The 72,089-nt window shown below is 37.5% G+C and overlaps 1 protein-coding gene, 1 long non-coding RNA gene and 2 other non-coding genes across 4 annotated transcripts; 1 reads left to right on the top strand and 3 right to left on the bottom strand.

Annotated features, from left to right (window-relative positions):
• Positions 1–4,282: 4,282 nt before the first annotated feature.
• Positions 4,283–4,389, top strand: LOC141624778 (small nucleolar RNA R71). Its single transcript, XR_012534583.1, has one exon. It is a non-coding gene; the product is annotated as a small nucleolar RNA R71 (small nucleolar RNA).
• A 19,624-nt stretch (positions 4,390–24,013) lies between these two features.
• LOC141621923 (uncharacterized) lies at positions 24,014–59,211 on the bottom strand. The gene is made up of 3 exons (XM_074438051.1): positions 58,836–59,211; positions 34,607–36,397; positions 24,014–24,063 (listed from the first exon to the last, which is right to left on the bottom strand). Exon 2 carries the CDS (start codon positions 36,104–36,106, stop codon positions 34,664–34,666), a length of 1,443 nt encoding a protein of 480 aa, XP_074294152.1. The 5' UTR covers positions 36,107–36,397; positions 58,836–59,211; the 3' UTR covers positions 24,014–24,063; positions 34,607–34,663.
• Positions 41,084–41,190, bottom strand: LOC141624660 (small nucleolar RNA R71). The gene has a single exon (XR_012534465.1). It is a non-coding gene; the product is annotated as a small nucleolar RNA R71 (small nucleolar RNA).
• A 5-nt stretch (positions 59,212–59,216) lies between the features above and the next one.
• Positions 59,217–61,275, bottom strand: LOC141621924 (uncharacterized). The gene is made up of 3 exons (XR_012532782.1): positions 61,171–61,275; positions 59,438–59,522; positions 59,217–59,323 (listed from the first exon to the last, which is right to left on the bottom strand). It is a non-coding gene; the product is annotated as an uncharacterized LOC141621924 (long non-coding RNA).
• Positions 61,276–72,089: the final 10,814 nt, after the last annotated feature.

Genomic DNA, 72,089 nt, shown 5'->3' with positions numbered 1-72,089 from the left:
CCCCTTTGTTGTCGGATAATGTATTCGGCTTCTTTTGAGAGGGGAAGGAGGTAGTTGGTCCGATGGACACTTAAACGACAAATCTTAGAAGGCAAAGTAAAAGATCTAGCCTCACTAGTGAGCCACCCATATTTGGTGTCAAGAGGGTTATGAGAGACCCACTTGTATTTGTTTATCATAGCATCCACATCAATGAGATGACCACCCTTTTTCGCCACATACTTGCTATCCTTGTTGAAGTTCGGATCAAAGTACTTAGCTAAAAGACTGACTAGACCTCTATTCACAATAACGGTAGTGCCTTGCTTCCTACAATCAACATTTAGCCATCTATCCACCAAAAGCTATAGAGAATTGTACGGCTTGGTGAATTCCCTTCCAATGTTTAAGGCCGACTCAAGAAGAACAAAATCGAGCTTGGTAAAGTGGTTGATGTCTTTTCTTGCAATGATGGTATTCCCTATGACCTTATGCCACACTCTAATGCCCGGATGGTGGACTAATAGAGCGCGACTAGCATGATAGTTCTCAAATTTCCTTCCGGAAATCGCCTCCCAAAGAGGAGCGGGGTCATACTTGCCAACATTCTTGAAATAACTAGGTGAATCACTAAGACCCAATACATTACCCAATTCCTCAAAGGTGAGGTGCCTACTCACATTAGCTAGGCGGAACTCGATGTTTTCCATAGTCTCAACCTTTGTAACTTTCAAAGAACTCAAGAATTCTAAGGTAAGGGAGGGGTATGTCAATTCTTTTGTAGCAAACAATTTTTCCAACCCCATGGCTTTAAAGAAGGCTTTGGTTTGCTCAAGGACACCCAACTTATCTAAGGCATCTTCACAAATAAACTTGGTGGATAGAAAAGATTTTCTAGCATACTTGGCAAAAGTTTCCCTATGGGGGTTAGAGATGAAAATTACCTCCGGATAGTTCGAAAGTTGAGCAATTTCCGGAGTAGTAGAAGTTGTTGCTTCCAAGGGAGGTTGTTGTTGTTGCACTTCCAAGTTTGAACTAGCTACCACCATAGCCAATGAGGCTTTCTTTGCTTGAAGACTCTTTTGCCTTGTTGATAGTGCCTTTGCCTTAGGTGCCTTTGTTGCTCCTTTTGTCCTTGCCATTGATGCTTGAACCAAGAAAAGAGTGAAAATCTTCAATTTCCAAGTATACCCAAATCGATTTTAAGATGAAAGGCTTTGCCTTTATGAATTCAAAAATCGACTCAAAGGTTGAAGATTTTGGTGCTTGGTTTGATTTTTGTTGAAAGAGGAGTGATTAAATGTTGTTAAAAAGGGTGATTTGATTTGATTTTGATGAATGTGGTGGAGGAAATCTTGTTTTGGTGATGTAGAGGATGAGGGTTTTGAGTTTTGGGGTTTATGGGTAGTGTTTTGAATGAAGGAATGAAGAAATGAATGTGGGAGGGGGTTTATAAAAGACCCGAAAAATTTGAATTGCAGGGGGAAGACGGGCGGCTTTCCTTCGGGACGCCCGGATTCTGTCTGTTATGGGTTGAGAATTCTCGCCTAAAGACGGGCGTCTTTCAGCAAAGATGCTCGGATTGTTCAGCTGCGGGACGGGCGTCTTTCACTGAAGACAGGCGGATTCCTTTCCAGTGATTTTTCTTGTTTTTCTCAGCCAAAAAGACGGGCGTCTTCTCTTGCAGGACGGACGTCTTTTTGAGGACGGGCGGATTCTTTTGCAGGACGCCCGGATTTGTCAACAGTCCCAAAATTTCAAAAATTCAGCTCAGAGGGCGGGCGGATTTTGATCAAGACGCCCGGGTTGCCTGAAGACGGGCGGATTCTCTTGAAAACGCTCAGATTCTGCCCCTTTTACCTGGATTCAGTTCCATCCGTGTACTTGCATATCCCTTGTCATTTTTTAATTCTTCAAAATCCCGTGTTCTTCATTGTGGGGGCACTACTAAGGCATGAATAGCCTAGGCAATTGCTATCCCCACACTAAGCTAAAGCACTACACATCAATTGAAATCATTAGTCCCTCCCTCACTTCTCTCAAAAATGATAATTATCTTGATCAAAGCATAAAAATCCAAAAATGACAAAAATGCGATATAAGAATTAAAATGCGAGTTAGGGAGTTAGAAATATTTAAAAATGGTGGTTTAGGGAGGACTCCACCAAACTCTCATCCTTAGTGAGATGTCATGGGGGCATGTACAAGGTGTTGTTGATGTTGCTCAACACCTTGAAGAAGTAATCAAAAGCTTGTTCATTATCATGATAAAGATCTTCAATAGATCTTTGCCCTTGTTGTCGGTCTTGATCGATAGCATTACCAATATAGGGATTGAAAATCCCTTCAAACTCATCGTCCCAAAGACCACAAACTTCATCTACTTGATCACTAAAGATCTCTCGAGTTGATAGAGACAACTCTCCCATTTTCTTGTCTTGGCCTATGAGGCCATCCTCTTCATTGCTTGACTTTGGTGAGCTTTTCAAGCTCTCTTTGTCACAATTCACTTGCTCTTTGAATGGAGCATCTTCAATTTTCTTTTTCCATTGAAATTCCGACTTCTTCCTATCATCCTTCCGGCTATAATGATCAATCATAAAACATGGTTCATGCAACCGGGGAGCTCTCATGGTCTTGTCAAGATTGAAAGTTATGCTCTCATCTCCCACTTCTAGAGTGAGCTCTCCATGCTTCACATCAATCACCGCACCCGCGGTGTGTAAGAAAGGTCTTCCTAGAATGATTAGAATGTTGGAATCTTCTTCCATGTCAACAATGACAAAGTCCACCGGGATGAAAAATTTCCCAATTCGTACGGGAACATCTTCCCATATCCCTAATGGTGTCTTCGTCGATATATCGGCCATTTGGAGTGTAATATTGGTGCATTTAAGCTCTCCCATCCCCAACCTTTTACTCACCGAGTACGGCATAACACTCACACTAGCCCCTAGATCACATAAGGCTTTGTTGATCGTGGTGTCGCCAATGGTACACGGTATTGAGAAGCTTCCCGGATCCTTGAGTTTTAGAGGTGAACTCCCTTGAAGTATTGCACTACTCACCTTAGTGAAGGCGATAGTCTCAAGCTTCCAGATCGACTTCTTCTTTGTGAGGATGTCTTTCATGTATTTCGCATAGGCCGGCACGTGATTGATTAATTCCGTGAAAGGAATTGAGACTTCCAAATTCTTCGCAATTACCATAAATTTTCCAAGTTGGTCATCAAATTTGGGCTTAGCTTGACGACTTGGAAAAGGAAGTCTAATGACAATGGGCTCCTCTCCTTGACCTTGTCTTCATTTTTCTTTGAAATTTCTTCTTTTGATGGTTCTCCATCCTTGGAGTTTTGCACAATTTCTTCTTTGTCACTAGCTTCCACAACTTCATCCTCAACTTGCTTCTTCGGTGCTTCATACCTTGTACCACTTCTCAAGTGAATGACACTAACCTTTCATGTCTTGGGGTATTACCTTGAGGTGGTAATTGCCCCTTTTGTCTTTGTGAGCTTGAAGATGCTAGTTGAGTCAATTGGGTTTCCAACATTTTGGAGTGAGCTAGGATGTTGTTGATGGTGGTTTCCTTTGCTTGACTATCTTTTTGTATTTGAGTGAAAAACTCTTGTTGATTTTTTTGCATTTGAAGGACCGCTTTTTGAACATCAAAACCTTGGTCATTTTGTTGATTGTATGGAGATTGATTTTGGTAACCTTGGTTTTGGTTGTAAAAGGGTCTTTGATTTTGGTTTCTCATGGGAGGTGGGGTGTATATTGTTTGAGGGTTTTGAACATTTTGGCTTTTGTATCAGAGATTTGGATGGAATTTGGTGTTTTCATTGTAATAGTTTGAATAAGGGGTACCACTCTTGTATGCTTGGAAAGCATTCACTTGTTCATTTGTTCCCCTACATTCACTTTGGTCATGTCCCAAAGTTCCACAATTCTCACATATCCCACTTGGGATTGATGAAGATGCCGTCATGGTATTAACATGATGCTTTGGTGATTTTGAGGCTTCTTCAAGTCTAGCCACAGCTTTTTCAAACTTCAAATTGATGGTATCAATGTGAGCACTAAGTTGAGCACCCAATTGAGTAACGGAGTCCACTTCATGCTTTCCTCCTCTAGTAGCCTTGCGAGGTCTACTATATTGTGAGTTATGGACCGCAATTTCCTCAATTTTGTTCCAAGTTTGATTGTCATCAACTTCGGTGAACATTTCATTTGATCTCATGTTGAGAATGTTCCTTGAATCTTCATAAAGACCGTTCCAAAATTGTTGTACCAAGAACCACTCGCTAAGTCCATGGTGAAGACATGAGCGATAAATTCCTTTGAATCGCCCCCAAGCTTCATACAAAGATTCTTCATCCCTTTGCTTAAAGCCCGTGATTTGAGCTCTTAGCATGTTAGTCTTTTCCGGTGGATAGAACTTTTTGTAGAAAGCTAGAGCCAACTTCTTCCAAGAATCAATTCCGAGAGTAGCCTTATCAAGGCCTTTCAACCATTGTTTCGCGGTGCCAATTAGAGAAAAAAGAAATAAGACCCATCGAATTTGGTCTTGAGTTACACCGGTTTGAGAAATCGCATCACAATAATCGCAAAAAGCCTCCATATGAGAATGAGGGTCTTCACTAGGCATCCCCCCAAATTGGCTTCTTTCGACTAATTGGATAAATGTGGATTTGACAATAAAATTTCCGGTTAGATGTTGTGGTGTGGGAGTACCATTGGGTAGGTTCTCCTCGGTGGGTACGGAATGTGATGAAAACTTAGGCATTGTGGGTTGATTTTGTGTTGGATTTTGTGTTGGATTTTGTGTTGGGTTCTCCTCACCTTCTCTTGCAAAAGGGTTGATGAACTCAATAGTATTTGGTTGAATAACCTCACTAATACCTCTCAAAGTTCTCCTAGTAAGTCTTCTATTGGTTGTCAAAGTTCTTTCAATTTCACGATCAAAGGGTAATAAGTCACCTTGTGACCTTCTAGACATGCAAAATATCAAACAACTCGAAAACAATTAGAACAAACCTTGAGGAGTTTTACTTCCCCAAGGCAAAGAAAGACACAACTAATAACAATATAAGAAAATCTAAATCAAGTTAACACCGTCCCCGGCAACGGCGCCATTTTTGGTCGGACTATATCTTTTCGGTAACTTGTCGTTAGGAGTACCTAGACCAAAACACAATTTATAGCTTCACAAACAACTCTACAATTAGTAAAGAGGCAGGTAAATGTCGGATCCCATGGGACGGGAATTGAGATGAGATTTCTATTGCAACTAGCGGTGTCTTAGGGGTGTCACAAATGTGGTTTGATGTAGAAGATCACTAAACTAAATAGCAATGAGAGTAAACAAGCAAGATGAATTAAAAGGGTTGTAAACAATTGATAAAAAACACTAGGGTATCATGGGGTCATAGGGGATTCATGGGAATTGATCATACAAACATGTTCTCAAATTATAAGCAAGCAATTATTGTTGTGATGGATTGAGTTGGTTTATATTTTACAATCCTAGGAAAGTTTTGGTCCCGGAGCCGAATCGATTAGATTGTACAACACCTACAAGTCGACTTAATCTTCCCTACTCAACAACATGCATGGTCTAATGAGACTGGAGTTGGTTTATGTCTTACAAGTCTCATTGAAAAGATAGGTGATGGGTAAAAAATGCAAGGATTCATAGGCTCGCATTTCATCAAACATAACATGTGCATGAGTTGAGATCAAAACAAGCAAGCAAACAAACCATGAAAGCATATTAATTTAAGCATGAATCATTCCCCATGTTGGTTTCCCCTAGTTACCCATTAATCCTAGCTAAGTGACTACTCACTCATTATCATGTTGAACATGCTAGCAAGGTTGTCAATCATACCAACAAAGTGAAACATGATGAATAAATGAAAGTAATTAGCAATAATTAAAAAGGGATTAAAAGAATTATACCTACTAATGATTCCAATAATAAAGCAAAGAATAAAAGAAGTACTTGATGCTTGATTGAGAGGTTGTCAATCTCTCAATAATAACCCAAATAATCTTCAATTATCCAAAATAAAGGATGAACAAGAGAGAGATTAAGGAAATAAAACTTGTATTAAAACTTGATTAATTGTAGATTACAAAATTAAAGAGAGATTTGATTGATATTAACTACACTAAATATTGCTAAGAAGAACATGCTCTTCTAATTAGACTAATGGGGTATTTATAGTGGGGATTAGGTGTAGGAATTAGGGTTAACTAAGGGCTTAAATGACGATTAAGTCCCTACTTAAGGAAACGCCGGTATTTTTGGAAGGATGGGCATCTTTCTTGAAGCTTGAAGAAACGAAATTGTCTGCCTGGGAATCCGTGCGTCTTTAGCACGGGACGGGCGGATTCGTGGGTCTCTGCACGGGCGTCTTGGGGAGAAGACGGGCGTCTTCTGGAGCTGCTGCCCGGGCGTCTTGGAGTGAAGACGCACGGAGTGTGGTGGTGGAGGACGGGCGTCTTCAGGACAATCCGCACGGATTGCTGTGCAGTTTCATTTCTTTTTCTTTTCTTCCCTTTTCTTCATAAGATCCTTGGGGATTTCCTCGGGGATGCAAAAAACTTTTCTCATCATTGCCCATTTACTATAGTATGTACAAAGGCCTTATAATCTTGTCTCTCCTTGATGCTTGGTCATTTGAATTCAATCAATTTAGTCTCGTTTTGCCATGAAAATGCAAGGTTTGCACTCCTTTCCTACCAAGGGATCAAAACCTCAAAGAATATTCAAAACAAAGAACTAAAGACAATAAATGATGCAAATATGCACTAAAAAGCATGGGAACAAGGCTAATTCAGGGACTAAATATGCTCTAATTATGGTCACATCAAGGAGGCATCCTCGTTTCTACGGCATATATTCGGCCCTCAATGGTGTCAAGGCGATCATGCACTTGGTCTTGAGTAACTTGGATACAAGCTAGCGCGGCTAGGATTTGATCATTACCATTCTGGAGTTGGTTGAAGTTCGCGTCGCTTGTTTCAGGCATCTTGAAAACTGATTTAGAGATCGACGACGAATCAAAACACGATCGACCACTCTAGCACACTTACTCGAAAAGAAATGTTTTGACTCGTGAAGTGGGAGTGTGCCACTTGTGTCAAGTGAGTTTTGAGGAAATGACAAAGTTTGAAAAATGTTGGTCCTAGTCAACTTTAGTGTAGTTGTAGGAGTGGACTCAAAGTGAAGCTTTGAAATGGGTTTTGAGGCCCGAATTTTGACTTGACAACTGGACAGAGTTTCGGCTTGTTTTGCGCTAATATTAGGCCCAAGTTCGAAATTTTACATTTTAAAGAAGGATTTTGAATTTACAAAAAATCGTCATGGTTTTGTTTAGAAAAGGGTGATGAAAACCGACAATTGTCGTGTACAAACTATTCCCTAACCTTATTCAAGTTTCACCCTTTTGGCTACACGTAAGTGTATTATCCCCAGCGGAGTCGCCAAAATGTGGACAACGGGCCCACGGGGGCGCTTGGGAAAGAACAAGCGTTTGCATTTGTGGAGTCACCACCAATTTATTGAGGAAAATTGGAAATACCTCGTGTCATGTCAAGACACAAAGTAGTGACATAGACACCAAGAACTCGTTACCCTTAGTATTCTATGTCTAGAATGACTCTCGTGGATGCCAATGAACATGGATGTTCACAGAGATCTAGAGTAAGCGGTGAGGGTACGTATTAGGAAGCTCTTTTGATCGAACACCTAATCCCGCCCGCCTCGATAGCGGCCTCTACTAATGATTAGGGAAATTATTCATACTCGATATATTGTCGATTATATGCATGCAATGCAACATCCATTAGATTAATCCTAACATGTGAAGAATTAGACTAAGTCGGTCAACACGTAATTTAACATACAATTGGGTCAAAGTTGGGATTTAAGTTCAATTACATGTGAAAACATACAAGCAATACGATACAATAAAAATACAATAAAGAAGAATTACAATAATTACATCGGATTTAATGATTTATGTCGAAAATACCTTTAAAACGGATAATTTGAGAAAAAGAAAGAATAAAGGAACGAACAGGAATTAGGCGATAATACGAGTAATAGTTAATTAATACGTAACTAATAAACTAAGTCAAGGCAACACGGGAGTTCAGAGACAGATATCAACCAGGAACAGGAGCAGCAGAGCTGCGTCCTTTGGAAGAGGCGCAGCAGTCGCTGCGTCTGTTCCTTGGCTCAGTTCTGGCTGTGAAGCCGGAATTGCAAGTCGTTAATGTTCGTTGGTGAATTTAATGATTGATTAATAATATTTACTCGGATGGAAGTGATTAGTAGATTATTTACATATGATTGACGGTCATAAAAGCGATAAACATGGATGAAACTAACTAGAACGAATTAATACAAGATTAATGAGGGTTAATAAGCAAATTAAGAAACTAACTAATTAGGTTAAATATGATGAATATGACGGACTAATGAACAACATGATAATAAATAGGTGGAAATATATCAAAGGTCGAATTCCAGAAACCCAATATGAATGAATCGAATTTTTACAACCCGGTTTGACTTTAATGACGAAAACCCGCAAATATTGGTTATTTAAGATTTAAGTCGGGATTTAATGATAAATTATATGTTAATGATGAACAATATGTTAAATATCATGTGAACGAAATAAGAACAAACAAAGACGAGAGAAAACAAGAAAGATGAAACCAACAGAAGACGAAGGAAGAAGAAGAGAAGCAGGAACGACGGCAACCTCAGGAAAAGGCGCAACAAGTGCTGCGTCCTTTCCAAGAGGCGCAGCAGTTGCTGCATCCCTTCTCGACATCTGTCTCCTATTAATCCGTAAAAAGGGATTTAAACAAAGGGTTTTAGAAATCGGTTTTAATTATATTTTCGACATAAATTTTACAATATGATTACAAAAATAAAGAACAATAAATAAAAGAGAGATTTACACCCTCAGGCTTACATGTTTGACGAAACGAGATGAACTAAGTTTACGATTAGTGATGCTCGACTCGAATGTAACGAAAGTGCCCTCGTAAGAGGAAAACGATTAAGATTGATTAAAGTTGATTATTGTGGAGTTGGTCAAATTGGTCGGTCATGCAAAACGAGGCTGGTACTCAGAAGGATCCGAGCTTACGTGGTCGAAAGTTCAAGCACGTAGACGCCAAAAAGTAAGAACGAGGTCTAGAATGCAAAGGGAGAAGAGAAGGGCGGACACTCGCGTGAGAAATATGTGAGACCGAAGGTCTCTATTTATACTAATCACACGAAGGAATAGGATTTTCGGAGAAACTTTGGAAGTGAATCTCGAAAAGATATGAAAAAGATACGAAAAATACGCAGAAAAGGACTTGGGAAGAGGCGCGGAGTGATCGCGTCTCTTGGAAGAGGCGCAACACCTGCTGCGTCCTTTCCCAAATGGTTTCCTCCTGCGGAAGAAAGATTTTCGTGTTTGGTTTATGGAATAACGCAATAATTTGGTTTTCCTTAATATTTTGTGTGAATATTTCGGGAAATTGTTTACCAAAGATTAAAAGATTTATAAAATATGGAATAGAAATATCCGGAACATTCCAGAACATTCTGACTCAGCATTTTAACGGTTATCAAAACATGAAGACGGTTTTAGGCCCGGACTCCAAATGTACTCTAATTACTGCCAAAACGACCATATCGGCACGTAGATGACAATTAAGGGTTAGACATAAATGTTTGAGCGATCACTTTGACGATAAACTTACGAACTGTCACAAATCGTTCCGCGTACCAAACATGCGGCCCAATCATCACCAGGTGGTTTGCGGGAGGTGCAGAAATGAGGTATCTACAGTTGGCTCAGAAACTGACTGAGATGTTGTACACTGTATGAGATATCAAGACTTGTCATATTCAAATACAAGAGCCTACCTATAAATCTCCTATACTTCTCATGTTCTTGCATAATCTCACCCGAATCAGTGGACAATTTAAGACCCTTCTGCATAGGAAAATCAGCAGACATGCAATCTTCAAATCCAACATCTTTAATTATATCAAGGATGTACTTCCTTTGATTAACCTGAATACCAGTAGCATTTCTTGCCACTTCTAATCCCAAGAAATATCTCATTAGCCCCAAATACTTGATGGTAAACTTATCATGTAAGGACTTCTTTAATGCTGAAATACCTGCTATATCATCACCACTAAGGAGAAGATCATCCACATACACAAGAGCAATGAGTAATTTCCTTGTGACTGGATCTGTTCTTGTAAAAAATGAGTAATCATGCTTGGATTGTAAAAACCCCAATCTTAATAAATGCTTGGTTAATTCCAAGTTCCATTGCCTGGAAGCTTGCTTCAACCCATATAATGACCTCTTAAGCCTGCAGACTTGACCTTTCTTAGCTGTAGCATATCCAAGAGGTGGCCTCATATAGATTTCCTCATCCAGAAATCCATGGAGGAAAGCATTGTTTATATCCAGTTAATATAAAGACCAATGCTTTACTGCAGCAACTGCTAAAAGAGCCCTAACTGTGGTAAATTTGGCCACTGGTGAAGAAGTAAACTTATAATCCTTATCTTTAACTTGATTATAGCCCTTGGCTATAAGTCTGGCTTTGAATCTTTCAACTGTCCCATCTGCTTTGTGTTTTATCTTGAACACCCATTTCCTCCATATAGCCTTCTTGTCAGATGGCAAATGAGTAAGCTCCCATATCTTATTATCCTCTAATGCCTTGAGCTCTTGATTCATAGCAGCAACCCTTCTTTCATCAGTACAGGCCTGAGCATAAGTACTAGGCTCATGTTCCTCAACCACATTCTAGAGAGAAAGTACATATTCCTGATCAAAATTAGCAAGATCATTAAATGTATGACATGTAGTGCACTGTGTTGCCTCTTATATGTTGGCACTACATAATCAGAAAGAAGAACAGATGGCTTGTAATACTACGGTTTTCTATGCTTTTGTGTACTCTATCGAGTGGGGCTTACTCTGTCAAGTAAGTGAGTTTGGTTTTCGAAACAGTGTACTGTTGATGGATACTCGATCGAGTAAGTGTGGTACTCGATCGAGTAAGGGTCACTCGATCGAGTAAGGGTCACTCGATCGAGTAAGGGTCACTCGATCGAGTAAGTGACTTACTCGATCGAGTAAGTCGGTTCTGTGGGTTGTTTTAGCTGAGTTTTGTTGCAACACATGATTGATATTTAAACTCTTCCGTCAGTTTCTTTGTCACTTTTTATCTTTTCTAAAACCTCTCAAGAGAAAAACAAGTTATGTTACTTCCTTTCTTCGCGTTGCTATCAAATCCCAAAGGTTAGGGTCGTCGGATCGTCGTGTTCTTTACGCCGTTAAGAGTGTCGTGTTGTGGGTAAGATCCTTGTATAGTTTTTATGCATTTTCGTTGATATTAGTTGAAAACCTAATTGGGTAATTTGGGGGTTTTAGGAGTATTTTGATACTAGATGGTGATTGTATGATTGTATATTTGATAGGAGGTGATTTCGTAGAGGAACTTTGCTGATTCGCTATTCTGACGGTATTGGTAATTGCTTTTCCAGGTAGGGTTTTCCTACTCGGTTATTGATTATATAGTTGTTGTTGACGGTTGTGTTTATTATTAATCTTTAACGTATTGGATTGTATTGGTGTTGTTGTTGTATAATTGGTTGTGTTGTGTTTGTCTATGGTTCGCGAGACGTGTTCTCGGTTGAGTGGAGTCACTTGCGGGAGTGGCTTCACGCCCTTGATTCGCCCTTTTTGGAACCCGCCACAGGAGAGGATGTGCACATTAAGGAACATAGGTTATCACTCGGATTAGATGAGCGGGTATTTGGTGGGTACGGCTGCGGTCCCCCACTGGCAGCGTGGAATATCCGTTGCGATGGGTATTCTGGTAGGACTACACACTTTGGTGTGTAGTCAGGTGTGTGGAGATATGATGGAGTTGGGTAATATGTGTGTTGTATCTTATATATTATGTTTTGTGTAATCAGTAACTAACCCCATTTAAATATTTTGAAAACTGCGGTAATCCATTCGGGGATGGTGAGCAGTTATTGAGCAGGTATGAGATGGCTTGCGCGAGGGATAGCTGGAATGGAGTCATCACATGTCTCTAGAGTCTTCCGCTGTATCTTGAACTTAGATTTCTTTTCAGTTGGTTTGGTTTTGGAACGTTTGTTTTTACTTTACAGTTTTGGTTTTGGATTTGTAATCACTTAAACTCATTTACTTAATTAAGTACGTTTCTTTATGGTCTATTTGATATACATTGCCTCGGGTAATCGAGATTGTAGCATTTCCATGCATTAGGTGGTCTTGGTAAGACACCTTGGTGTAAGGGGGTGTTACAAAGTGGTATCAGAGCGACGATTTTGGATGATGTAACTAATGAACCCAATGAATCTAGGGAGTCAAAATAAAATGAACCCGGGTAGGAGTTGTTAGGAGCTAATGTAAAGGCTTGGGAGACATTCTAATGTCGCGAACTCGCCCTAAAACTTTTAACCGGTCACTATGGGGTGTCATGAGATCGCTATGTGCTTGTTAATGTCCAATTGCATACATATTGAATGATGTGTTATATGAATATGTTGGATGGATGGGTGTTATGTGGTTGAATGGAGGTGTGGTGGAAAAGATGAAGGTAGTTGTTTACGATAACATGAATTGTGGTTGGGATCGCTACTAGTTTACTATTGTTTATACGATATGATTGGATGAATATGGTGGATGAATATGTTGGATGAATAAATTATATGAATATGTTGTATGAATATGATCTATAAATTGGTTTGAAAAGATGAAGTAAGGAATTGCTTGAGAATATGAAATTCATGTGGAGAACATGTTTATGTGATGGAAGTGGATTTTCTACTGTTGCTATGTTAGTAACATGTGAATAGGGGATTTTATGTCGAATATTATGTTATTGTTTTACGTAAAGTTATAGAATAAAAGCATGTGGGTAGTACATGATTGATAAGTTGACTAATATATGTGTAGGATGGATGTTGTTGTTTGGCTTTTGTAGATAGTAACATGTGGTTAGGGATACTGGTTTTATGATTATCAGGTTGATTTTGTTTACTTTGTTGTTGTTTAAGTTGTTTGGAATTAAAAATCAAGTAGTTATGTTGTCCGATTATAGAGAGGTTATCTTTAAACTGTTATAACTTGAGATTTATATATGATTTTGATGTTATTCCATTTGGAGGTGATATCTTGTTCTTTTACAATTCTAACGATAGGTCACACGCCCAAAATGACCAAGAAACGAGTGAGATATGACCGTTTTGCGAAAATTGGACAGTGCTGAGAAATGCGTAGGGTACTCGATCGAGTAGCCCTTACTCGATCGAGTGCACCTATTGTTACTCGATCGAGTACCCCTTACTCGATCGAGTAGCCCTGGTAATTTATTGTACGTGCTTCTGACCTTCACCTACTCGATCGAGTAGGCTGTACTCGATCTAGTGACCCATGTTTTGGCTCATATGCTTATCTTTTTACCTCGTCGCATATCATGTTTAATTCAAAGGTGTTCTTTTGCTTCTTTATGCATTATTTTACAAAAGTGTTGGTTCTGATGCGTAAGTTACCAGATCTTATGATGTAATGAGTAACACCTTATGATGGGTATGAGTTCGGTGGAGAGGACATGAGTTATATGTGGTTGTGATGGATAGTGGAAAAAGGAAAGGGAGTTTGATGAGCTTATCGAGGCAAGGAGCATGTTTTGTGAGATGTAGTGAGTGATATAGCCGCATGTTGAGTAATGTAAAAGTAAGTGAATATGGGTAAGGGGGTAATGTAAGTTTATGGGACGTGTGAATGAAAAGATTGAAGTGAGGGATGCAAATGGTGGTAACTTGGGATGTTTAAGGATTATGAAGGGAGATAGTTATAACTGGTTTGGTTAAGGATATATGCAATGGAAAGGTCGTTGTAGATAGATGGAAAAGAATGGTGTAAAAAGAGCCTAGATTGAGTTATGCCACGATGTGGATTTGTAGATAGTGATTTAGTTTGGGAATTTGAATTATCAAAAGGTGAGCCTAGTGTGTAATTTCATTGGGCAATTAACGGTATGTAATGAGTTTTGGTTTCTAGAAAAAAAAAGTAGTTGAATAGTAAACGTTGATTTTGTGGATTGATTCGTGGCAAGTGTGAGTGAGTAGAATGATGAGAGAGGACCCATGGTAAGAAAGAGTGAGAAGGTAACCGGATTACCAGAGAGTTAGGTATAAGGACTAAGGAGGTGAACTAATTATGGTACTGTTGAGTGTAAAGGGAAGAGAAGGATGAAAGTAAGCTGAGAAAACGTCGACCGGTTAATGGCGTAGAATTAAGGAACATGAAAGTAAGGAATCATGGAAATGTGTAATAACATCATGAGAGGGTGTGAGTTAATGGTTATATAGGAGTTTCAGGACAACATGTTAGCCATGAGTTTCGAGAAATTAAGGGGAGTAAAAGTTAGTAGAGTATTTGCACGATATGAGATTTTGGTGGTGAGTTAGGTGGCGATACAATTAAAGACAGAATTGGGATGGATGTTCTGGTGAATTTTGTTGATGGATTTAATGTTCGTCCTTTGGGATGTTAACCGAAGATGGGAAAGAAACCGTGATATTTAGAGATGAGTGTAAGAGGTTTGATATACGAACGGTGGTAGTGTTGAGGTGTTGTCACTAGTGGTTAAGGGTGATGATAAGCAGGAAAAATAGACATTCTAAAGAGGTTGATTTTGTAGAGACCAGATTGATATGTATGGTTGTGAGGAAGTATAAGATGTGGTTATAGGAGGTGGTTGCTAGTAGTTGAGTATTAATGGTATGGTTACATTTGTCAAGAGGTGATAGTTATGCGAATGGGAGAATGTGTTATGAAGGGCATGCGAGTTAAACTCGGGCGAGAGATAACCTTTATCAGGTGGTAACTTACGTGATCAGGATTGACTAGTTGGATATGACTACGGGTCTATGATGTGTATAAATGTTTGTGTGAGGTTCTGACCTCACGAGAAGTGGTATGGTGTGATAGTTATAAGGTTGTTATCTGAATGTTCTGTAATATATGTTGGGTACGGTAACCTAATGGAATGATATTCAAAAGTGATAACTTGGGTGATCTGGCATGGCTAGTTATACTTGTATGTGTATTCATGATATATGTTTATTCCGTTTAATGGTATGGATGATATTCACGAGGTTCTTATCTGTTTATTCCGTGTAATATGTTGCGTTGTGATCTAGCAAAGCGATGTTGAGGAATTTTTCTTGTTCGGGAAGTTATACTGAGTCAATGTTTACGGGAATTGTGTAAGTTGCGATGAATATCAATGTGGCTGTTGTGCCTCAGGTGGTGATCCGAGCACGGTAATTCGTGTTGTGATGCGGGTATTTTCGCGCTGCGGTGCGGTTGTTGGTGGCGGTGTTGCAAAGTTGTCATTGGTTGTGGTGGAGTAGGAGGGATGATTACGATACGAGTTTTCGAAAGTACATACCAGTTATACATAGATTGTTGTTTTGTTTACTGTTGTTTCCTGCGAGCTTTGGTTTGGACAGATAGACGGTTGTTTTGTTTATTGATGCTTCTTACAAGTTTCAGCTTGGGAGTGAGGGTAGAGTATGATATGGAAGAGAGTTGTGTATGTTTCCGTTGTTGTCATGGTATAGTGATATCCTGTTGGTGGGACACAGTTGCAAGAGGTTGTTGAAGTATTGTTGAACTTATTTTAGAGGAGGCATTGGTTGACATAGTAATGACAAGTGATTTGTGGAACATGTGTTGTACTGATCTGGAAGTTGCAGGTGGTTCATAATCTTTTATTGGGATAGTGAGTATAGTGTGTTGGAGATTAGTATCATGTTAAGTTGTGGATGAGTTGTGGTAATAAAAGGGAGAGCTTGAGGATCTAGGGAGAGTGTGTGTAATAATTGTGGATCGTGAATTATGATTATGGAGATAAGCGCATGTATAGAGGAGTATGTAGTTTTGCGATAATGTTGAAGAGTTGGTGTGGTGATTTTGCTGAGGATTTTATGGTATAGATTAGATGGAGTGCAGAATGAATTGAGGAAGGAGGACTGTTAGAGGAAGAGAGACCTTGATATAGGAATGGTTGTAGGTGTTGAGGTTCTAGTCGGTTATCGTTGACATCCGGTGGTGATGAGGATTTTGGGATGTATAGCAAAGGATTTAGTATTAGTGGGTTACGAGGACGTGACACTTATCTTAAGAGGAGTAGGATGCGACAAAGAGAGCTTGATGGTTGTACATGTTGCGGTATAATTGGAAGTTTGAGTCTTGGCATAGAATAAAGGATGGATTTGTGTTATGGTTAATATTATTAAAGATCATGGCCGTGCTTGTAGTAGTGCGATGTTTAGGAATGGGAGAATACTTCGATAGTGTTGACAATTGGATGATGATATTTAGGAGTTCGATAGTGTTGACAATTGGATGATGATGTTTATGAGTGTGAGTCAACTTCGAGGACGAAGTTCTTTTTAAGGGTGGTAGAATGTAACATTCCGTTTGATGTTTATGAGTGTCTTCATATTGGATTTTTCTAGTGGATAATATGTTAGTGAGACGAAGCTAGCGGCGTTGGTGGATGGTATTTGGAAGTGTATGGAGTTAGTGTCGACAAACTATAATGTGGTGGATACGATATCGTGAGCCATGTTGTGGAGGTAGGCATAGTTGGTGGAGTTGGTGTTAAGAGTTCATGTTTTATAGGTTGGGTTTGAAATCGGGGACGAAGTTCGTTTTAAGGAGGGAAGACTGTAATACTACGGTTTTCTATGCTTTTGGGTATTCTATTGAGTGGGGCTTACTTTGTCGTGTAAGTGAGTTTGGTTTTCGAAACAGTGTACTGCCGATGGGTACTCGATCGAGTAAGTGTGGCACTCGATCGAGTAAGTGACTTACTCGATCGAGTAAGTCTACTCGATCGAGTAAGTGACTTACTCGATCGAGTAAGTGAATTACTCGATCGAGTAAGTCGGTTCTGCGGGTTATTTTAGCCGAGTTTTGTTAGCAACACATGATTGATATTTAAACTCTTCCGTTAGTTCCTTTGTCACTTTTTATCTTTTCTAAAACCTCTCAAGAGAAAAACAAGTTACGTTACTTCCTTTCTTTGCGTTGCTAACAAATCCCAAAGGTTAGGATCGTCGGATCATCGTGTTCTTTACGCCGCTAAGAGTGTCGTGTTGTGGGTAAGATCCTTGTATAGTTTTTATGCATTTTCGTTGATATTAGTTGAAACCCTAATTGGGTAATTTGGGGGTTTTGGGAGTATTTTGATACTAGATGGTGATTGTATATTTGATAGGAGGTGATTTCGTAGAGGAACCTTGCTGATTCGCTATTCTGACGGTATTGGTAATTGCTTTTCCAGGTAGGGTTTCCCTACTCGGTTATTGATTACATAGTTGTTGATGGTTATGTTTATTATTGATCTTTAACGTATTGGATTGTATTGGTGTTGCTGTTGTTGTATAATTGGTTGTGTTGTGTTTGTATGTGGTTCGCGAGGCGTGTCCTTGGCTGAGTGGAGTCACTTGCGGGAGTGGCTTCACACCCTTGATTCACCCTCTGTGGAACCCGCCACAGAAGGGGATGTGCAGATTAAGGATCATGGGTTATCGTTCGGAATAGATGAGCGGGGATTTGGTGGGTACGGCCGTGGTCCCCCAGTGGCGGCGTGGAATGTCCGTTGCGATGGGTATTCTCGCAGGACTACACACTTTAGTGTGTAGTCAGGTGTTTGGAGATATGATGGAGTTGGGTGATATGTGTGTTGTATTTCATGTATTGTGTTTTGTGTAATCAGTAACTGACCCCGTTTAAATGTTTTGAAAACTGTGGTGATCCATTCGGGGATGGTGAGCAGTTATTGAGCAGGTATGAGATGGCTTACGCGAGGGATAGCTAGGATGGAGTCATCACATGTCACTAGAGTCTTCCGCTGTGTCTTGAACTTTGATTTCTTTTCAGTTGGTTTGGTTTTGGAACGTTTATTTTTACTTTACAGTTTTGGTTTTGGATTTGTAATCACTTAAACTCATTTACTTAATTAAGTACATTTCTTTATGGTCTATTTGATATACATTGCCTCGGGTAACCGAGATGGTAGCATTTCCATGCGCATTAGGTGGTCTTGGTAAGGCACCTTGGTGTATGGGGGTGTTACATGGCTTCCTTGGCCTATCTGACTTCCTAGTTCCTTGGTCTGGTGGATTATTTTCCAAAATGGAACTGGCAAGAATATTGGGAATAGAATCAGCAGGATTGACTGTTACTTCTGATGTCACTGTAATTGAAGCAGGCTGCTGAACAGTCTCAGGTACTGTATTATGCCTTGTTACAGTTGCAGGCACTCAAATAAACTGTCCCTGATCTACTTCAGGGATCAAAAAATCTTCAATAGGTGATGAACCAGTAGAAGAAGGTGGAACTTGTGTGTGGTAAGGATAAATATGCTCCTTAAACACAATATCCCTATTTGTAAAACCACATGTTTTGTTAGGTCATACAACTTTTCTGATTGCAGGGATATCCAATAAACATGCACTTTCTTGCCCTGTGTGCAAACTTATCAGTGGAGGTAGGTGACATTGTTGCATAGTAAAGTGTACCAAAACCCTTAACTCATTATAGGAAAGTTTTTCCCCAAACAACAACTCATGTGGTGTATGCCAACCAATGATTTTTGAAGGCATCTTGTTGATAAGATAAGTGGCTGTTAGAAGACACTCACCCCAAAATTTGATAGAGACATTAGACTGAAACTTAAGTGCTCTTGCAACTTCCAACAAATGTCTATGTTTCCTCTAACACGCCCACTTTGTTGAGGTCTCCCCACAATGCTTCTTTGATTCACTATACCTTTCTCTCTAAACATCTCTTTAAATTGTTGTTGGATAAACTCTGAACCATTATCTGGCCTTATGGTCTTAATCTTGGCATTAAAATGATTTTCAGCATATGCAATAAAACCTTTAACAAACCCAGGTACTTGAGCCTTATTTTGGATAAAAAATGTCCAGGTATTCCGAGAATGGTCATCTAATATGGTAAGGAAAGACTTAGCACCATATAATGCTGGTGTTTTGTATGGTCCCCAAACATCAACATGAATTAAATCAAAGCAATGTCTAGTATAAGCAATACTAACAGAAAAAGGCAAAGAATGATGTTTGGCAAAAATGCAAGCTTTACAATGAAAATTCTCTATTCCTTTCATACTAATTCCAGGTACATGTTGTAATTTTTCTAAGGAACTATGTCCAAAACGATAATGTACAAGTGCTATGTTAGAAATCCTAACAGTATTGACATTACAATGTTTAGAATTTCCAACTTTATTTGAACAAAATGAAAAAGAAGAATTAACATGTGTAGGTGATTGCACTCTAAACTTTTAAAGATTGCCAACTCTCTTTGCCTCAGCAACCACAACTTTACTTGAATGGTCCTGAAACACACATTTAGCTTTCAGAAAACTAACATTAAACCTGTTGCAATAATCAATTTTGCCAGACATCAGGTTTTGCTTGAAATCCGGGATATATAAAACATTATGCAAAACTATTAATTTGGATAGGGTTATATCACCTATCTTATGCACAAGTTTCACAGTACCATCAGGGAGAGCTATATAAACAGGTTTGGAAAGATATTTCACATTATGCATAAGAGACATATTAGAAGTAATGTGATCTGATGCACTTGTGTCAACTATCCAATCAAGGCTACTGAAATCAAATAAGCTAGCAGATAAAGCATGAGATGAAACTTTCATACCAGCAAAATGAACTGAAGATCTCAAATCAGAAGAACCAGAAGTAGGCTTATCAGAAATAGCCCGGAAAACCTGATGAAGAACAGATTGTTAACAGATTGTATGATCCCTTGCACAAAATCAGGATTGACATGAGGAGAAACAGTGTTCTGAAACTGAGTAAGTTGATGAGTCTGACTAACAGCAGGACACTCAAGGTGAAAGATTTCTTTATACTCAGAATCCTGATCATAAGTGATCATACCAACATTAGCAACTTTGGAAAAAGAAGCAAATTCAACTTTTTCTTTGCCCTTCTTAGCCAAAAATGTTTGTACTTGTAGCATCTCCCCTTGCAGAAAGTACATGTCATCAACCTATGGCATTCTTCAATTGTATGACCATTTTTCTTACAATGAGCACAAGTCTTTATTTCAGAATCAGAATCATCCTCCTTTGGGCGTTTCCAAGTATTACCAGAATCAGAAAAATTATTGTTGTAAGTCATTTTCTTGGAAGTATAAGCTGCAGTTTTCACAATAACTTCAGCAGCATGATCATTAAGATGCTTCTGTCTTTCAATTTTCTGCAACATGCCCAAAGCTTTGTTGATTGGAGGTAAAGGACCCAAGGACAACAAGTTGGTCTGTGTATGTTCATAACCCGATTTCAGTCCCATTAATAACTGATACAGTCGTTATGTACCAAAAATAAATACCTAAATATAACTAACAGAAGCTAGCGATAAGTAGGGTCGATCTCCACAGGGAGGCTAAGTATCTATCTGTAAGTCCGTCTATCTAGTCACAAATGGGGGTTTTGAAATTTGTTTACTAAACTACTAAAGATATAAGGTAAGAGGAATAAAGACAAGAGCGATAAAAGCAAGAAAAAGAAAGGTGTGATCAGATAAAGAGAGATATGTCAGGATTTCGGTTCACCACGACAGTATACTAACTCAGTCATAAATAGCCTAGATAATCTACTGTGAGAAGCGCAACGGAAAAGTCCTTTCGGTCCGCTATCCACCCTAGACTACTACTAACTTAAATTTCGCCCTCATTAGGTAGTCTACTGCTCTTAGCAGGTCTGCTCTCTCCAATCTTTCGATCCAGGAAAGAATTTAACCAGATTAAAGTTATTCAGAAGCGTGCACTCAACTAAACAGATTACAGTTATATTGCTATGGGGACAGATTCTCACAAATAAATCGTCTAGCCTATATACAATATCGTCACATCACTAACATGGCTCCCCTAATCCTAACATAGGGAGATTAGCTACACATGCTTTTGATATCGATAACAATAACAATAAACATAAGCATACCAAGAAAAGACATAATAGATAGAATAAGATTAAGCATAAACTAAACAAATCGATAACAAAAGAATAATAGAACAAGGATTAAGAGAAACAAAGTATTGGATTAAGATTAAGAGAAGAGAAAGATTACAATAAAGCTAATCCGGCGTAAAGAACAAGTAGCAGTGATTAAGAGCAAAAGTTCCAGAGATTAAGAGTAATTAAGAGTTTCAAACGTGATTATAACCTAATGACGACTTCCTTATATAGGGAAGCGTTTTTATTAACAAAATAAACTTAACACGGATTAGTTAACCCGTGTAACATAGCAAATCACTCGATCGAGGCTTTTTATTCCCCCTCGATCGAGTATTCTTCCAGCCAAACCGTTCGATCGAGCAATTTAGGCCCTTGATCGAACACTTCCAAATAAGCTCCTTTCGATCGAGCATAGCACCTACTCGATCGACCAACAGCTGCAGCCAAACTACTCGATCGACCATCCAAAGCTCTCGATCGAGCACCTTCTACTGAGATCAGCATCAAAACTCGTCTGGTCAGCTTCCTAATAAATACCTAAATATAACTAACAGAAGCTAGCGATAAGTAGGGTCGATCTCCACAGGGAGGCTAAGTATCTATTTGTAAGTCCGTCTATCTAGTCACAAATGGGGGTTTTGAAATTTGTTTACTAAACTACTAAAGATATAAGGTAAGAGGAATAAAGACAAGAGCGATAAAAGCAAGAAAAAGAAAGGTGTGATCAGATAAAGAGAGATATGTCAGGATTTCGGTTCACCACGACAGTTTACTAACTCAGTCATAAATAGCCTAGATAATCTACTGTGAGAAGGGCAACGGAAAGGTCCTTTCGGTCCGCTATCCACCCTAGACTACTACTAACTTAAGTTTCGCCCTCATTAGGTAGTCTACTGCTCTTAGCAGGTCTGTTCTCTCCAATCTTTCGATCCAGGAAAGAATTTAACCAGATTAAAGTTATTCAGAAGCGTGCACTCAACTAAACAGATTACAGTTATATTGCTATGGGGACAGATTCTCACAAATAAATCGTCTAGCCTATATACAACATCGTCACATCACTAACATGGCTCCCCTAATCCTAACATAGGGAGATTAGCTACACATGCTTTTGATATCGATAACAATAACAATAAACATAAGCATACCAAGAAAAGACATAATAGAGAGAATAAGATTAAGCATAAACTAAACAAATCGATAACAAAAGAATAATAGAACAAGGATTAAGAGAAACAAAGTATTGGATTAAGATTAAGAGAAGAGAAAGATTACAATAAAGCTAATCCGGCGTAAAGAACAAGTAGCAGTGATTAATAGCAAAAGTTCCAGAGATTAAGAGTAATTAAGAGTTTCAAACGTGATTATAACCTAATGACGACTTCCTTATATAGGGAAGCGTTTTTATTAACAAAATAAACTTAACACGGATTAGTTAACCCGTGTAACATAGCAAATCACTCGATCGAGGCTTTTTATTCCCCCTCGATCGAGTATTCTTCCAGCCAAACCGTTCGATCGAGCAATTTAGGCCCTTGATCGAACACTTCCAAATAAGCTCCTTTCGATCGAGCATAGCACCTACTCGATCGACCAACAGCTGCAGCCAAACTACTCGATCGACCATCCAAAGCTCTCGATCGAGCACCTTCTACTGAGATCAGCATCAAAACTCGTCTGGTCAGCTTCCTAATAAATACCTAAATATAACTAACAGAAGCTAGCGATAAGTAGGGTCGATCTCCACAGGGAGGCTAAGTATCTATTTGTAAGTCCGTCTATCTAGTCACAAATGGGGGTTTTGAAATTTGTTTACTAAACTACTAAAGATATAAGGTAAGAGGAATAAAGACAAGAGCGATAAAAGCAAGAAAAAGAAAGGTGTGATCAGATAAAGAGAGATATGTCAGGATTTCGGTTCACCACGACAGTTTACTAACTCAGTCATAAATAGCCTAGATAATCTACTGTGAGAAGGGCAACGGAAAGGTCCTTTCGGTCCGCTATCCACCCTAGACTACTACTAACTTAAGTTTCGCCCTCATTAGGTAGTCTACTGCTCTTAGCAGGTCTGTTCTCTCCAATCTTTCGATCCAGGAAAGAATTTAACCAGATTAAAGTTATTCAGAAGCGTGCACTCAACTAAACAGATTACAGTTATATTGCTATGGGGACAGATTCTCACAAATAAATCGTCTAGCCTATATACAACATCGTCACATCACTAACATGGCTCCCCTAATCCTAACATAGGGAGATTAGCTACACATGCTTTTAATATCGATAACAATAACAATAAACATAAGCATACCAAGAAAAGACATAATAGAGAGAATAAGATTAAGCATAAACTAAACAAATCGATAACAAAAGAATAATAGAACAAGGATTAAGAGAAACAAAGTATTGGATTAAGATTAAGAGAAGAGAAAGATTACAATAAAGCTAATCCGGCGTAAAGAACAAGTAGCAGTGATTAATAGCAAAAGTTCCAGAGATTAAGAGTAATTAAGAGTTTCAAACGTGATTATAACCTAATGACGACTTCCTTATATAGGGAAGCGTTTTTATTAACAAAATAAACTTAACACGGATTAGTTAACCCGTGTAACATAGCAAATCACTCGATCGAGGCTTTTTATTCCCCCTCGATCGAGTATTCTTCCAGCCAAACCGTTCGATCGAGCACTTTAGGCCCTTGATCGAACACTTCCAAATAAGCTCCTTTCGATCGAGCATAGCACCTACTCGATCGACCAACAGCTGCAGCCAAACTACTCGATCGGCCATCCAAAGCTCTCGATCGAGCACCTTCTACTGAGATCAGCATCAAAACTCGTCTGGTCAGCTTCCTAATACCTCCCCCCCCCCCCTCACGCTTCCCGAGGTACATCTTCTCCTCTAAATCTCCGTCTCCCTAAAATACATGCAAAGTGGGACGACTAAGGCACGATTCCACTACTTTTAGGTCCATTTATGCAATTAAGACAAAACAAACCAAAGTAGCCAATTCGGGGCATTTTGCAATACAAAGCGATACAAATGGCATTGAAATACGTGAAATAAAAGGCTAAAAAGTCTATATAAATTGCACGTATCAAACGAGTAAACTAAATGCAAACTAATGGAACGGATATGAAAACTCAGAGCTAGCTATAACTTTTGCACTTAAACCATTTAATGCAATCAAAAATTAACAGTCATAGCTACAGCTGTCAATATGCAAACGAGTTGTATGATGTCTATAAATAAGCTGACATGTCGACTTGCAAGACCATTAAAATCGGACTCTCACGGGTCATTCTTCTCTCATGAAGCAAAGGGAGAAAGTATATGTGTAACACCCCGTAATTTCGGACCGTTATTACTTTGCGAAAGTAATTTATTAATCAAGTTGAATTTAATATTAATGTATTTGAAGTAATAATAATTCAATGAAATGTAATTCTTTTATATTTTGAAGTAAAGTATTTATTTTGATAGTTTCGAAATGTTTAAAAATAGTTTAAACCGTGTAAAAACATTTTATTTCGAAATAAGGGCATATCGGAAAAAAATGGCAATTCTTTTGAAAATTGAGCAAACGATTTTGGAAACGGGTCATATGAGTACTCAATCTTCTTGTAAACTCGTGTTTAAGAACTTTGGCATTGTCGGAATTTGCATTTGACAAACGGTTCTAATTATCGTCGTAACGAGCCAAAACCGACGAATGAAATTCCGCCAAATCCCGCTCCTCTTTCTCCTTTCTCGGCACACCTCCTCTTCCTCCTTCCCATTCCTTCCTAGAACTTCCTTTGTTCTTCTTTTGTGCCTCTTGACCGAAATCCACAAAAAAAAAAAAAAAAAATAATCTTACAATCGTAATTTCATCATAACTTCTTCGTTTCTAGTCCGATTTTCGCAAAATTTATATTTTCGGAATCCTCTCTTCAAGATCTACATCCTAGTATGTTTTAATTTCAGTTTTCATTATGTTGATTTAAGATGATTTTGGGGCATAATTTCGGTTTTAGTGATTATTGTTGTGTTTTTGTTGTTTTTAATAGGTGAAGATTATGAGGATGATATAAGGGACTCTTATATAGTAGAGGATGATGGGTAGCTACTGTTTTTAGGGTTTTCTCAAGGGTTATTTGCCTTTTTCTAGCTTAAGGTAACATATTTCGAGTTACTCGACGATTAAATGTCACATTCTTTGCTTTTTGTATGATTTTGGTGAATGTTATTTGGGTAGTTTATTTCACATGAATATATGGGTTAAAATCATGTCTTTTGTTAGTTTAAGTTCACATATTAGTATGGAAACGAAATGGGAATGATTAATTGATGCTTCAGACGATGTTAAACTGAACAAAAATGGAGAAATGGAGGGTTTGGGGTGGCGGCCCAACAGGCCCGTGCAGGCCCACGGCAGGCCCGGGTTGGCCCGTTGCTTGTTTTCGCGATTTTCCATGCGTTGTTTGTCGTTTCGGGTTTATTAATGTTAAATTTAGTATAAGTAACATATGGGTAGTCTTATGAAATGAATAATGTTAGTAGTAAATATAATGTTGATGGTAAAGTTATGTTTATATTGGTAGTTGGCACATGTTAGGATAGGTTATAATATGAAATTGCAATGAATAGGCTTAAAATGTATTCTATAGCGATAATTGTAATGTTTGGATGATTATGCCGAAAACTGAGCCTTAGTCCCTTTGACTGAATCGATGTCAGTCAATTGAGTGATTGGTCAGCCGCGATTGAACCCGTACCTTTCGCAGGACTGGGGTTGCGGGTAAAAATTCGGTTGGATGAGTTTTTGTGAAAAGTGGATATTTGGCCTTATTCTTGTTTTAGGCCATTAATTATGTTTTTATTTCACATATGTGGTTGGTTGTTTTGAATGGGTTCTTATATTGTAGAAACGGCCTTAGATTCCCCGAAACCTTTAATATTGTTAATATTGCTTGAAATGGAATTTGGTATTGAATACTTCTTGCAGGTTGTTGTGTTTGTCATAGATAGGACTTTATAGTCTTTGACGAGTATATGTTCACTGCTTAATAGCCTTTGTGTTCCTGACTTGGTGGGATTATATCCAAGTTGGGGCATGACCTCGTTACTTATTTTGAGGGTAAGTGGTCAGCTTAAGTACTAGCCAACCCTTTGGTGGACTCCTTAGGGTACTCACTTTGTTTTAGAAAAATTGTGAGTCTTGGGTGCGGTGGTGTGTATCCGCATGTCTAGGTCTCAAGATTTTAGGCTAGGGTTGTGTTGTGTCTTGGCCATGTTTTGATAGAACCTCCGAGCCAAGATACCGGTTCGATTACCTTCCCTACCTCGTGGTATAGACTCGAGTTCTGAGTGACTATTGACGGTGCTAAGAACTTATGCCTGTCTTTGATATATTGCCCTTTCTTGTATGGTGATTTTATGAATTGTAATAGGTGAGATGCAAGCCGGTTACAATTGATAAAGTTTGGATTACTGCTTGATATATGTTTCACATGATAGTTTAATTTGGGCAGTTTAGTGTTCATATGTTAGAATATTCTATAATTAATTGATTTATGATGTTGTTTACATGTTACATTACATGTTACATTAAATATGACATTTCGTGGCTGGGAGGACTCGAAGTTACTCCCCACTGAATTGTGGCTTTCGTGTTTGTATAAAATGCGATTGACAGGTTGATGATGATTAGATGGGGTACACGGACGAGCTAGTGAGCAAAAGAACCTTGGACTTAGTTTGGTTATATTTTGTAGTAAACCTTTAAACATATGGTTGTGTTTATATTTTGGAGGGACATATGTCTCCCTCTTTTACTTTGGTTTGTATCACTTTATTCTCACGACTTAGTATTATTATGTAAATTAGTTTGTTAGTACTTGCAGGTTTTGGCACTCTTCATTTGGGAATGTTTGTGAATGGTTTAGAAAAGTTTTTAAAATTACAGGTTTTATTTAGTTGAACCAATTACAAATATATCCTGTCAGTTTTTCTGTAGAATTTACGTGTTTATTTATTGCTAAAAATGAGGGTGTCACAGTTGGTATCAGAGCTTGTTGCTCCCGATGCACGTTTGTGCACCCCAATATAAATAACTTGACCTTAAAATAATAAACTTGAGAGATGGGTAAGATGGGTAGACTTAGGACCTTATGTTGTAGTCTCTTTGTGTTTGCTCTTTGTTAGGTACTAACCTGTTTGTTGATTGTCATTTAATATTTGTTGCGTTCTTGGATCAATAACCGTGAACTTACCAACGTGAAGATCAAGACATGGTGCATATTGCCAGAAATTGAAGATTTGTTCAACTTTGAAGAATGTTTCTACTTCCTCGAAGATGTTTCTCATTCTTTGTGTACCTTGCCCTGTCCCTTACTTCTTATTGCTTATTCCTTCTTCTAAATCCTCTTTTCTTTCTCCTTGTGAGTCACTCTTGTATTTCCTAACTTGTCCTTTGTTCCTTGCTTATCCTTACTTAACGCCTTTTGATAGTACTCTTTCTTTTGAGGAATGTTGACCTTGGTTGGAAAGTTCGACTTTTGAGGAGATTGTTTATGTCTAACCCTTAACCCTGGCTTTGAGAAGTCGTGATGTTAGAAAGACTTAGGTAAGGTGATGAGACATACTTAAGGATTCTTATACCTAGTTCCTTGACAAAGTGAGTATAATTGATTGGTGGATTCTTTGTGTTAGGAATGAATTGCCTATGTGATTAAAGTTATAGAACTTGGCTTTGTTGTTTATGTCTGGGATACTAGTGCTTAGTACTTGACTTAAAATGGAGGAAACTGAATGGTGGATTTGAGGATGTAGGATTGACTAAGTAAGTCGAGTTGTGATTGGCTTCCATAATCACTTTGGACATGAGAGTTTGATAATGTGTATGACCATATGAGAAAAGCTAATGGTGGGATTATTAGTTGGTTTTAGTGAGTGATATTGATTACTACTTGAGGTATGGTATGAGAGTGAGAGTAAGCTACATTGTTGGGAAGTCTTAGCACTTGTTTTGGTAACTAGAAAGGGTAATGGTATGGTTGACACCAATTGTTAGGTTAAAGAACATAGTTTCAATTCATGGTTTTAGAAACTCTTAGGTGATAAAGTGTTGTTACAATTAAGACCTTGTTCCTTGGGAATTTGATGGTAAGTAAGTTTTAGGATGTCAAATTTGAAAGAATACTCCTTGGGATGTTGATGACCATAATGGATTGGTGATGTGATTTGGTATTAGTTGGCTCTTGAGAGTTCTTGAGTTGAGAAAGACTTAGTATTGAGAAGAATTTGTCAACCCTATAGTTTTATAGACCTTGAGGTCGCATTGAGTACTTGAGATGATGGGATGATGTTGTAGCTGAGTGTAGTTCCGCTTTTGGGAATCCTTAATAAGTAAAAGAATAGAGAAACTTGAGATCCTATTGATTTTTCAGATTTTGGGGTTGGTATGTTACTACCTTGTTTTGAAATGAGAACCTTGTGGAATATTTGAGGAACCTTCTCTTGGAGTTTAGAGCTTGGTATTGGGATTCTTGATTGAAGGTTTACTTTTTTTTGAGGAACCCATAGTTGACACTAGTTGGATACGAATATAGCTTTGTTGGAAGCCTTGACCTTAAGCTTGTGAAAGTTGTTTCTGGATGTTTGAGGATTTGGAGCGATGAGATCACACCTATAGTGGAGTACCTTGTTTCAAGGAATAGATTAGGATGAGGTAACATAAGCGATTGAGGAAACCCTTGGGAGTGATGTAGTTATGAGTTTTGTTGTTAGGAAGTTTTCGGAACCGTTTTGAGTGATGTTGTTGTTTGAGATAAGAGTGTCTGGCGTTTCCTTGTTGTCTAATTTCATTTCTTCCTTGATCATGAGCGTTACCGCTCATACCTCTCTTCCTTACTTCATCATACTCCTCTCATAAGTTTGATGTTGGTAACCTATGAAACTCCATCTCTGACACCCTTTTAGGTTCGACTTCAATTCTTACCCCATGAAATTCATCATAGCTCTTTTGATTGGTTAAGCTTGAACCCTCTTAGCATACTTGTATCTATGATGTCTAACTTACTTTTCATGTCACACAATTTCTAAATATTTAAGCTACCATTTTTGGTTCATTGTTAAAAATTTATGTTACTATTACAAAATTTTCCCTGCTTGTAAAGATTTGGAAAATGAAAATTGATTTAATTCTCTAATTGTTCTTTGAGTATAGACTTCTTTATCATGGTTTTGAGTTGCTAAACCTGAGATTTTTGTAAATTTTATCCAAATTCTATTCACTTTGATCTAATCATGATGCCTTTGTTAAAGTTTAATATTATATTTCAGGAATTTAACTCTCCTTTTAGTTTAAAGGTGAAACCTTTATTTTTATTTGGGCTTTTTGCAAAAGAAAATTTGAGTAGACTACCTTTCTCTTATTTTGATTTTAACGTTGATCGGATGTTAGAACTAGTCAATGGAAAAGTTTGATAACTTGTTCTACGCTTGTCGGCGAATAGTTTTTGTTTTAAATTTGTCTCTGACTTAGAAAGTTAGCGCTCTTGTGTGCACGACAAGAACAATTCCGTTCCATGAATGAGACTTATATTTTTGAAAACTCTTCATTAATGTTTTTGAAGGTATTTTGATTTTTGATTTATACAAATGATTTGCCTTTTGACCTTATCTTTGATTTGGAATGTGATGTTCTTCAATACGTAACGAGAACACTTCCGTTCTTCTGATGAGAGTTTGGTTCTGTCGGAAAATTTTAGTTGAAGCTCTTGAAAGAATTTTGATTCTTACGGTAAGTGACTTTTAAATGTTTTAGTTACCGATTTCAATTCCAGATTTAGACCCTAGCTTGACTTTGGAAGAAAGGCCGATCCGGATCCTTGAAGAGCCAGCAAGCAACTTAAGAGCAAAGTTGTACCTCTAGTCCGTGTTCTTTGGCGTTGTGGAAATGTCGAAGAAGAGACTTGGGAGACTGAAGCTTCTATGTTAGCTAAATATCCTGAATTATTCTCGTAAGGCATTCCTTTTTCTTACTCTGTTTCCGCGTTACTAAGCCGTATTTAATCATAATTAGTAAAGATATTATTCTTATTATAGAATTTTAAACTAAATTTTAAAAAATGCTTTTATGATTTTTAATGGTTTTAACATTAATGAGTGTTAAATCTCGTTATTGGTGACGTCCCAATAATGGGTTTTCTCATTTATTTGTGTAGAAATATTTTTTTATATATATATCTTGATAGGAATGTGGATGTTCTTGTCTGATCAACAAGAGTATCACCGTTTCATTGAAAAGACACCTATATTTTTCTTATGATTATATTATTAAGATGTTGTTTACTATAAATTCTCCTTCTAAGTTTCGAGGACGAAACTTTTTAAAAGGAGGGGTGATTGTAACACCCCGTAATTTCGGACCGTTATTACTTTGCGAAAGTAATTTATTAATCAAGTTGAATTTAATATTAATGTATTTGAAGTAATAATAATTCAATGAAATGTAATTCTATTATATTTTGAAGTAAAGTATTTATTTTGATAGTTTCGAAATGTTTAAAAATAGTTTAAACCGTGTAAAAACATTTTATTTCGAAATAAGGGCATATCGGGAAAAAATGGCAATTCTTTTGAAAATTGAGCAAACGATTTTGGAAATGGGTCATATGAGTACTCAATCTTCTTGTAAACTCGTGTTTAAGAACTTTGGCATTGTCGGAATTTGCATTTGACAAACGGTTCTAATTATCGTCGTAACGAGCCAAAACCGACTAATGAAATTCCGCCAAATCCCGCTCCTCTTTCTCCTTTCTCGGCACACCTCCTCTTCCTCCTTCCCATTCCTTCCTAGAACTTCCTTTGTTCTTCTTTTGTGCCTCTTGACCGAAATCCACAAAAAAAAAAAATAATCTTACAATCGTAATTTCATCATAACTTCTTCGTTTCTAGTCTGATTTTCGCAAAATTTATATTTTCGGAATCCTCTCTTCAAGATCTACATCCTAGTATGTTTTAATTTCAGTTTTCATTATGTTGATTTAAGATGATTTTGGGGCATAATTTCGGTTTTAGTGATTATTGTTGTGTTTTTGTTGTTTTTAATAGGTGAAGATTATGAGGATGATATAGGGGACTCCTATATAGTAGAGGAGGATGGGTAGCTACTGTTTTTAGGGTTTTCTCAAGGGTTATTTGCCTTTTTCTAGCTTAAGGTAACATATTTCGAGTTACTCGACGATTAAATGTCACATTCTTTGCTTTTTGTATGATTTTGGTGAATGTTATTTGGGTAGTTTATTTCACATGAATATATGGGTTAAAATCATGTCTTTTGTTAGTTTAAGTTCACATATTAGTATGGAAACGAAATGGGAATGATTAATTGATGCTTCAAACGATGTTAAACTGAACAAAAATGGAGAAATGGAGGGTTTGGGGTGGCGGCCCAACAGGCCCGTGCAGGCCCACGGCAGGCCCGGGTTGGCCTGTTGCTTGTTTTCGCGATTTTCCATGCGTTGTTTGTCGTTTCGGGTTTATTAATGTTAAATTTAGTATAAGTAACATATGGGTAGTCTTATGAAATGAATAATGTTAGTAGTAAATATAATGTTGATGGTAAAGTTATGTTTATATTGGTAGTTGGCACATGTTAGGATAGGTTATAATATGAAATTGCAATGAATAGGCTTAAAATGTATTCTATAGCGATAATTGTAATGTTTGGATGATTATGCCGAAAACTGAGCCTTAGTCCCTTTGACTCAATCGATGTCGATAAATTGAGTGATTGGTCACCGCGATTGAACCCGTACTGCCGCAGACCGGGGTTGCGGGTAAAAATTCGGTTGGATGAGTTTTTGTGAAAAGTGGATATTTGGCCTTATTCTTGTTTTAGGCCATTAATTATGTTTTTATTTCACATATGTGGTTGGTTGTTTTGAATGGGTTCTTATATTGTAGAAACGGCCTTAGATTCCCCGAAACCTTTAATATTGTTAATATTGCTTGAAATGGAATTTGGTATTGAATACTTCTTGCAGGTTGTTGTGTTTGTCATAGATAGGACTTTATAGTCTTTGACGAGTATATGTTCACTGCTTAATAGCCTTTGTGTTCCTGACTTGGTGGGATTATATCCAAGTTGGGGCATGACCTCGTTACTTATTTTGAGGGTAAGTGGTCAGCTTAAGTACTAGCCAACCCTTTGGTGGACTCCTTAGGGTACTCACTTTGTTTTAGAAAAATTGTGAGTCTTGGGTGCAGTGGTGTGTATCCGCATGTCTAGGTCTGCGCAGATTTTAGGCTAGGGTTGTGTTGTGTCTTGGCCATGTTTTGATAGAACCTCTGAGCCAAGATACCGGTTCGATTACCTTCCCTACCTCGTGGTATAGACTCGAGTTACAGAGTGACTATTGACGGTGCTAAGAACTTATGCCTGTCTTTGATATATTGCCCTTTCTTGTATGGTGATTTTATGAATTGTAATAGGTGAGATGCAAGCTGGTTACAATTGATAAAGTTTGGATTACTGCTTGATATATGTTTCACATGATAGTTTAATTTGGGCAGTTTAGTGTTCATATGTTAGAATATTCTATAATTAATTGATTTATGATGTTGTTTACATGTTACATTAAATATGACATTTCGTGGCTGGGAGGACTCGAAGTTACTCCCCACTGAATTGTGGCTTTCGTGTTTGTATAAAATGCGATTGACAGGTTGATGAAGATTAGATGGGGTACACGGACGAGCTAGTGAGCAAAAGAACCTTGGACTTAGTTTGGTTATATTTTGTAGTAAACCTTTAAACATATGGTTGTGTTTATATTTTGGAGGGACATATGTCTCCCTCTTTTACTTTGGTTTGAATCACTTTATTCTCACGACTTAGTATTATTATGTAAATTAGTTTGTTAGTATTTGCAGGTTTTGGCACTCTTCATTTGGGAATGTTTGTGAATGGTTTAGAAAAGTTTTTAAAATTACAGGTTTTATTTAGTTGAACCAATTACAAATATATCCTGTCAGTTTTTCTGTAGAATTTACGTGTTTATTTATTGCTAAAAATGAGGGTGTCACAATATGTTTAAGAGAAGAAGAGAAATCAATCACTCACCTAAACTGCGACCTACATAACATGCATGCAACAAAAATGACAGACGATTCCAAACACCGCACATACATTCCAACCAACAATGTCCGTCACAACCGAGGGCTTACAAATGATATGGGAGAGTGAGGTTACAGGTAAGAAAAGGCAAAACAGATTATGGAAATATGGAGGTAAAGCGTCAAGCTAGAACCTAAACAGGACCATATAAGACTATCCGATTCGCAGCTGACTAGAAATCAAACACAAGTGCCCTTCTTTGGCACAAAACTCACTAACGATTTACACAATCTCCTAAAAAAGATATGAATAAAACAGAGGAGTAAGACCGTCACAAACTTCCCTTTTTTAATACGGTCTCATTCTCATTTCAACTTCTTTTTTTCTTTTTCTTTCTTTCTTTTTTCCTCTGATTCACGTTTTTTTTCTTTCTTTTTCATTTTCTTTTTTTTTCTTTTTTTTTCATCCTTTTCCATGCTTTTCTCGTTTTCCTGCCCGCGCTTCTTTCTTTTTCTACCAAATCTATATAAATGAGGACGAACCAAATCGCAGCAATAAAAGATATACCACAAAAATTACACTAAACTAGCTTGACTGACAAGCTTAATTTGGGTGTAGCTAATGGGTCAAAAGGCTATTTTTGGTTAATGTGGGGCTAAATGGGTGAAAATAAAAGAAAGGGGGAAATTTTAAGCACCTCCCTGCATGTGACAGCAACCACAAACCCGAATGTATGCAAGCAAAAGGCAATCGAATCTCATAAATGTGCAAATGTGATGAACATGCTATGCAAGGAGTACTACTCTCAATTCCTATATGAACTGGTCATGAATGACACCAGTTCATAAGGCTCTAAAAACTTAGAAATTGTAAAGAAGTTTGCCAATTTTATCAGGTCAATTCTATACAATCAGCTATATTTTCAACATTAACTCGTAGATATGCGCATGACTAAACTAATAACTGCCAATTAGATGTAAGGCTCAAGTGATATGACAAGTTAAAGTGCAATTTCATCACGAAAATCTACCGTTTCGACTCAACTTATATGCAAAATGAAACGTGAATTTTTGATTTTTTTTGAAATTTTCTATATATTTTTTTTGGATTTTTCATTTTATTTTTTGAAATAAAAAACAAATGCAAGCAGAAAAATAAACGTGAATGCAAAAACAAATGCAAATGAAGACTCAAAGGATGCAATACCCTCCCCAAACCAAAACGGACAACGTCCTCGTTGTCTTCCAGCATACACCAGTAGTATATATATATAGGGAAAGGGATAAACAACCAATAAATGAATAAAATAAATAAATAAAGAGACGAAAATAAATAAAAGAGAAAAAATACATACAAAATGACGAACTTCCCCAAACCAGCCAGAAAACTAGGGAAGTGAGTAGACCAGTACCTACTTGTCGCCCTCCTCCTCCTCTACCACCACAAAGTCAGGATCTCGCTCCTGCTCCCTCCTCCTCCTCTCGTCAGCTCTGGCCCTCTCTTCCTGCTCAACATTGTCTGCCTCGCTATCTGGCTTCGGGTACCCCTCCGCCGGGTACCGGTAGAAAGAAGGGTGTGGCCAGCCATCGGGAACGGGGCGTCCTCTCTTCATGTGATACTCGTACAGAGGGAACAAGGCAAGTGCCTGATCCCGCTCCATACGAGCCTGCCTGGTGAGCAACTCAAGAAGCAAACTGTCACGGCGCCCTTGGTCGATGACCTCGGACGCCTCAAAAGGTGGAGGAGGAACACAATTAGTCGGGTAGACCGGCTGTGTAACAGAAGGAGTGGGGATAGGGATCGGTGTAGGCGTAGGCGTAGGCGTGGAAGACTGTCCAGCCTCAATCAGCGTGGATCCCTCTCCAGTCTCAGGTCTCTTCCGCTTCTTAGAAGCGGAAGCAATGGTAGGTGGAGCGAGTGGAAGGTAGTAGAAAGACAAAGGTGGAGACAACCTACCCCTCATAGTGGTCAAAGGTACAAGACGGCGTATGTCGGTGTAAGGTAAGGTCACGGACAAGGAACCACAAATCTTCCAAGTCCACTGGTCTGAATCTAACCAAAACATTGCCAACATGGCAGGAACATTCAGGTACTTTTCCCTATCTATATGTGCCAAGTCACGGGGAAAGTCGGTGAAGATAGAACGGGCGAGGTAGGTGGCTATGCCACCACCGACAATGGCGCCCGTCTTCTGCTTCCCAACAGCATTAAAATATTGAGCTGTCAGATAAGCAATGTTAAGAACAAAGGGGCCCTCGCTATCAATGTTTAAATAGCCCCCTAAAATTGACCACTCAACATTGTTAATGTTGTTAGGCTCTTTACGGCCAAAAATCGTCCCTCCAATGAGACACAAAAAGTAACGGGCTGGGGGAAGGTGAACATGAGCGAGCTTTCGCTCCTCAAAAAGGGTATGTGCCAAGATCCGCGAAAGCATACGTAGGACCTTTCTAGGAGTGTCCGACTCACCGTGACAGGACAAACCTAACCTACTACCTAACTCAGCTAAGGTCCAGGTCGTAGTTCGGTTAAACAACCGAAAGGAGACACAAGGGCTGTCGTGGTCTGTGGCGTTGGCGGCAGCTGAAAAGGTAAAGGAGCTGAAAAACTCAAGGGTCAGCTCCGGGTAGGTCAAGGCACTCATAGTATTCAACCCGTTCATCCCCGTCCCGTTCAACAACTCAGCAACAGGCTCGTAAATCCCCAATTTCTCAAGGGTGATCCGACACAAAAATTTTGTAGAACTAATGTCACAGCGCTCTAAGTTATAAAAACGAGTACGATGAATCGAGTTAACGAAACGTACCTCAGGATAGTCAGGATGCGGGTCCAAGGAGTCATCGGTACGGAACATGGCAGTGGCACGTCCAGCAACTGGAGTACCTCGTCCTCGACCCCGTCCACGGCCAGCAATACCCGAAGAAGAAGCCAGTCCAGGAACTGGGCGGGGTACTAGGGCAGACTGGAAAGCAGCTGCGACAACGGGTGACGACGCAGCAGGGGTCGTCACCAAAGAGGGAACAGTACCAACAGTAGTGGCAGCAGTGGTAACAACAGAAACGACGGTGGCAACAGCAGGGACACCGTCTCAGACAGGGATGGGGTAACAGTAGAACTAGTCGAGGGCATCGTGTTACTATCCATCCTAATCAATCAAATAAGTGTATAAATTAATCAAACAAACAATTAAACACAATTTCCCCTAATTTTTCAAAAAATTCGAAACCCTAACCCTCTAATTAAGGTCGAAAAACAACCAATAATTAACGGGGAAAACTTACTTGATTAATAACCCACAAGAATAAGCAAAGAAATCGACAAATAGCGCAAGAAATTAGTCGAATTAAAACTCGACTTGAAGAACCCTAAAACCCGAATTAAAATGCAACAAAGACAAAATTGAAGGAGGAAATAGGGGGTAAATGTCAAAAATCCAACAATAAGCACAATGTGGGAGATTAACTTGGTAATAGGGAAGAAAAATGGAAGTTTTGGGAGGATTTTAGAGGGTTTATCGCATAAAGAGGGGAATAATGAAAGTTGGAATAAAAATAGAAGAAAGGAAGAAAGTCTCCCTGCGTGTTATAAGCCTTAGTCACTCGATCGAGTGATTTGAAACCACTCGATCGAGGACTTCATCATCCATGCTGCTCGATCGAGTAAAAATCTCCTCGATCGAGAACTCCTTCTTTTTGACAATTCGATCGAGAGACCAGAACTGCTAGATCGAACAAAAATCCTGGGCAATCCTCTCGATCGAGTACAAAAAGTACTCGATCGAGTTGTTTTCTCTTGGCACACGTCCCAATGCGATACATCTTCCCAAAACTTGCATAGAAACACGTAGAAATACTTCCCGCAAATACCAAATCACAAAAATACGCAGTCTATATTTGGTTTTCGCTAAAACTAACTATCCTATTGTCTAAAAGTCTAAAAAGCAATTAAAATGTTTAACGGAAATTCAAAAATACAAAATGTTACAACGGGGCACTCCCCGCTTATCTTCCAAAACACTGTAGTAGCCCATAAGAGGGCTTCTGACTGGAGGAGGTCCCTTCAGCATCGTGGACCGTCCTCTTGGATCACCATGAGCTGGATTTTGAATTGATAGCAAAGGATTAATTCGCGTCAACATACGCGTCCACCTTCTTCTTTCCTCTGGCATATTTATTGGCAGTGGCATTCTTATTTGCATCATTCCCATCACTTAATTGGACTTTAACTGTACTATGACCGATAACATCTCCAGTATCCATTCTGTCTGTACCGGTAACAAGGAAAACAACAGAATGGTCCTCCTTTTTCCTCTCAGTCTGAGGCAGAGGTGTCACTATAACAACACAATATTCAATATTTTCAACTGGAGTGTCTAAGTCTGAGTCAATAGAGGAAAAAGGAGCTATAAGTAGGGTCGATCTCCACAGGGAGGCTAAGTATCTATCTGTAAGTCCGTCTATCTAGTCACAAATGGGGGTTTTGAAATTTGTTTACTAAACTACTAAAAATATAAGGTAAGAGGAATAAAGACAAGAGCGATAAAAGCAAGAAAAATGAAGGTGTGATCAGATAAAGAGAGATATGTCAGGATATCGGTTCACCACGGCAGTTTACTAACTCAGTCATAAATAGCCTAGACAATCTACTGTGAGAAGGGCAAGGGAAAGGTCCTTTCGGTCCGCTATCCACCCTAGACTACTATTACCTTAACTTTCGCCCTCATTAGGTAGTCTACTGTTCTTAGCAGGTCTGTTCTCTCCAATCTTTCAATCCAGGAATGAATTTAACCTGATTAAAAATATTCAGAAGCGTGCACTCAACTAAACAAATTACAGTTATATTGCTATGGGGACAAATTCTCACAAATAAATCGTCTAGCCTATATACAACATCGTCACATCACTACCATGGCTCCCCTAATCCTAACATAGGGAGATTAGCTACTCATGCTTTTGATATCGATAACAATAACAATAAACATAAGCATACCAAGAAAAGACAAAATAGAGAGAATAAGATTAAGCATAAACTAAACAAATCGATAACAAAAGAATAATAGAACAAGGATTAAGAGAAACAAAGTATTGGATTAAGATTAAGAGAAGAGAAAGATTACAATAAAGCTAATCCGGCGTAAAGAACAAGTAGCAGTGATTAAGAGAAAAAGTTCCAGAGATTAAGAGTAATTAAGAGTGTCAAACGTGATTATAACCTAATGACGACTTCCTTATATAGGGAAGCGTTTTTATTAACAAAATAAACCTAACACGGATTAGTTAACCCGTGCAACATAGCAAATCACTCGATTGAGGCTTTTTATTCCCCTCGATCGAGTATTCTTCCAGCCAAACCGATCGATCGAGCACTTTAGGCTCTCGATCGAACACTTCCAAATAAGCTCCTTTCGATCGAGCATAGCACATACTCGATCGACCAACTGCAGCAGCCAAACTACTCGATCGACCATCCAAAGCTCTCGATCGAGCACCTTCTACTGAGATCAGCATCAAAACTCATCTGGTCAGCTTCCTGAGTGATAAGTGCATATTTTATACATTTTAACCCCCTATATTAGCTTGATTTTACATGTCTTTAGCACTTATCTTAAGTGTTTTATAGCTAATATTTGCATTTCTAGTTGTTTTGGAAGTTTTGACATATTTTGTAGGAAACAATCTTTTTGGAGCTAAAATACTACAAGGATGCTAGAAATTGCAAGCTAAGTGGAAAGAAGACTAAATGGACTAAGAATTGGATGTTGCATGGACTTTGTATTTCAAGTTGCATGGGTTTGTATGAGGAAAATGTTGGATCAAAATAAAAATGCAAGAGAAGTCAACAATCAAAGTCAAGCCCAAATGTTCAAGTCCAAATCAGAGAGGAAAGAATATGATTCCAAGCTACCTAGGATGCCAAGAGATGAGGTCTTAAACCGGGTGATTAATCGCTAATTAATCACCCACATAGGATACTCTTACTAATTAAGATGGGATTTAATGGAAACGGTAGAGAAACACACGACCCCGATCGGGGCCACCCAACCCCGATCGAGGCTGCATGCATCATGAAAGCTTACGTTTCTTTCACCTCTCCTATAAATAGGAGAGGTATTCCAAGGTTTAGGGCATCTCTCATTTTCACGTCTAAGTTTACTTACAATAGGCTCAAGCATTATATTTTCTCTCATTAGTTTTCTCATTTTAATTTACAAGTTGTTAAGCATTCCATTAGTTAATCTTTCAACATTTGTACTACCAACTATTGTTCAAGCATTTGATATTCAAGCATTTGGTTATTGTTATTTGTTCTTCCATATAAGTTCTCTTCTATTAAGGTATTTCTAATTCAAAGTTTGCAATTTCACATTTCTAATTTAGTTACCACATAGTTTATAATTAAGTACTTCATTTTACATTAGCATTATTCCTTTTACATGTTATATCATCTAATCCATATAAATCATACAACCATGTTTATCATTTCTTATAATTTAGTTTGCAATTTATATTTTAGTATGAGTAGCTAAATTTCCTAGTCTAAAGGCTAGGAGAGCCATGCAAAGTCAAATATATAACATTTTTAAATAGGTTGATAATAATATTGTTCAATTGTTTCCATCACATGTTTGTATTGTTACGTTTAATCTTTGGTTATCGGTCGTAATCGTAGTTTAAGTTTGTTCATTCGTTCTAAAGTCGAGAGGCACGGAATTGAATTAGACTAAGCATGTGTGGTAGGACGACCTAGTCATGGACAAGAGTTTCTCTAGGACCCGGTCTATGGTTGATACTAATGTCGTAAGGTGGGTATCTCTAAGCCTAAACAATGGACAAAATTATTAGTACCGAATTTACCATATTCATATGTTTACCTTTGCATGAGTGACCCGAACCCTTTAGACTCTCTTTTATTATTTAATTTACATCATAATTTTTATTAATCATCAACCAAACAAACCAAACCTAAATCAAAGTCGACCTTGATAAAAATCTACCCATAGCAATTCACGACGTAATTCCCGTTTCCTTGTGTTCGACCCCTATTACTACATTAATTTGTGTCTAGGGAAATTATCTTTGCATAGGTACGCGATAAGCCTATCAAATTTTGGCGCCGTTACCGGGGACACGGTTTTATTACGTTTTGAATTGTCGATTTTTATCTTGTTTTCCTTTGTCTTGGGGAACACTTGTTCCTTGAGACCGTTACTTATCACTTCTCTAGAAATTGTTGTCTTATGCCCAGGTCCTCATGCAAGGGAGAATTGCTTTCACCGGATTCCGATCCCGAGAGAACCTTTAGGAGAAGACGACGGTTTTGGAAGGAAGTAAAAGAGGCCTCTTCTCCTGTACAAGCCGAAAGTGCTAGAAAGTCTTATTTAGACGATCTAGAAGCCCTTGAAGAGGAGGAGGTTTCAAGTTCATCATCTCCACCACCACCACCATCTACTACCAAAAAGATGGTGAAACTTTTCGATCACTCAAAGCCCACCGCGGCCATGCTTCCGGCCGGTATCACAACCACTCAAATCACCGCGCCAGACTTCGAGATCAAACTGGCTTTCATTAGCCTTGTGGAGAGGAAGCAATTTGGGGGAAGTCCTTTGGAGGATCCCAATTTTCATGTGCAAAACTTTTGTGACTATTGCTCCATGATCCGTCAAACGGGCGTCACTCAAGCCCAAATAAGGGAAATACTTTTCCCTTTCTCTTTGAAGGACAAGGCCAAGCTTTGGATCAATAGCCTTGACCGCACTGCCATGGGAATCACCAATTGGGAGACTTTGGCTCTAGACTTCTATCAAAAGTTTTTTCCACCGGAGAAAACTCAAACTTTGAGGAGCCAAATTACCGGATTCCGTCAACAAGCTCTTGAGAGCTTATATGAGGCTTGGGAGAGGTACAAAGAGCTTCAAAGACAATGCCCACATCATGGGCTAGATGATTGGTTTCTAGCAATAACATTCTACAATGGATGTTGTGCCGAGTCCCGAAGGATTCTTGATTGTGCCAACAATGGGCGGTTTGATCAAATTGACACCGACCTTGCTCATGCCACGATCAAATCTATAGCAGTCCATGATGCACAATATGTCAATTCCCGAGTTGTGTCATCCAAAGGTAAAGAAGAATCCTCCAACAACTCCGTTTTGCTAGCTCAAATTGCCTTGCTCCAACAACAATTGGCGGAAAGGGATGCTAGAGATTCCGTTCAACAAGTCAATGCTATGTCTTCAACAAGCCAAATCGTTGTGTATGATGGTTGCGGAGGTGCGGGTCATTATGCCGCTCATTGCTAAGCTCCTATTGAAGAGGTAAATGCCTTTCTAGCTTTAAGACAAAATGCTTATCCACCGGGTACATTCTCAAACACATATAACCCAAATTCAAGATTCACCCGAATATGTCTTATAGAAGCAACAATGTGCTAAATCCTCAACCACAACCCCCACCACAACAAAATGCCTATGTCCCTCAACAACAAAAATATGTCCCTCCACCGGGTTATCAAAATCAACAAAGGCCCCCACAAAACAATGTCCAACAAAATCAACCTCCACCACAAAATGCCCAACAAAACAACCAAGAAGGAGGTAAGCTTGAGGGCTTGATAGTCCGTATGCAGAAGGAATTGTTGGCTCAAATCCAAAAGAATGAGCAAGCTCAAAATGCCGCAATTAAGATGTTGGAGCAACAAATGGCTCAATTGGCCTCATCTAGCTCCTCAAGGAAATCGGGTTAACTACCCCCTCAAGGTGAGCAACCACATGTTACCCTTAATTCTATCTCCTTAAGAAGTGGTATAAAATATGATGGGCCATCCATGCCCAAAGAAGATTAGGAGGTGCTTGTTGAGTTGGAGATCCCTCCAAATGATAAGGAAAATGAAGAAATTCCCAAGAAAGTGGATGATCCATTTGTTGTTGAAAAAGTCAAGGAAGTGGAGGATGCTCCTCCAAAGAAAGATGTTGAAGCAAAGATTCTGGAAAAATTCAAAGTGCCATTTCCTCATAGATTGGAAAAGCATCAAAAGAATTCTCAATTCGGTAAATTCATGGAAGTTGTGAATAATCTCCAGGTAACCGTTCCTTTTACCGAATTAATCACTCACATTCCAACTTACATTAAGTTCATGAAGGAAATTTTAACTAAGAAGAGGACTTTTGATGAGGTTGAAACAATAGCTCTCACCGCCGAGGTGAGTGCTCTTTTGCAAAACATGTCCCCTCCTAAATTAAAAGATCCTAGTAGCTTTTCTATTCCATGCACAAATTGCACCTACCAAATTGACAAAGCTTTATGCGATTTAGGTGCTAGTGTGAGTGTAATACCTCACTCTATTTGTCCTAAGCTTAATATGGGAGTCTTAAAATGCACTAGTGTCACATTGCAAATGGCGGACCGTTCTATAAAACGCCCTTTGGGAGTTTTGGAGGATGTTCTTGTTAAAGTTGGTAAGTTTTTCATTCCGGTTGATTTTATTGTTCTTGACATGGCCGAGGATGCCCAAATCCCAATCATTTTGGGAAGACCATTTTTACACACCGCGGGTGCGTTAATTGATGTCAAGAATGGTAAAATTACATTTGAAGTGGGTGACGATAAGGTCACATATATTTGAATAGTGCCATGAAGAGTCCAATGATAGAAGAGTCTTGTTATTCTATTTACATTTTGGATGTTGTTGACATCGTTATAGAAGACTCTACACCTCGATCTTTATCTAAAGATCCCTTGGAGGCACTCTTGCTTTTAGAATCATTTTCAGGTGACGATGAGATTGGAAATGAGGAGATTGATGCTTTGGAGCAAGAATTGGATGGAGAGGAGCTATAATTGGAAGAGAGCTCACATTTTATAGGCTTGGTTGCTACACCTCAAGATCTTGAGGTACAAAAACCCGACCTTAAGCCCTTCCTTCCAATTTGAGGTATGCTTTTCTAGATGATAAGGAGATGTGTCCGGTAATCGTTAGTGCTAAATTAAATGATATTCAATTGGCTAAATTGCTTCATGTCTTAAGGTCTCACAAGAAAGCCATTGGTTATAAACTTGACGATTTAAAAGGCATAAGTCCCGAATTTTGCATGCACCGAATTAATCTTGAGGAAGATCATAAACCATGTGTCCAAGGTCAAAGACGTCTAAATCCTAACATGCAAGAAGTGGTCAAAAAGGAAGTGCTTAAATTGTTAGATGCGGGAATTATCTATCCGATTTCCGATTCTAAATGGGTGAGTCCGGTCCAAGTGGTCCCTAAGAAAGAAGGAACAACCATAGTCAAAAATGATAAAAATGAGCTAATTCCAACTAGAATTGTGACGGGTTGGAGAATGTGCATTGACTATAGGAGGATAAATCTAGCCACCAAGAAAGACCACTACCCATTACCTTTTATTGACCAAATGTTGGAAAGGTTGGCATGCCACAAATATTTTTGCTACCTAGATGGTTATTTCGGGTTCTTTCAAATACTCATTCACCCGGATGACTAAGAGAAGACCACGTTTACATGTCCCTATGGTACATTTGCCTGCCGTCGAATGTCTTTTGGTCTTTGTAATGCCCCCGGCACTTTCCAACGTTGCATGATAAGCATCTTTTCCGACTACATTGAGTCTATCATGGAGGTGTTTATGGATGATTTTAGTGTCTATGGTTCTTCTTTTGATGCTTGTTTGACTAACTTGTCCAAAGTTTTAAAGCGTTGTGAAGAGGTTGATTTGGTGTTGAATTGGGAAAAGTGCCACTTCATGGTAAATGAAGGAGTGGTGCTTGGTCATATTATTTCCGAAAGAGGAATTGAAGTGGACCGTGCTAAGGTCAAAGTTATTGAGCAACTACCCCCACCGGTAAATGTGAAGAGTGTAAGGAGTTTCTTAGGCCATGCGGGTTTCTACCGCCGTTTTATTAAAGATTTTTCTAAGATTGACAAACCCCTTACGGAGCTTCTTTTAAAAGATGCTCCCTTTGTGTTTACTAACGATTGTCTTGAGTCTTTTAATAGGATCAAGAAAGCTTTGATTTCCACACCTATCATCCAATCACCGGATTGGAACTTGCCATTCGAGCTCATGTGTGATGCAAGTGACTATGCGGTAGGTGCCGTGCTAGGACAAAGAAATGATAAGGTTCTCCATGCTATCTACTACGCTAGAAAAACCTTGGATGCGGCTCAAATTAACTATGCCACGACGGAGAAAGAGCTACTTGCCATTGTCTATGCCTTAGACAAATTCCGCTCTTACTTGATCGGTTCCAAAGTCATTGTTCATACCGATCATGCCGCATTGAAGCATATCCTAGCCAAACAAGAAGCTAAGCCAAGGTTGATAAGATGGATCTTGATTTTGCAAGAATTTGATCTTGAGATTAAAGACAAGAAGGGGGCCGAAAATGTTGTTGCCGATCACTTATCCCGATTGAAGTTCCATGATGGAGGTATTGAGTTACCTATCGATGATTCCTTCGCCGACGATGTTCTAATGATGTTGGAAGCCAATACTCCTTGGTATGCCGACATAGCCAACTACCTAGTTGGGAGAGAGTTGCCACCCAACCTTTCATATCAACAAAGGAAGAAGTTCTTACATGATGCCAAGTTCTGCCTATGGGATGATCCACATTTGTTCAAACATTGATCCGATGGACTATTACGGAGATGTATCCCACATTGAGATGTGAAAGGGGTGCTAGAAGGATGCCATTATTCTCCTTATAGTGGTCATCATGTACCATCCAAGACCGTTGCAAAGGTATTGCAATCCGGCTTCTATTGGCCAACTATGTTCCAAGATGCTAAGAATTTCGTGATGGCTTGTGATGCTTGCCAGAGGACGGGCTCCATATCAAGGAGGCACGAGATGCCTCTAAATGGTATCTTGGAAGTAGAGATGTTCGATGTTTGGGTCATAGATTATCAAGCACCGTTTCCTTCCTCAAAAGGGAATCGGTATATTTTGGTTGCCGTTGATTATGTCTCTAAATGGGTAGAGGCAATTGCTACTCCAACCAATGATGCTCGCACCGTGATTAACTTATTCAAGAAGAGCATATTTCCACGGTTCGGTGTTCCAAGAGCTATCATTAGTGATCGTGGTACTCATTTCGGTGAGAAACAACTTGATGCTTTGTTGGAAAAATATGGAGTCTATCATAGAAGAGGCTTGGCTTATCACCCACAAACTAGTGGCCAAGTGGAGGTTTCCAACCGTGAGATCAAGTCCATACTTGAGAAAGTTGTTGCCAAATCACGAAAGGATTGGAGTATGAAGCTCGATGACACCTTATGGGCCTACCGTACCGCGTTTAAGACACCTATTGGTACCTCACCATATAGGTTGGTCTATGAAAAGGTGTGCCATCTTCCCGTTGAGATGGAACAAAAGGCTTTTTGGGCAATTAAGGAACTTAACATGGACCCGAAATTGAGTGGAGAGAAGCGGCTATTGCAACTTAATGAACTCGATGAGTTCCACTTGCAAGCTTATTAGAGCTCTCGTCTCTACACCGAGAGGACGAAAAGATAGCATGACAAGAAGATCTTGAACAAAGAATTTCAAATTGGTGATAAGGTCTTGTTATTCAATTCCCGTTACAAGCTATTTCCGGGAAAATTACGATCACGGTGGACCGGTCCATATACCGTCACAAATGTCAACAAGTTCGGTTCCGTTGAAGTGATGACCACCAAGGGCGAAAAATTCAAAGTAAACGGTCATCGTTTAAAGCTCTACCATGAGAATGTGATCGTTGGTGTGATAGAGGAAATGACCGTTCAACCTCTGCCAAAGAAAGCTTGACCCGACTCAAGTTTTTTTTCGTCGTGCGGGAAGTTAAACCAGCGCTTCTTGGGAGGCAACCCAAGCTTTTTATTGCTTTTATTTATTTTTGTTTTTAATTTTCTGCAATTTATTGTTTTTCGTAGATTAGTAATAAAATACTCGACTTGACGGTGTTTCTTTTTGTGATTTTTAGGTGAAAATGAAGAAAGGAGAATTTGGAGTGAATTTGGCACGCTTCCCCATGCAAGAACCCCGTTCGGGGACGTGGTTTTCGAAAAAAAAGAAAAGAATTCACTTCCATAGACGAGCAGGTCAAACACGGGAAAAGGTAGTCAACCCCGATCGGGGTTGGGGGCCCAGATCGGGGTCGTGGTTCTGTGATTTTATTGTTGCTATTTGACGGGTAAAAACAAAAAAGCTTCTATCCTTCACTTGCAAACCCGACGGTACTTTCCTCTTCTCTATTTCCATTATTTTCTTCAATACTTCACCTAAAATCACAAGGAAACATCAATTTCTTCATTGATTTGCAAGATTCATTCACCCATTAACATCAATTGGTAAGTTTCCTTCTCTTTTCTCTTTTCATTCATCCATTTCAATCAATTAATTGGATTATTCAAACCCTAACTCAATTTCGGGGAATTCGATTTTGTGCTTTTTAGTGCTAGAAATTGATTGTAGAATGCTTATTACATGTTTGTAGTGTGAATTAGTTCACTAATTCATACTATTATGCCTATTAGGATGAATTTTGGTTTGCCTTAAGATGAATTTTTGTCTTCAATTTCAGAAAAATGGCACCAAGAAGACCTCCTATCCAAGGTGCTTCTAACAGAAGGAGATGTGAGGCGGAATCCTCCCATGCTGCGGAGGATGTGCAAATGGAAGAAGTCCCGGAGTGGCAAGACCCAGATTTTCTGGGTGTGATCTTCAATTCACAAGCTCAATACAACAATTGGGTCATCTTGAAGAGCAAAGGTATAAAACCAAAAAAATTTATCAACCAAGCTTCTTTAAACAACATTGGAATTGAGAAAAATGTGAAAGCTTTGTTTAAAAATCTTGGTATGAAGTATTGTTACACAATGAATTATAAGACCTTCCCCGAACTCACCCTTGAGTTCTTGAGCTCTTTCGAGTTTCATAGGTCTAGGAAACCCGGTTTTATTGTTTTTGTTACCTTTCGCTTGTTTAACGAAGACCATAGAATGGACTTAGCGGACATTGCCGTTATCTTTCAATTGCCTCTCAAGGACTTACCCATCGAATCACCCGGTGATTATAACCCCGTTTTGACTTGGAATGCAATCTCTCACTTGCCTTTTTCGGGTTGGGATCATACCCCTCATCAATTTATTCATTATCCCGACATAAGGATTTGGCAAAGGTTTATGGGATGGACCTTTTTTGGGAGAAATGAACCTCACTCGGTGAGGAAGATTGAGGTAGAAATTTTGGGTGCTTTCTTGAATGTTAATGGTGATGAGAAATGGGGAATCAATATCCCCTACCACTTTGTGGTCCACTTGACCAAACAATGTAATGTCAAGAATAGTTGTATTGTCTTAGGAGCTTTGGTCACTAAGATTGCACACCACTTATGTAGGTTTAACCAAGAGAATACCAATTTGAGACCATTGCTTGAGTCTAGGGAAAAGGGAATTGGGCTTGATTATGAATATTTTCTTTCTTGTAATTGGTTTAGGAATGCTTACCCTAACATGGTTTGGAAGATAGGTAGGAAAGACTCCATTAGTCTACCCGAGGAAAAGAAAGAAATTAAGGCTTTGGTTCACACTAAGCCTCATCGTGGAAGTGACCCCTTTACTAGACCTACCTAACATTTAGACCTAAGAGGTGAGCCGCCTACCACGGTTGAGAGGCGTGCGGGAGGTCAACCCTCTTGAGCACGTCACTCCACCTCTAGCATTGAGTCACCATCTAGCATAGAAATGATGAATATGATGCGGGAAATGAACTTAGGTGTAAATCAAATTCGTGATGACCAACGACTTGCATTACATCCTATTTATGATCATTTTTCTAGGCAAGGAGTTGTCCAACCCGAGGGGCCACACCCTTCATTCTATACTTATCCTCCGGGTGGATTTCCTCCTCCTTCCCCTATTCCCCCTCCCCCTCCTAACAATGATGCAGATACATTTGCTACATATGAACCCGGTCCGGATTTTTGTGGTTCGGATTATGGTGTTGAGGCATTATATGGAGGATATAGAGGATATGGTGGGTATGGTGGGATTAGTAGCTATGGTGATCGTCTTGGTAGTGGCCAAGATATTGGTGAGTACGTCACTCCTCTTCAAGAGGATGATTCAAGTGGAAGTGGCCACCAAGGTGAATCAAGTGGTAGTGGTAAGAAGAAGAAGAAAGGGAGGAAGGGGTTCAATTTTTGGCCCTTTTCTTAGTTGATTGATGAAGAAATCCCCCGAATTCATGCTAGCTTGGGGGGGGGCTAGCGAGTTGAGTAAGTTTTAATTGCTTTGCATATTACTTTAGATCTTGCAACCCATTAAACATAACCTCTAGTCCTTCTTGTTTTGTGCTTTGAGCCATTTTTATGGTTTGATTGGGTGATTTGAATAGTTAGCTTTTGGGAAGGATGGGTGTTTTAGTTTGTGGATGGTTGTTGCTAATGGTTGTTGCATTTGCATATAGTTTAGTTTGCATGTAGTGTAGAAAATTTGAAAATTTTTGAGAGAAATTTTTGCTTTGTGCATGCTTGTAGCCTAGTTTCCTCTTTGCTTATCCTAATAATGGCTTGTTGCTAATGATTTATTCTTTAATGATGGGATAATAGCTACATGGGGACGTCTTGACATAGTAGGTAGAAGATGGAGAATGAACCGAATAGGCTTGATCTTGACTTGTGGCAAGCTAAAAAATGGTAAGGTAGAGCCTCTTTAGACCGATGCATACATATCTGTCCGGTGTCTCTTAGGTGAGTGTAGGTGTCTCCTTATAATGCGTCTTTCATCAAAACGCACAAGTATGGTTCTCATGTCATTTCTTGGTAAGCATGCGTTCATTTGTTATAGCATTTTGGAGCCATTCACATGATATTTTAGCCTTTTTTACCCCTTCACAAAATTTATCCCTAGCTACATCATTGAAATTGCCTACCCTTGTTGAGCTAGTAGCTTAGTTGAAAAGTGTTTGGGTGCTCATTGGGATATGTTTTATTGTTTGAAGTCATGTGAGCTTCGTCTTAATGCTCAAAAAGAAAAAAAATGGAAAAGAAAAAAAATGAGAATGAGAAAAAAAAATGAAAAAATGAAGAAAGGAAAAAATGAATGAATGAGAAAAAGCATGAAAGAAAAAAAAGAAGTATGCATTAAAAAGAGAAGAAGAAGAAAATATGTGAGAAATTCTCAAGCATTATTCATTTTACTTTAGAGAATTTTCTTATGGTTTGAATTGCAAAATTGGGTTAGATTTGGGATTGAGCATCCTTGCATTTTGGTAGTTGCTAGCTTAACTTAGCTCCACATTACCATAACTCTTTTGTTCCCCCTTCTTACCCATGTTTATTTGCCTTCTTTCTACCCATTTGGCTTCTTTATCATGCTTACATTTGATTGTCTTTGCTTGCTAGTTTTGACATGTTTACCATATTAGATTGCGGGCACATTGTTATAAGTTGAGGATAGTTGAGTGTTCATTCACAAAATTGTCCTTTCACATACAAAAGCGTTTGAGTGCCCCGTGAGAGTCCATAAGTCAAAAGATCATGCAAGAGCTTAAAGGTTCATTCAAAATTTTCTATGCTACGCCGTCGTGGAAATCTCATCCATGTCTTGCTTTATTCCTTGCCCATGTTGTTTCGGGTTTTTAAATCATTATGCTTGACTTGTTTAGGATATTGCAATTTATGAGATTTGGTCTCTTGCTTGAGGACAAGTAAGGATTTAGCTTGGGGGAGTTTGATAAGTGCATATTTTATACATTTTAACCCCCTATATTAGCTTGATTTTACATGTCTTTAGCACTTATCTTAAGTGTTTTATAGCTAATATTTACATAATTACATTTCTAGTTGTTTTGGAAGTTTTGACATATTTTGTAGGAAACAAGCTTTTTGGAGCTAAAATACTACAAGGATGCTAGAAATTGCAAGCTAAGTGGAAAGAAGACCAAATGGACTAAGAATTGGATGTTGCATGGACTTTGTACTTCAAGTTGCATGGGTTTGCATGAGGAAAATGTTGGATCAAAATAAAAATGCAAGAGAAGTCAACAATTAAAGTCAAGCCCAAATGTTCAAGTCCAAATCAAAGAGGAAAGAATAGGATTCCAAGCTACCTAGGATGCCAAGAGATGAGGTCTTAAACCGGGTGATTAATCGCTAATTAATCACCCACATAGGATACTCTTGCTAATTAAGATGGGATTTAATGGAAACGGTAGAGAAACACACGACCCCGATCGGGGCCACCCAACCCCGATCGGGGCTGCATTCATCATGAAAGCTTACGTTTCTTTCATCTCTCCTATAAATAGGAGAGGTATTCCAAGGTTTAGGGCATCTCTCATTTTCACGTCTAAGTTTACTTACAATAGCCTCAAGCATTATATTTTCTCTCATTAGTTTTCTCATTTTAATTTACAAGTTGTTAAGCATTCCATTAGTTAATCTTTCAACATTTGTACTACCAACTATTGTTCAAGCATTTGATATTCAAGCATTTGGTTATTGTTATTTGTTCTTCCATATAAGTTCTCTTCCATTAAGGTATTTCTAATTCTAAGTTTGCAATTTCACATTACTAATTTAGTTACCACATAGTTTATAATTAAGTACTTCATTTTACATTAGCATTATTCCTTTTACATGTTATATCATCTAATCCATATAAATCATACAACCATGTTTAGCATTTCTTATAATTTAGTTTGCAATTTACATTTTAGTATGAGTAGCTAAATTTCCTAGTCTAAAGGCTAGGGGAGCCATGCAAAGTCAAATATATAACATGTTTAAATAGGTTGATAATAATATTGTTCAATTGTTTCCATCACATGTTTGTATTGTTACGTTTAATCTTTGGTTATCGGTCGTAATCGTAGATTAAGTTTGTTCATTCGTTCTAAAGTCGAGAGGCGCGGAATTGAATTAGACTAAGCATGTGTGGTAGGACGACCTAGTCATGGACAAGAGTTTCTCTAGGACCCGGTCTATGGTTGATACTAATGTCGTAAGGTGGGTATCTCTAAGCCTAAACAATTGACAAAATTATTAGTACCGAATTTACCATGTTCATATGTTTACCTTTGCATGAGTGACCCGAGCCCTTTAAACTCTCTTTTATTATATAATTTCCATCATAATTTTTATTAATCATCAACCAAACAAACCAAACCCAAATCGAAGTCGACCTTAATAAAAATCTACCCATAGCAATTCACGACGTAATTCCCGTTTCCTTGTGTTCGACCCCTATTACTACATTAATTTGTATCTAGGGAAATTATCTTTTCATAGGTACGCGATAAGTCTATCACTAAGACCCCCCCTTCACGCTTCCCGAGGTACGTCTTCTGCTCTAAATCTCTGTCTCCTTAAAATGCATGCAAAGTGGGACGACTAAGGCATGATTCCACTACTTTTAGGTCCATTTCTGCAATTAAGACAAAACCAACCAAAGTAGCCAATTCGGGGCATTTTGCAATACAAAGCGATACAAATGGCATAGAAATGCGTGCAATAAAAGGCTAAAAGGTCTATATAAATTGCATGTATCAATAACTGTAAGAGCTTAGCCTGTGTTTCCCTTTCAACCAGTCGTTTAAACAGTTGACAGGAACACTGATTCATGGCTCCACAGGTGCAAGATGGAATGGGGTCCATGTGATCGAAACTTTCCCAGACATTCTTGAGTTTCCTATAATACTCAAAAAGAGACATATTTTCTTGAGAGATCTTTCCAAGATCCTTCTTCTACTCGTATACTTCAAGAATGTTAAGCTGACCATAACGCTCAATAATGTCAATCCACAAGGCTCTTGATGATGTAGCAAACTGCAGATTGTCACGAAGGAGAGGAACCATAGAATTAAGAATCCATATCTTAACCAGAACATCACATCTAATCTGTTGATTATACTTGCGATCAGATGAAGCAGGACAGGTGCATTCCCCAGAAAGAAAACCACTCTTGTTCTTGGATAACAGAGCAGCAACAACTTCTCGTTGCCATGGAAGAAAGCTGGTGCCATCGAAAAAGAATGAAGACAAAAACAAACTTGGTTGATCAGTTTGAGAGAGGAATAATGGATCATCAAAGGGAGAATAGAGAGATGTATTTTCTGAATTCTCATGTATTTTGTAAAGAAGAAATAATTTATAACAGAGATTAAAGCTTGATTATAATGGCGGAAGTGTAAGATCGAAAAAAAAAACCTATGCGAAAAATACCATATAAAACTAATTCACCATTGATGAATTAGAGAGAATTGTAGAAGGAAGAATAAGATGAATTATAGAGAGAGAATAATCATCATTGTAAACGGAATTTGTATTTCATAAACTTGTGTTGAATACATTGTATATCATATGTATTGGAGAATAATTGCTCTCAATTATTCTGTTAATATTTAGTCAAAGATTTTATCTACTTACCTTATTCTTAGGCTAACTTTAGGAAACTACTTCCTCTTAATTAGGATCTTATGCTCATGTATTTTCTATATAAACGATGTATCATACCCATTGTAATTAACCTAATTGAATACAAATTTTATCAAACTTACATGGTATCAGGAGAAAGGTCTCTCCGATCCAAACCTACTTTCTTCCTTTTTCCTTACGCCTAATGTCAGGCTCTACCATTCCCAACGAAGCCGAGCCAAGCAAACCGCTTGTGCTCCTCAATGTGCACTCCATCGCCAAATTTGATGGTTCCAATTATCGTCAATGGAGTCTTCAACTTGAAACTCTTCTTCAAGGATATGGACTATCTTCATTTATCGATGGCAGTGCACCCCCTCCTAAAATCCTCACTGAAAAAGACAAACCCTCGGTTCCCAACCCGGCTTACAGTACATGGTTCCGGTAAAAAAGGCTCTTATTTGGTGCCGTGGCAAGCACACTCACAGCCTCTGTCAGTCCTCTCCTCAACCGTGACCACACCACCCAACAAGCCTGGGATGCTCTCGCATCGTCTTATGCGCGTCCATCTCGAGGCCACATAAAGCAACTCCGTCACAAACTCAAACATACCACAAAAGGAACCCTCTCCATCACTGATTACATGAATAAAATTAAAACCATTGTTGACGACCTTGTCCTACTCGGTGAAGTTCTCTCCCAAGAGGACATTACTGACCACATAATCGATGGCTTACCCTCAACCTACCAATTGGTCATTGACGCCGTCAATGCCCGATACACACCCATTACCTTCCCTGATTTCCACGAAAAAATAATCCGTCAAGAACTCGTGCTACAACAAACTGAAACCGCTCAATCCTCCACCTTTACTCCCATGGCCCACCCAACTTACACCCGCAACTCCGCTGCTCTTAATACCTTTACTTTTCGTACCCCTGCCTCCAACCAAATCCCGTCTACACCCAACCAAAATCCCAAAAACCCGTTCCGTGGTAAGTGTCAATGGTGTCATGTTCAAGGCCACACCTTGTCTTACTGCCCCATATTCAAATTCCTCTACCCCGATATCCGTGTACCCCCTTATCCCCGCACTCCTGCTGCCCAAACATCCGCTGCCCAAACTCCTCCACCAGCCACGCCACAAGCCCACCCAACCACCCTTACATCTCAGCTCGTTCCTTCCCCATGGCTCCTAGGCAGTGGTGCATCTCACCATGTCACAACTGACTTAGCCAATCTCTCCCTTAATTCGCCCTATGATGGTACTGATAAGATCGTCATCGGTGATGGCTCGGGTCTCCCTATCTCGAATTCTGGTTCCACAACTCTTCCCTATTCTTCCACTTCTTCCTTTAAATTAACTAATGTCTTACATGTTCCGTCTATGCATAAAAATATTATTTCCGTATCACAATTTTGCAAAGGCAATAATGTTATCATTGATTTTAATTCCTCTTCCTTTATTGTGAAGGCATGTGACTCCGGTGTTCCTCTCTTCACTGGTCCCGTCAAGAACGGTGTCTACTATTGGCCTCCTCCGTCGTCTCCACAAGCACACCCCACAACAGTCCAACAAGCAGACCTCCACCATCGTTTTGGCCATCCTCACTCGGCTGTTTTTAGTCAGATTATTTCATGTTTAAATTTTAAGCACAATTCGTCCAACAATAATACAAACTGCAATGCTTGCTCTATTTATAAAAATCATAAGCTTCCCTTTACTGTTTCTTCGCTTACTACCAGTTTTCCACTTGAAGTTGTATTTAGCGATTTATGGACCTCACCTGTCTATTCCTTTGATGATTACAAGTACTACGTAATTTTTGTCGACCATTACACAAAATTTACGTGGCTATTTTCCCTTAAGAAAAAGTCGGATACCCATAAAACCTTTCTCAACTTCAAAGCTTTTGTAGAAAAACATTTTTCCCGTCCCCTTCTAACTCTTTACTCCGACAATGGAGGCGAGTTCGAAAAATTAAAACCCGACCTAGCCTCCGCCGGAGTTCAGCACCTCACCTCACCCCCTCATACACCTGAACATAATGGTTTTGCGGAACGACGTCATCGCCACATAGTAGATACCGGTCTTACTCTCCTGTCTCATGCGTCCATGCCCATTCAATATTGGACCGTTGCCTTCTAAACAGCAGTATATCTTATCAATCGTATGCCCACCTCAACTCTTGGGCATCATTCCCCTTATTCTCGCCTTTTTCAAACCCCACCCAAGTACCATAATCTCTACAACTTTGGCAGCTTATGTTACCCATGGCTTCGGCCATACACTCACCACAAACTCGATCCACGCTCCGTAGCTTATGTCTTTGTTGGCTACTCTCCTACGCAACATGCCTACCTGTGCCTAGACCCCACTACCAATCGTATTTACGTATCTCGTCACGTTCGTTTTGTCTAAACGAACTACCCCTTTGCCTCTCACCCCACGCCTTCACAGCTCCCTACCTCTTCCTTCTGGTGTGAGATGACAATCCCGCTTATCTCGCCTCCACAACCACCTTCTACCACACCAGCATCCCCTACCACTACTGACCCTACCTCCCCACGCACACCAACATCCCTTACCACCACTACTGACCCTATCATTCCTGACCCCGCAACGCCTCATACCCATACCACCATCACTAAAGTCTATACCCGTCGCCAACCCACTACAAATTCGACCCACACCACCTCCCCCACTGCCACACCTGTCCTGAACCCGCAACCACCACCGACACACACCCATGCTACTCGAGCGTCTCATAATATTTTTAAACCCATTCACAAACTCAATTTATCTGCCCAATTAATTTCCACCGAGCCCAAAACAACGAAACAAGCTCTTTCTCTCCCAACCTGGCGTACTGCCATGGAAGACCAATTTAACGCCCTTCAAAAAAATCACACCAGGGAACTTGTGCCTCATTCACCTGATCAGAATGTTGTCGGTTGTAAATGGGTGTTTCGCACCAAATACAACCCTGATGGAACGATCCACAAGCACAAGGCCCGTCTTGTTGCGAAAAACTTCCACCAAAGACCCAGTTTAGACTATAATGAAACCTTCAGTCCTGTCATTAAACCTGCCACAGTCCTATTATTGCTTAGTCTTGTCGTTACCAAGAACTAGCCGCTTCGCCAATTAGATATCAATGATGCCTTCCTCCAAGGCACCCTCACTGACACCGTTTACATGGCTCAACCACCTGGGTTCATCGACCCCAACAACCCTTCTCATGTTTGTCGTCTCAAGAAAGCCATCTATGGACTCAAACGAGCTCCAAGGGCTTGGTACAATGAGCTCCGCTCTTATCTGTTGCAATCGGGTTTTCACAATTCGATATCCGACACATCGCTTTTTATTCTTAATGACACACATGATTTATTTGTTCTTGTTTATGTCGATGATATCATTGTTACAGGTGCTTGCTCATCTCGTGTTACCTTCTTCATTCAGGCCCTTGCTCGCCGGTTCTCACTTAAAGATCTCGGTCCTCTTGCCTACTTTCTTGGGGTTGAAGTTTAGCCGTGTCCTAAAGGATTATTTCTTACTTAACATAAATACACAACTGATCTTCTTACCCGTGCAAATATGGATGATGCTAAGCCGTGCTCTACTCCTATGGACTCCTCGGTCAAATTGAGTATTGGAGACAGTCCCTTATTTGATGACCCTACTGAATTTCGTGCTCTTGTGGGTAGTCTAAAGTACTTGTCTCTAACTCGACCTGACATCGGTTTTGCTGTAAGTAAACTATTCCAATTTATGCATCAACCGACTATTCTTCACTGGGCTGCCTTGAAAAGACTTCTTCGCTACCTAGCTGGTACTCCTGCCCACGACATTATCATTAGACGAGATACTCCTCTGAGCTTACATGCCTTCTTTGATTCTGCCTGGGGTGATAATCCCAACGATGCTACCTCTACAGGTGCTTACATCGTCTACCTTGGTCACACGCCTATCTCATGGAGCTCCAAGAAACATCGCACTGTGTCTCGCTCCTCTACGGAAGCTGAATATCGTTCAATTGTCAATGCCATCGCTAAACTCACTTGGCTTGGTCATCTTCTTATGAAGCTCCACATTGTACTCCCCTCGACTCATGTGGTCTATTGCGACAATCTGGGTGCAACCAACCTCAGTGCCAATCCGGTTTTTCACTCTAGAATGAAACATGTTGCCCTCGATTACCATTTTATTAGAGAACGAGTACAATCAGGTGTTATGCGTGTCGTTCCCGTCGCCAATGATGACCAACTAGCTGGCGCGCTGACAAAAGCTTTACCACGACCACGCTTTGATATGCTTATGTCTAAGACCGGTCTCTCGTCCCGACCGTCCGTCTTGCGGGGGATATTGGAGAATAATTGCTCTCAATTATTCTGTTAATATTTAGTCAAAGATTTTATCTACTTACCTTATTCTTAGGCTAACTTTAGGAAACTGCTTCCTCTTAATTAGGATCTTATGCTCATGTATTTTTTATATAAACGATGTATCATACCCATTGTAATTAACCTAATTGAATACAAATTTTATCAAACTTACAATATGTATATATAGGAGTTACAATTGGTTGGTTATAACAACCTTCTAACAACTTCTAACAAAGTCCCTTTATTTCGGGTAGTTATATATTCTAACTATCCTAGCTCATAGACTTATGCATGCTTATTGATAGATGAATCAACTCAATCAAAATCTTAAGGTGATGGTTGGGGCCCAACTATTATAAATATTCCTATTACGCTTCCTCACTCAAATGCCCGTCGGGCTTGAAGAGTGGTTAGTTGTGCACCGGCTCCCCCGTACCGTGTGCTGGGTTTCCACTTCGAGTTTTTGAGAAGTTTTGAGGTTGCCAGGATTTAAACCCGTGACCTTCGGTCACACTGGCTCTGATACCATGATAGATGAACCAACTCAATCAAAACCTTAAGGTGATGGTTGACGCTCAACTATTATAAATATTCCTATTATTTATCACATTACTCTCATTATGGTGAACATGCGATATTGAAAATGCAAGACTTGTTGTTTTTTTTTTTTTTAGACAAAAGTGAAATGCAAGACTTGTTAACCAAATAACTATTGCATAGACAATTTGGTATTCAAGTCGACCACCGACACACCGTAAACAAAAAAAAAAATTAAGTAATCAAATAGCAAAAGCAAAGCTTATCATAATACGCAGATTTTCATGTTAACTAGATATCTCACTCCTTAAAGATTGAAAATTTAAATTAAAATTCGAAAATTTTCTTTGATTTCCCTCCAGGATTGGTAGCAGGGGCGGAGCCAGAATTTCAAATATGGGGTAGCGAAAAATATGCATTGCAAATATATGACAAAAAATATATTTCATCCGACAATAATTTTAGCCATAAGATTACAAAATACAAATTTGATGCGAAAAAGCTACTCTAATCTTAGCCGACGAGTTCTCATATTTTGATAATGATTTATAATTTCATCGTCGGTAAGATTACAAAATATATCCTTTTCTATAAAAGTAACTAAATAATCATTCAACAATTCATCTCCCATACTATTGCGAAGTTTATTCTTTATGTATGTCATCGCCGAAAAAGCTCTTCCCTAACAGAGTTACAGAGTAACAGAAACTGAAGACAACCCAGATCATCAAATACCAAAACAAGCAAATTCATCTCATAAAGACACGAAAACGCTCTAGTTAATTAAAATGCAACAAATTTCCATTAAAGATATCTACAAAACCTGCGAAATTCGATAAGTCCCCAACAAACATACCCAAATCATAAAATCATGGAAGGTTGAACCGAAATTCATGAAAAGCTAAGAACTTGATGCTCAATACAGAATGCTCAACAAAATACAGAATGCTCAACAAAATACAGAATGCTCAACAAAAAACAAGTATTAAAACAAAGACATATAATCCTGTAATTCTAAATAACCAAGTTAAAATCATCAAAATTCATACAAAGATAAAAACTTCACACGAAATCTGCAAATCAAAACCCCAAAAAAAAAAATTCAAAAACCATACAATTATACAAAACCCAGATCATTTTAGCACATTTCATACAAAGATTCAAACTTAAACGAAAAACTGAGAATTTGACAATAACCCAACAATCAAAACCCACAAAACTAAATAAAAAAAGAAGATTTATACATACCTCAAATGAAAGAAAAGAAAGATAGATGGATGAATTGCAGAATTGGGGCGTACAAGGGTAAGAATTAAGATAGATGGATGAATTGGGGGCTTGGGGCGTACAAGCATAATTTGGGGGTTGTGCACTTGTGCTTGACTGCTTGTCTGCTTGTGCAGTTGTGCGTAAAAAGCAATGCTTTTTTTTTTATAAATTAGTATAATATTAGGAAAGATAAAATATTTGAGAGAATAAAGGAAGATTGAAGGTCAGTTGGCTTGCCTAGTTGCCTTATTTGTGTTATATTTTATTTAAAAGGGGTAGCATACAAAAAATATTCTCTTTTTTTTTTTTGAAAGTGGGGTAGCATGTGCTACCCCATGCTACTATACTAGCTACGCCACTGATTGGTAGTAGCTGAATTTAGGGATGCCGGTTTTTTTGCCTTCGACTTGAGTTCTTCCTCATTTATTTGCTCTTGTCTGCATCTCTCAGTGCAGTACGGATTATCTCTGCATACGTACAACACAATATTTCGCATTTTTGCGCATTTTATTTCAAAGATTGTTAAAACAACAAAATAATAAGTAATAATAATGAAGGATGAAAAAGAAAAGAGAACATACATGTACATATATATGTCACGGTTTGGTGCTATCGGATTTTTGCACCGGTTGCATTTATCCAACGGGAACGGCTTCAAACCCGCACCTACTAAATGGACAAGTGGTAAGTTCAAACTTACGAATCATGCTAAAATATAACTGTCTCATAAAATTAAGGAAAATGAGATAGTGACACCGGGTGTTACTCAAATTGAGCGACATCCAGGGTATTATTGTCAGGGGCGTTTAAGACCCCGTGCAACCACGGGCTGAGGAACCGGGCCTCCGGTTTTGAACAACGAATTTATAAGCTTTATTGATGAAATTCGATACAAATATTAAAGTATAGTACACTTGTACTTCATATTTGGGGCCTCATTTTTTTGCGGCGCACCAGGCCTCCATTTATTTCAAGACGCCCCTGATTATTGTAACTTACTTATGTATCTTGCTTTCCCTCCATCAAAATTCAAATTTCAAACTAATTAATGTTAAAGGGTAATTTAGGAACTTAAGATTAATTAATTAAAAAATAATAAATAATAAATTAAAAAAAATCAAAAGATTTCTGCCATGATTCATCTTTTGTGTAACATTTGACTAGCCATGATTCATCTTTTCTAACTTACAGAGTAATAATTAATTATTCAAAAAGTATCATATAACCACCTCGCTACAATGGCATTTGAGTCATATTTGAGGTAGTGGGTAGTCGGATATTCGAGATTTGTTAACACATTTAGTTGTAATTTTTTTTTTAAAAAAAATTATTTTAATTAAAATTTGGATATGAAATACAGGATGTGTATGGCGTTTCATTGACAATATAAAATATAAAATTTGGATATGAAATTCATCTTTTCCAATTTACGGAGTAATAATTAATTATCTAATTGAACATACCTTAATAATCATAAATTCCGTGGAGAAAATTTCCGTAAGGTATTTGGCGTTTCGCTGACAATATAATTTCTCTCTTTGTTAATTGATAAACGTATGATTTGATTTGATGAAGATATGTATGTATTTGTTATGATATGTATTGCAGTATAATATTTGTTATAGTTAGTTTAATTTAGTATCTTTTATATTTTATTTTTTTAATAGATTGTGAATTACGGTTTTATCCCTACGATATTGGCTCAAAAACGAAAACTACTTTTTAATTTTTATTTTTTTACTATTTTTTTAGGGTGTTACCGAAACTCGGTAACACCCGGTGTCGCCTAGCACTTCCCATTAATTAAAGACCATTAGTAATCAAATAGTACTAGTATATATACTATTAAATAATCGGTTTCAATTATTAGCGAAGATTTGCAATCAAAGTTTTAATATCCTAATAAAAAGACTATAATTATCAATATGCATGTGATTTTATGTTATATCATAGAGTAGGTACGTGCTCTCAACTTATATAGACAAGATGGAAAAAAAAAAGTAATAGGCTAGGATAATGTAATTTAAAAGCAATAACAGAAAGCCTATAACAAAAATAAACTAAATTACAAGTTTTGGGCTAACAAAGATAAAGTAATTGGGCTTGGCTTCAATGTATTTCAACAATATATTGACGAATTATATGTCTAGGGTACTATATGAAGAGGCCCAGTCAATTGTATTTTTGTTTGTGATCACTAATAACATCAAATTAATTAAGGCTAATCATGTTATTTTTCGTAATTTTTTTGACGAACATGACGAAAAATAAACAAATGACGTTTAAGATGATATGACTAATTAGATGTGATTACCTAAATTTTGTGAAGAAGATCCTCCAAATTGTTTCTTTGAATCCATTTTGTGAATAATGATTGATAAAATTAGTGTTTAATAGAAATGGAGTGATTAGAGGTTTAGAGTGAGTGAGTGCCTAGTGACTTAAACTTGGGGGGGTTTAATAGTGGTTAAAATTAACATATTTAGTAGGTTAATTAAGGCTAACATTTGGATTATTAATTAAGTTATTTCTACTTAGATATACAATAAGCAAAAAGTGAAAACTCTACTCTCTCTCAAAAAACTCTCTCTAAAAAAAAACCTAGCCTCCATCATATTATAGAGGGGGCTCCCATCGATCATCAATCGATCGATGGTAAGCCCCAAAATTGTTTCAAATTTCAATCAATAGTATGCATATCTATCTTTTATTCAATAAAAGTCTCCCTTTTGGTGAGAATCGTTTTTCCGTCCCTTATTTCGGGGTTTTTCCATTTATTCATGGGGTTAGTTTCATCAGTAATATGGTCAAGAGTAGTTCGTTAATGGTTTGCAGCGTGTTATTTCAAAGGGTAAAAGTGATTTGTCAACGATCTAAAGAACCTGTCAGAGGTAAATTTTATCTCATAAATCAAACGAAGGATCCCCTCAAAAGCTACATGAAGATAGCGATAATAGGGCGAGCCAAATTGTCGAATCTTTGTTTTGAGATCCCTAGTTTATAAGAAAATTATTTTTCTTTGGTTTCCATTAGAATTGTTTTCGATTATAATTATTCTTTGTAACTGCCGTATGACGTTCTATTAATGAATTGTTCTTTTCTCTAAAAAAAAAAGTTATTTCTACTTAGAACAATTTAATTGCAAAAATAATACAATATTTTGATCACCTAACAAAGTATTGGTTAGTGCTAAGGCTATCTAACACCTCGTGATCATCTAACCTTCTATTCTATTGAAAAAAAAAACTAAATAATTAGCAATAGTAAGCAGCGGTTTCAATAGACTAAACAAGTTTAAGTTTCATATAACAATTTAATTATTGGTATAGTGGTATTTTATTTGCTATATTACTAGTTTTATTCTCATATAAATTGCATGGGATGCCATTATAAACATGGTTGTTATAAATTAAAATATGATTTAAGTTTTATATTACGTCATATTTAAAATTTTGGTAGTTTGACTTTTATTAATGTATCGGAGTATACAATAAGATTTCTATGACATAATAAAGAGAAATATTGTTAATAACTTTTTTTACTAACAATATCCACAAATGCAAAATATAACCATGTAAAATATATTGATGTATGTGTTTAGACTTGTGAAAAATTGATCCGTTATGATCGATCCTTTTTTTAAGATATCATGAACCCGTAATTCTTGACATGTAATCTGAATGGACCGACTAATTTAGGCTCTGTTTAGTAAAATTAACTGAAAAGATAGCTGAAACCTGAAAAGATAACTGAAAATTGAAAAGCTAACTGAAACCTAAAAAGGTAACTGATAAGGTAGCTGAAAATTACGAGCTGACAAGGTAACTGATTATATAAAAAAAATGTTTGGTAAACTAACTGAAAAAGTAACTGATTTTGGTGAAATAACATAAAAGGATATGATATTTATTTAATAGTATAGATTTAAGGGGTAAAAAAGGAATATAAAAGCAAATCAGCTACCTGAAATCTCAAATGCTACTATAGGTAGACTTTAATTTCAGGAACCTTATTTGGTTAAATAAGCTACTTGTCAAACGCGTACAAAAAAATAAAGTACCTGAAATTTTGGCCAAATAAACTACTTTGACCAAATAAGATACCTGAAATGCATTGCCAAACAGAGTCTTAGTGTTTTTGTCTGACCCATCACCCGTGAGTTGTGACCTGCCTTCAAATCAGAAATAAATTAGTTCTTTGTGCTATATTTAAATCTATATATCTATATATAACATACTCCCTCCTATTCTACATAAACTTCCCTCTTTCCTTTTTCTTCTATTTACAATACCTTCCCTATTTCCTTATTTAGTAAAGTTTTATACTTATTTTAATCACCTTATCCCACAACAATACCCCACCTCACCCAACAACAATACTTATTTTAATCAACTTACCCCACACCAATACTTATTTTAATCACCTCACCCACAATAATACCCCACAATACCTTCCCTCTCTCCAATTACCAAACCTCACTACAATACTTTACCTTATTTTAATCCTTCTCCTTAATTCTAGTGCCCCCCATAAATAGGGAGGTTTATCTAGAATAGGAGGGAGTATAAAAGAATAACTACTACGAAGTATATATATTCCTCTACACGTGTCAAGCATAGGTTACTTCTTTTCCAGCTCAACTGCGTAACACTCTACATTAGAAGACCTAAAAACTCTTCAACCCATTTACATTGTCGGAGTACTAGTCGGAAGGCCGCGTGCAACGCACGCGGCGTCAAATATTTGATTTTCGTATAAACATTTGATTTTCGTAGTTGATCTTTCATGGACGAAAATTCCTCTTTCATATACTTTTTGCCACAAGTTTTTCATACCTTGCCCTTTCTCTTAAAACAAAATATCTCTTTTCCTCTCCCTTTCAAAATTAATCCAATCTTCATCAAGTTACTCATTTACGGATTTTCACTCTCATATCGATCAGCTAATTATTCTAACTTCATGGAATCCATTTTAATTTTTCTGTTTAAATTTAAATAAATGTAAATTAAATTAAGGTTGATAAATATTGGGGTAGTAAGGGTTATAATTAGGGGCGGTTCAAGTGGTTGAGTGATGGCAGAGGTAGCGACGGTTGAATGGAGGTTTAGTAGGAGGCAGAAGAAAAAAAATTGAGGACATGTAGGTGATTAAATCGATGATTCACATCAATTTATCGACTGAAGTTTGTGATTCTAGATTACGTTTGTTCATTTTAGTCATTAGCTTGGTAAAGAAAAAAAATTGCGGTCATGTAGGTGTAGCTTTTCTGCAGAAGTTGTATCGAGAGCTCTTACACCCTTAACCCTTTAATTGCTTGCATAAAACAGCTAAATTTATGTCGATTAAATAAACGTGAACAAAAATAATTGTCTTTGATCAGAAAATGGACTGAATGGCCTTAATGACGAATCTAGTATCAAAGCATAATCAAAATCCTTGCGAAGAAATTTGGAAGAAAAAACTCACTCAATTTTTCATCCATTTCCTCGAAGTACATCACCTTTCCGTCCCCTTTCCAATACAGATATACCCACAAACACGGGCAACCTACACCCTGAGAGCCAAATGATGTGTAGACATTAACTATTGGCAATTTCGTTCAAGCACGATCTCCCTTTGCCAAGAGAAGACCCTAACCTCTCATCAAATATAGGCAAAAGATTTTAAGTGGCCAACCAATCACAATAAAATAGATAAGCACAATATTATTAAGTTTGGAGTTCAATTACAATGATTTGTTAACAACAAGCAACATATCACAAAAACAACTTCATGTTCATTTAGTATGACTTCTTACTCCCATCTTATGATTTTGCACGCAGTGATACTGGTGAGGGATTTCGACTTTGCTCTCATAGGACATCTTTTCTTTAAAACTAAGAGTCTTCCAACTTGTACACATAAGCTTCACGCTTCCCTTAAATTTGCACTTGTGTTTTTCTCCGCGATTCAACATTAGCAGTCACAATATCATATCTTCTACCAAGCAATTTTTAGCAGCAATCATGGAATAAATGCTCTATGAGCTAACTGTATTAGAATACGTATTTATGACAAAAAATGTTTTAAGATGCATTTTGACCCAAAATCATAAGCGACACAGCTGCGGCTATATGAGCGTATATGTCAAAAATACAACTCGTACTACTTTTATAAAATATAAGGCCAAGCTTTGACCTGACGACGGTAAGAAGAGAGATAAAATCGGAAAAATTAAGTAAATGGGGCAACTTAGATGCCGCGGAACAATAGCCACTGAAAACTCAGGCTGTCGAAGATAACGAAATAATCTACGCAACAATTATAAAAGCATCTATCCATACCAAAACTTATGTTCAATAGGACGGCATATAAACACTAGCAAAAAAACAATAAAATTTTCATATGGGCTAAAGTGTAAACCAGGATCAAATAATGTCAGTACGAAAATAGAGCAAATGTAAATTATTGACAGGGACGGAGGGAGCAGTAATGAAATATTAGTTATTGCGATTATCCGTTAAACCTTCCGTCAAGAAGGAAAAAAAATAGTGAAAAAATAGATTAACATATCTAATTCAGGGAATTACTTGGTATATTGTAGCAGCATTTCTGTCCATCAGTATGATGACAACACTTCATTCACACACATACGCCCAACATTTGTGTGGAAAATTGCAGAAATTGAACGCCTGAATTGCAAAAATTAAACGTTATTGAAGAAAATTGAAAACTCCGCATCAAATTCTAAATAACAGCGGGAGAAAGGATCCTCTTAAGATAAATTTAGGGAATTTTCTATTATTGCTAAAACAAAGGTACACTATTCTTTGTGGTTGGTGTATGATGAACCAAAGGTACCCACTCCTCTTCTACAGCAGACCTCAACTCTAGTGCCACTACCGTCCTCTTACTGTAGATAACTTATCGCAAAAAAAATACTGGACAATGACAATAAGTAAAGACATCCTCCAACAAAACATTAACCAAGTAAAATAAAAACGCAACATAAGTTGCAAATTGTAGCAAAAAGAGTTTATCTGGTTTTATTTACTACTCCCTCCAAATTACTATCTTTGCCCCATTTCCTCTTAATGACAAAGTTTTAGTGTTTGCCCCATTTCTCAACTTTCCTTATTTAACCATATTTTTGACCATTTAGTCCTTGTGACCTTTTCTTATTTACAAATGTTGCCATTTCATTATGGGCCTAATCTATTTCCCTTAACACAATAAACCCACCTTAACAAACCTAAACCATTCCCCTAATCTTAATTTTTTCACCCAAAAACATAACACTCCCTCCCTTTTTTTGGATCAACCCAAAACTCCCTCCATATTTTTGGAGCAATCCAAAACTCCCTCCATATTTCTGGGTCAGTCCAAAACTCCCTCCAAATATTGGATATTTATCCAACAACCGTCTCTATATCTTCCTTACCCAATTTTTGAAAACCCTAAAAATCTCTCTAGAAACTTCACTTGTTCTCCTCTCATTACTGCCGTTTTTCATTTCGTCTCTTCATCTCTCCCTCTTTCTCTCACTAAAAACCCTCAATCGTCTTCACAATCTTCTCCTTACGTGTCAGCGTAATTAGTACATTATCTGAATATAATAGCTACACTTGCCGTAAGTTAGGATATCAAAAGTTACAACAGTTGTACAAAATTAGAGAAATGAGGCAACAAAAAAAATTCGGTAATTAACCTAGGAGTAAATGGTACTTGTAATTTCATGTGTAATATCAAAGAAAATCATGTGATTCGAGGTTTCGTCAATAAAATAAGAAATATAACTTGAGTTAAAGAAAAACAAACCTTTGAAAAGCAAAGCAAACAATCAGCTGCAATAAATGCTTTCCACGGATAAAAACGCAGCAAAACCTGAAACTTTGGCTCACATCTGAAAATTGAATTTAAGTGTAAAATTGCAAAATGACGAATGTACGAGAAGCTAAGAAAAATATCTCCGCTTCCATTGACCGCGGATGAAAGACTGAATGAATGAATAAATAGGATAACAGCATCAAATTATTTTGTGGGTGAAACCAAGTAATGCACAAGAGGGGCTTGACCGTAAATATAGATGTGTTCAAGGAATACAAGCACACTGAATCTAAAATCCCTCTCCGTAGTATATTCCTAATCTAAAATCAATGCTAAATCCCAAAGTTATGGGCAGTAACAAACATGTAGTATCTCTACAAAATCTTAGCATATACACACAGCAAAAAGCAAAATTATCAAGAGATAACGATGACCCGATCAGGCGATCACACATGCTAGCTTCCACAGGTAGAGAGGAGGCATCCATGAAATTGATTGGTTTTATGGTAATGGACAAAATCGAGTCATCTAGAAAATATGTATTGGCAGAAACAACTACTAAAGCCAAAATAATTTCAGCTAAGATTAAGCACAACTTCGTCCTATCAAGAAAAATATCATTGTTGATCATCACCATTAATCCCCTGCTGAAGCTTATGAACAAATCTCTTAGTGAATTTCTATGTTTTCAAACTTCATTTAATTGAAATCTTACTCAAAATCATTCGTATTTGAACTACAAAAAAGGTTTTTCCGCAAATAACTTAAGTTATTAGGCTCAACCCCTGCCTAAAATAATACTACCTTGTCTCACCCGATTCTTTACGTACGATTAAAATACTCCTCACAAATGACTGAAAATGTAAAGAACTGGATGACAAAGAGGTATTGCACAATGGAAAAACTTCGACACAACATAGTCAGTGAGTCTCACTGTCACTTCATTTTGACAATTAATCAAACATTTGGTGCTCACTATAAGAAAAAAATCACTTTAAGGAGCACAATACAAAGACGATTATGTTAAAGGATTTCATCTATGTATCCTATAAAAATACACGCAAACAAAATGTGCTGCGATTGCAGTTGGGTAACCCAACTATGATTACCGTTAAAATTTTATAGCTAGCAAAGTTAGACTCAAACAAGACTCGCCAACGAACAAAATATACGGAAAACTGCTTCAGCAAATGCTCCGTGAATTGAGATCAAAGCTAAAATTCGACAAGGAAAAAAATTGGACGAAAGGAGGTTTAACATGAACGTAGTAATATACCTGAACACAAAAATTGGACAATGCATAGTAGTAAGATAGCACTATCATTTCTCTCTGATAATTAATCAAACACTTGGTGTGCAATTTTCATGCTCAGGTACACAAGACAAAAGACGAATATGGTATTAAAATCTTATTAAAAGAAGATGAGCATATTCATTTACCTTCATTATAGAACGGTCCAAACAATCGCCCAGAATTGCTGCATTCACTAACAGTGGTAGGCGATCATGAGTCCAAACTGAATTATCGACATTGAGATGAAATTGAGGCAGTACTGTAAACTGGTTTCCTCGAGGATAAAGAGTTGCACGACATAGGCAATTCAATATACGATTCCGACCGAACAAACACGAAAGCAGTATATATTAATTTGAAAGAACTAACAAAGTCAAAATCCCTATTATTGTCACCTCAATTCAATTAAAATCAGTTTTGTTTTTGCATATAATATAAGATAAGAAAAAACATGAAGATGTGGAGAATGGAGGATGGAAAAGACAAGAATGATAGAGAAATTTCTGGATAAAAGATGAATAAAAATCGAGGGAAAGATGAAGACGAAGTTTCAGGCGGTGCGAAAAAACAGAAAATGATAAGAAAGTGGAGTTGACCGTAAATATTGTTACATTCAAAGGGTATAGGCCGCGCTAAAATAGCCAAACCCCCTATTCTCTTTTTATATAAGATATAAGATATTGCAGCCGTCATTATTCTACCCCTCCTCTCATTCTTCGTTCTTCACACACAAAATTTCCTTTCTCACCTTTTTCTTCATTCATGGCTAGTCTATCTTCATAGCAATTTCAATTATTTTCATTGAGCCAGCCGTCTCCATCCGTTCGAATTCACCGGCAATCTTCTCCTTTTTCTCGCAGCTCCCTCCGATTATTCACCTTTTTTCAACCATAATAATAATAATAATAATAATAATAATAATAATAATAATAATAATAATAATAATAATAATAATAATAATAATAATAATAATAATAATAATAATAATAATAATAATAATAATAATAATAACTAGTTTTAGAGCCCGTGAAAATCACGGGATCGTTAATAATTTATTGTTTTAATCAGCTTAAAGATTATGGACTATGAATGTTTATCTTCCAATAAATATTTAGGCGTTATTTTAAGTTCTCTTTATTGATTGAATGAATTAGAGTGTTTAGACCGACAAAATAAAATCTCAAAGGTGTTTAAACTAGACAAGTAGAGATATTGTGATAACACAAGAGATGATAATCGTAGACAAAAATATGGAAATGTTTATAGGTAGTATAAATGAGAAGGGAAGTCAAAAATTCTTCATTTAAGAAAAAAGTGATATGCTAAATTAGTAGAATGTATTAATTATTAATAAGTATAAAGATGAGAGGAAACTAAAAAGTTTATTACATTTACATTCTTTTGTCACATTAAAATTTGTCATTTTAGGTACCATTTAATTAAACTGTATAGATTTATTTATAGATGAGTGAATGAAATCAATGTCATGTAACTATAAATTGATAATCCACGTCACATTAAAATTTTCATGTTACATTTAATTAAATTTGTCATTTTAAGTACCCCTTTAATTAGATTGTATAGATTATAGATGGGATTTTAGGGCCGCCGCATAAAACTTCATAGTGAAAAGAGTTGCATATTCAACTAATAAAAAGTTGCTTAAAGTAATATTTTTAAATTATGTGAGTATATATCATCCTCCTGCAATTTGAAAACACAAAAATAATAAAAAAATAAGATTCTAATTAATTCAATATACAATAAAGAAAAAAAGTAAAAAAAATATTCTAGTTATCTATGTAAACTTTACATACCAATTTTTGGAATAAAATGGAAATTTTGATTGTTATATAATGGTGAGGGGAAAGCAAAAAGATCATCATTAAATAAAAGTAATAAAGTTAAATAAATAGGGTAAATTGATGACTAAAGTTATGAGAGGGAGATAAAATGTTTGAATCAATTTTTTTTATAATTTATTTTGTATGTTTGAGACTTTATATTTTTTAAATTTTTTTACTAATAAGCATGTGACACATGATAATAAAAAATAATTTTTTCTTACGAGACATGGCTTAGTGAGATGACTTACTGAAATATTTAGTCTTGCCTTTTTATAATATTGTACTTTACATACCAATTTTTTGAATAACATGGAAATTATAATTATTGTTATATAATTGTAAGGGGAAAGCAAAAAGATCATCATTAAGAAGATAATAAAATTAAATAAATAGGGTAAATTGATAACCAAAGTTATGGGAGGGAGATAAAAGGTTTGCATCATTTTTTTTTTTTTTTTTTTTTTTTGTGTTTGCAACTTATATTTTTCATTTTTTTTTAAAAATTATGAATGAGGTGAAATATAAGGTTTTGTTTGTCATGTTGAACTCAAAGCTGGTAAGAATATAAACTATACATATATGAAAATTAAAGGTTAAACAAATAAAAAAAAAATGAAAAAATAAAACAATAGGCGAAAGTAGTAACTTACACCATGACAATAAAGCGTTCACATCAGAGAAGATCATGACATTGAATCCTATAAAACACAATAAAATAAAGAGGTTAGACTTAATTTACTAATAGAAATGTTAAAAAAACCATAAAAAACAATCATTACCAAGATATACACAAAAATATGTAATTTCACTTAAAGAGATGAAGTTTATATGTATATATATATATATATATATATATATATATATATATATATATATATATATAGAGGCAAGATCCGGTGAGTCCACCTATATATTTGAGTCCATGAGTCCATAAAACAATATCACGCACTATACAACACAATATCACGATTTTTTTTTTTTCGAAATTTTTTTTTTCAAATTTTTTTTTTTTCAAAATTTTTTTTTTCAAATTTTTTTTTTTTCGAATTTTTTTTTTCAAATTTGTTTTCGATTTTTTTTTTTCGATTTTTTTTTTTTTTTTATGTAAGCTGTGATATTGTTTAGTATAAAGTGTGATATTGTATTACAAAACAATATCACGATTTTTTTTTTTGAATTTTTTTTTTCAAAAACTTTTTTTTTCACCTGTGATATTGTTTAGTATAACGTGTGATACTTTAAGCTGTGATATTGTGTAGCATAACGGGTGATATTATATTACAAAATAATATCACGATTTTTTTTTTGGAGTATAAGCTGTGATATTGTTTAATATAACGTGTGATATTGTATCATGGACTCACGGACTCAAAAAGATATGGTGGACTCATGTGATCCTAATTCTATATATATATATATATATATATATATATATATATATATATATATATATATATATATATATATATATATATATATATATATATTGTATCTTTGAGAATAATGATATCTGTTATAATTTGATAATTTAACTATATCATTAACTGCTATACTATCACTTACTTCATATTATCGAAACACTGGATTATAACTTCCTCGATCTACCTCTTTGTTAGTGGTCGGACTCTCGAGGAGGTTTAGTTTTCGGTACTTGTCGTTAGGAGCACCTAGACCAAAACACAATTTATAACTTCACAAACAACTCTACAATTAGTAAAGAGGCAAGTAAAGGTCGGATCCCAAGGGACGAGAATTGAGATGAGATTATATATTGCAACTAGTGGTGTCTAAGGGTGTCACAAATTGGGGTTTGAAGTAGAAGATCACTAAACTAAATAGCAATGAAAGTAAACAAACAAGATGAAATGAAAGGGATGTAAACAATTGATAAAAGGCACTAGGGTGTCATGGGGTCATAGGGGATTCATGGGAATTGATCATACAAACATATTCTCAAATTATAAGCAAGCAATTATTGTTGTGATGGATCGAGTTGGTTTATATCTTACAATCCTAGAAAAGTTTGGGTCCCGGAGCCGAATCGATTAGATTGTACAACACCTACAAGTCGACTTAATCTTCCCTACTCAACTATATGCATGGTCTAATGAGACTCGAGTTGGTGTATGTCTTACAAGTCTCATTGAAAAGATAGGTGATGGGTAAAAAATGCAAGGATTCATAGGCTCGCATTTCATCAAACATAACATGTGCATAAGTTGAGATCACAACAAGCAAGCAAATAAACTATGAAAACATATTAATTTAAGCAGGAATCATCCCCAT

This window comes from Silene latifolia, chromosome X (assembly GCF_048544455.1).
Source record: "Silene latifolia isolate original U9 population chromosome X, ASM4854445v1, whole genome shotgun sequence".
In the NCBI taxonomy this organism is placed as follows: Eukaryota; Viridiplantae; Streptophyta; class Magnoliopsida; order Caryophyllales; family Caryophyllaceae; genus Silene; species Silene latifolia.
This window is presented reverse-complemented; position numbering and strand designations above follow the sequence as displayed.

What these genes read in the sequence shown, in the direction of transcription:
- LOC141621923 (XM_074438051.1), bottom strand. Translation starts at nt 36,106, where the DNA reads ATGTTCCGTACCGATGACTCCTTGGACCCGCATCCTGACTATCCTGAG.